Source organism: Chenopodium album, chromosome 7 (genome assembly GCF_948465745.1).
Source record: "Chenopodium album chromosome 7, dcCheAlbu1.1, whole genome shotgun sequence".
In the NCBI taxonomy this organism is placed as follows: domain Eukaryota; kingdom Viridiplantae; phylum Streptophyta; class Magnoliopsida; order Caryophyllales; family Amaranthaceae; genus Chenopodium; species Chenopodium album.
In genome coordinates, this window is record NC_137840.1 from 53360218 (window position 1) to 53432306 (window position 72089).

The 72089-nt window shown below is 37.2% G+C and overlaps 1 long non-coding RNA gene across 1 annotated transcript; it reads right to left on the minus strand.

Annotated features, from left to right (window-relative positions):
* Window positions 1-8667: 8667 nt before the first annotated feature.
* On the minus strand, window positions 8668-11524 carry LOC145637916 (uncharacterized). Its single transcript, XR_014114541.1, has 5 exons — window positions 11048-11524; window positions 10321-10421; window positions 9453-9523; window positions 9249-9317; window positions 8668-9137 (listed from the first exon to the last, which is right to left on the minus strand). It is a non-coding gene; the product is annotated as an uncharacterized LOC145637916 (long non-coding RNA).
* Window positions 11525-72089: the final 60565 nt, after the last annotated feature.

A 72089-nucleotide genomic window follows, 5' to 3' on the forward strand; every position in this document is an offset into this window, starting at 1 on the left:
CAATTATTTAAATTAATTTTTTTATTTAATATTTTAATTGAAGTTGCTAACGTGTGTATTGTTTTGATAGAAAGAGATACGAGACAACTACTACAAAACTTGGAAAACATACCGTTTTTTAAAGACCCGTTATTTTAAAAATGGATCTGTTTGATGTAAGAGCTCTAATTTTTAAAATAACGGATCTCTTTTATATCCTAGGGCCCACCACTTTGATGGAAGTAAGAATACATGAGATATAAAAGACCTGGTTATACCCTAAACGGGTCTATTAGGTGTACTAGGGCCCACAAACTTGATGGAAGAACAATATAGGGATATGAAACCCGTTATCAAATGTCACGGGTCTCTTCCATCGTCCTTATTTCGACGCTTGGTCTGCTCTTATTTCCATTTTTATTTTGAATAATCTTATTTCCATTTCTTGTAACTTATTTTTATAAATAAAATAATTTTTTATTCCATCTCATGTAAAACTCTCATGTTCATCATCTTTATACTGAACTGCTATTCGTCGCTCCCATTTTACCGGGTAACGCTCCCTTTTTGACTTGAATGGACAACTATGCCCTTTATGCAATTTGTGTTATAAAAAGGACCTTGTTCCCCATTTGGACACATTACATGAAACGGTCCCCTCACATTACGACCTTGCTATCCTGAGCCTCCCAAAATCGGTCCCCACGACCTTAAAACCAAATCGGTTCCCACGACCACCTTAATTTTATTTTTTTTAAAAATAATTAATCGTGAAATTTTCCGACGGGTCTTGGGTCATGGACGGCGAGTGGAACATTCGTACGCCGGAGAATGCGTCGGAACATTCTGTAAGTTTTTTTTTTTCTGCAAATAGGACATCCGCCTAAAATTTCCAGATGTCCTAGGTACATCCGCCTAAAATTTCCGGATGTACCATGGAACATCCGGAAATTTCAAGCGGAATGCTTCATATTAAGAAGCGTTGTTGGTAACGTCAAAATCTAGCTTTATGGATATTGGAACATGCTCTTCTTTAGGTGATACTAATAATACTCCAACGCCACATCCCTTTTGGTTTGAGGCTCCATCGAAGTATAAGGTCCAAGTATCATCTTCTGTGACCATCAAGTCTTTGTCTGGAAATTCATTGTCGTGTATTGGCGTTGAATCTTCTAATGGAAAATCTGCTTGGAAATCTTAGACCACAGATCCCTTGATTGCTTTTTGAGGCATGAATCTTACGTTGAATTGGGCTAAGTTGACTATCCATCTTGATATGCGCCCATTGAGTGTAGACTTTTCGAATAAATACTTAAGTGCATTCATTCAGGAAACTACAAAGACCGTATGCACGAGCATGTAATGTCTTAACTTAGTTGTGGCCCACACCAATGCGAGGCACAATTTCTCAAGCGGTGTATAGCGTACTTCATACTCGAGCTTCTTTTTGCTTAGATAGTAGATTGCATTTTCTTTACCTTCTACTTCTAGTGCTAGCATGGCTCCCATTGTCTTTTTGGTGACGGTTAGGTACAACCTAAGAGGTATTCTTGGAAATGCTGCTAATACGGGAGGATTTGTGAGATAGGCTTTGATCTTTTCAAAGGCTTTTTGACACTCATCGTCCCATGTTACTGGTACATTCTTTTTAAACTTTTTTAATATCGGTTCACACATTGTCGTTAATTTGGATATGAACCCACTTATTTATTGCAACCGGCCAATAAATCCTCGAATTTGCTTCTCGGTTATGGGCGATGGCATTGACATGATTGCCTTGATCCTTGTTAGGTCTATCTCTATTCCTCTAGAGCTTATGACATATCCCAAAAGCTTGTCTAAGATGATTCCAAAAGGGTACTTGGATGGATTTAACCTTATGTTGTATTTCCTTAGCCTTTCAAAGAATTTTCTCAAGGCTACTTGATGGCATGGGCGATCTTTTGACTTCACAATCATATCGTCTACATATACTTCAACTTCTTTGTGCATCATGTCATGGAGCAGGGCAGTCGCTGCTCGTTGGTAAGTAGCACTCGCGTTTTTCAATCGGAATCGCATTACCGTGTAACAGTAAGTACCCCATGGTGTTATGAAGGTTGTTTTCTCCATGTCCTCTTCTGCCATGAGAATCTGATTGTATCCCGCGTATCCATCCATGAACGAGACAAGTGCATGATTCGCTGTATTATCTACCAAAATATCGATGTGTGGTAAAGGGAAGTCGTCCTTTGGACTTGCCTTATTTAAATCTTGATAGTCGACACACATTCTTACCCTTCCATCCTTCTTCAGAACTGGGACGACGTTGGCCACCCATTCGAGATATTTGGATACCCTGATAAAACCTACAGTTACTTGTTTTTGAACTTCTTCTTTTATTTTAAGAGATACATCGGGTTTCATTCGACGCAACTTTTGTTTTACAGGTTTCATTCCTGGAATTAGTGGTATATTGTGTTAAGCTATTTCTTTATAAATATCTGGCATATCTTCAAATGACCAAGCAAATACATCGATAAATTCTTTAAGTAGATTTATTAAATCGGTTCGTTCTTGTTCATTAAGTGTTAATCCGATTTTAAATTCTCTTTTAATGGCTAAATCATTTGTGATATCGACCGTCTCAGTTTCCTCAATTATCGGTGTTTTCTTTTTAAGTGTTTCCATTGCTTTAATAATTTCATTGTCATTTTCATTGTTAGTTAAGCAATGCTCTTAATCTTGGGTTAAAGAAAAACACAAGGAGTAAGCAGAAGAAGACATATTATTGAATTCGGAAATCATTACATCAAAAAGAGAGATTTAAAATAGAAGAAGAAGGGGGTTGTACAATTAAGGACTTGGATAACTGTACAAGAAAAGACTCTAACTCTGACTCTGACTAAGATTCAGACGACTCTTCAAACATCGGTCCTTGCGCCGTCGTTATGGAGATTTTCCTTCTACTTGGAGTAGTCACCTTGACTGTCTTGCGCTACCCTTGTCTGATCCTTCTGCTGGAGTGATGAACTTTTAGGGGTCAAAGTTCTCGCTTTATAAGACCTTTTGGATGAACGAGTAGTTATCCTCTATATATTTTGGCTCATCTTTTTCTCGCCCAAATAATAATCCCATGACGTTAAAGTCAAAGCATGGGGGTGCTTTCTCCTTTTGGATAGGAGTTGGAATTTCATCTAGAAAGTAGCAATCTATGAAAATTTCAAATCCCTGTTTCCTTATGCCATTTACAACAAAAGGTTTGGGAAATTCATAGCATGGATAGTCCTCTCCTTCTTTTATGAATTGTCCATTGACAGTAAGAGGATACTGATCCATTGGGATTGCTTTCTTTTGGACGCGAGCGTTCCTACGCGCCTCAGACCTTTCCTTGGCTCGCTTAAGATCTTCCCGAGTTGGTTCGAAACCAAGTCCGAAAGTATCTAACTTAGGGAGGCCAGGTAATTCCAGTTATTTTGCTATTCCCTTCTTCTTTCCTAGAGTCATTCCTAGAAAATGCACTTGTTTCTTAAGAATAGAATTCACCGTCATGTTGGAGTGGGGGTCGTGGCAGAGAGAGGTCTTTTCATCCTCCTTGATTTAGGATACCTCTTCATTAAATCCCCACAGATCTTCATCATCTTCATCGTGCTCCACGTTAATGATTGGATCTTCTATAGCTTTAATGCTCATGGGTGAAGCATCGATCATGATAGGATTTCCTCCAACTATAGATTTTACCTGTTGATGGAGAGATGAAGGGACGGCCTTTAGGTCACGAAGCCAAGGGCGTCCCAACAATAAGTTGAATGAAGCTTTGATATCTACCACTTGAAATGTAGTAGCATGTTCTATTGCTACCACCATTATATTCATGGTAATCTTACCAAGAGCTTGACGACGAGTGTTGTCATAAGCTCTTATTCCTTGTGTTGACGGGGTTAAGTCTTCATCCTTTACGCCTAGCATCCTCATAGTTCTGAGTGGACAGACATTAATTGCTGATCTATTGTCTACAAGAGTCATTGGGACGTTCATTCTCTTACAAATTAAACTACCGTGAGGTTTAGTGCCTTATAATGTTTGTCACCTTCTGGAGGTAAATCTTTGTCAGAAAAAGGTGATCAAGTTGATAGGACTAGGGAGATCACTCGTAAGGAAGTTAGTCAACCCCTCAGGAGTGGTGTTATAATCTATCCTTATTTTATCCAAGGCATTCATCACTGCCATCCTATGTTCTCGTGATTTAGCTGAAAGCTTTCATACATTAATCTCGACCTAGGTCTTTTTGAATTGCTTGACAATATCATTGTCTTCTATGATAGGTATGGGAACTTGCTGCATAGTTGGCATAGGTTGTGTCGAGATGGGAGGTTGCATTCTCCTGATCTTGTTAGGACGTGTATTGATGAATCCTCTTCAACCCAGAAATCATCTATGGAATATGACACTGAAGGTGGAGGTCCTTCCATGTCTTTTAGGTAGACAACTTCCTCATTACTATCCCAAACTCTATTGATACTTATGTCTTCTTCTTGTGGAATTTGGACTTGCTTCTTATCATCAATCATTTTCTGAATTAAATCTTTAAATTTAAAATAGTTTTAAATAGTGTGTACCCCTGATTGATGGTATTGACAGTAGAATCTATCTGTCCTTTTTAGCGACTCAAATGGTCTCGGTTCGAGATGTTTGATCTTACCACTCTCGGAGAACATTTGGAGCATCTTGGCATATGAAGTCCCAATTGGAGTATAGAGTCTATTACTCTTCTTGGGTCCGTCAGTTACCTGTACAAAGAATGCTTTCTTCTTTGTGGGTGGAATTTTATCAATCTTTTTCTGAAGCTCCTCTGCTTGCTTCTTTACGAATACGAGAGCCTCAAGTAGCAAATTTGTTACCTCCCACATGTACCATATAAGCATCCGTACATCTTCTTTGCTTGCTGGTTCAGGAAAGTCATCCATGGCATCGATAAAGATCTCCTCCTCTTCTTCGATAGCATGAGTTTCTTTAATAAGCTTTATGAAAGATGAGGGATCAACCTTGTTTTCCTCATCAGAGATGGCCAAGGAATGAGCGAGAGGTGCATTTTCAATGCTTGGCTTCTTACTGGCAGGGGGCAATGGTAGTTTATTGTTATCAATTAAATCTTAGATAGCTTCCCTAAGCTTCCAACAATATTCAGTAAAATGACCCCAACCTTGGTGATATTTGCAGCGTGCATTGGGGTTCCAATTAGGTGTCCTCTTCTCAACTGGTGGGTCCCCAAATGGTCCAATAGGAGTTATAAGACCTTTTGCATTTAGTTGGTCAAATGCGGTGTCATAACTCATACCTTTAGGAGTAAAGTTCCTCCTAAATGGTTTCTTTTGTCCTCGGTTGTTCATAGCATGGACTTCACTCAAATTGAAGGTTATAACATTGTTTGAGTGGGTTGTTTTGGAAGAAGAAGGATTGTCGTTCTTCTTGCCTTTCCAGCCATTGCTGGAGAGACTGTTAGCATCTTTCAGCTTAGCCAGTTCGTCTTCAATATTAATTCCAATGCCGTAGACGGCCTTGAAGGTATGTAGATTATTCTGATACTTCAGATGCTTGGAGTACTTCTCTTGAAGGTTCTTGATGAACAACCTCACAGATTATTTCTGGCTTGGTACTTCAATCATCCTAGCAGAGGTTTCTCTCCATTTGTTGAAGAAAGAAGTGAAAACTTCATTCTCTTTCAACTTGAGTATTTCAAGTTCCCTATAGTTAGTTTCAACTTGAATGTTGCACTTGTACCTATCAATGAAAGCGTTCACTATTTACTCCCAAGTAGAGGTTCTCTATTTGTCAAAGGAAAAGAACCATTGTTGGCAAACGGTTTCTAGAGATAGAGAAAATAAAGAGGGAAACACTTTCTTATCAATACCCTTAATACTCATTATTGTTTCAAAAGCTCTTAGATGAAAATAAGGGTTGTCAGTTGCCTTGATTTTCGGGATGTCGTTGGCCACTGAGACCCCTTGTGAACTAATGCCTTGAAACTTGTAGTCACTAGATAGCTTGATCAAGCTTTCTTGCATGAGGTCCATTTGTTGTTGCTCCACAAGGTCATTGATTTTGAGGGTTAAAGCCTTCAACGCCTCAGTCACAGTAGTCAATTGGTTCCTAAGTTCATAAAATTCCTTTTGAGTTGCCATTATCTTCTTAGCTTTCCTTTTTCGAGCGATTGGTTTGTCGAAAAGCTGAACTTGAATGAAAAGGTTGTCTTTGATCAAACGCCCTTCCTTTCTTGACCACGCTCTGTAAATTAAACCATTTTTATTTTAATGAGTTGACTCGAATAATACTTTGACTTTACGCGTTTATAAAGAAAAAGAAAAAAGTAAAAATAGGGTGTATATTTGTGGGAATCAAGTATGGTGTTCAAAAAAGTAGTTTAATTGGAGGATTAATAGCCGACTTACCTCCCTAAAAAAATGACGGAAAACACGCGCATACAAAACTCTCTTAGACATGGTCAAAGTGTACATACATATTAGTGTGTGCTTTATATGGTGAGTGCAAGTGACATGCTTTGACTCTTGTGTAAGACCATGGGACTTAGTGCCTAGACTCGATTAAGGACTTAACAAGGTGTTATTATTAATAAAGTGAATTGATTATCAAACTGTTTAATTAGACGCAGGGTGATGGCTCGAGCAATATAGAGAACCGTCGCCAAAACGACAGGACTGGCGCTGCACTTTGCAGTGTAGCGCCAGACGACAGAACTTTCACTAGGCGCTACAGTCCAAATCGCGGCGCCATTAATGGAACGTTGATCTGGGACTACTTTCGGTATTGTTACTCTACAGGGTATGCCTAAAGTCATACTTGGTCAATTCTGATTAAATTAATAGACTTTAATTACTCAAATTAATTAATTAATTAATTAGGAAAAGTTCTTTTAGTCATTAAACAGTTTATATAGTCTTAACACAAGTCAAACAAACGGTTAGGAAAAAACACATAGAGTATGCACAACAAATAATGCATAATTAGTCAAGTAGGCACAATATGATGCAATGAGTTTGCAACCTAACCATGGCTCTAGTTCTCTAAAGTTCGGGATATGGGTTAGTCAATGATGGTCCATGGTTAATTGTCCGGATGCACCGCGCGGAAGCCTTACCTCTGAAGGGTTGGCGCGAGTGGATGGGACACCGCGAGTTAAAAACTCGCTTCCATGGTTTGGTGAATTCAACATTCTCGGATGTACTCGTTGTTACACAGAGCCTTCAATTAGGTAGATGGAGCATGAATTCCCAGAGGGTTATGTCCATATGTAGAACACATATGGGTTTCAGAAAAGTGAGAAAAACTCAATCAAGAAGTAGGATCGAGCAAACAGTGCTAAAAACTCGTCAAAATTAGAACGCATATTTCTGGCTCGATATTGGAAGAACTTGGCGACAGCAAACAGAGGTCTGCGCCGCGATTTGGCTCTAGCGCCTGGCCCTAGAGTCTAATCATCGGTGCTAGACTCTGTTTTCTGACTGTAGTTCCTACATGCCTCAGCAGCTTTCTGTGCTCGATAAAATTTTCCAGTTTTGAGCAGCATTATTTCGATCCTAGTTGTGAAAGATATTCCTCAAATTTCCTACGTGTAAAAATCCTATGTTTTTAACTTATTACGGATGGTCTTTCCAATGAGATCTTTTTTATGCATATGGCAATAATGTTAATCAAAATTACGCACATGAAATACTTAGAACTTTTCGATTCTCATCCACTCATTCTAAATCATTGCCAAAATAAATTTAAGGAATTAAAATAGAAATCCTTCCCAGTGGAGTCGCCAAAAAACTGTAGGGAATATTTCAAGCATTATCCCTATCTTGAACCCCACTGTGATCATATACTAAAGTACGGTGGCGTCTAAATGGAAAGAAGATAGAGCAAAAGAGTCGCCAACAAGTTTTAAGAACTTGTAAACCGTTCACGAGGTGAAGGTTACACCCTTTAACGATCCAAGAGATCGTCAACTCTTATAGGTCTGGAACCATGACTAGTAGTTCGGGGATGAAGGTAAAAATCCAACCTAAAAGAGATTGAACATGCCCTAATAATAGGCCTCTACTCACGAGTGGAAAAAATCCTATCCGTAGCGGGCAAAATATGGCTATTTGTAACGGGCAACAGGCATTACAAATACGGCCATTACAGATAAAAATATTATTTGTAATGGGCACTTGTTCGTTACAATTAACCAGTTATTTGTAACGGGCAAGTTAAGTTCCTGTATGAATAGCCAGGTATTTGTAATGGACACTTTGACTGCCTGTTACGAATAACCAGGTATTTGTAACGGAAACTTTGACTGCCCGTTACGAATAACAAGGCATTTGTAACGGAATTTTTGATTGCCCGTTACGAATAACCATGTATTTATAACGGACACTTTGACTGCCCGTTACGAATAACCAGGCATTTGTAACGGACTTTTTGATTCCCCGTTACGAATAACCAGGTATTTGTAACGGACACTTTGACTGCACGTTACGAATAACCAGGTATTTGTAACGGACACTATGACTGCCCGTTACGAATAACCAGGTATTTGTAACGGACACTTTGACTGCATGTTACGAATAGTGTCCTGAAGAATCAAAATATTAGGGGTATTTGTAACAGGCACAACAGGTGGTGCTTGTTACAAATACCCCTTTTCTTTTTTCATTCACATCTCAAACTATCATTTATAATAATTAACCCACCACAAAATCTCAAATTCCACAAAGGCACAAACATATTATCAAACATGGCACACCAAATTTTAAATTTACATCTCAAACAATTCTTATAATCCTATAAAATTAAAAATGCTTATGATTAAAAATCCGAGAACAAAATGGAATAAAAAAAACAAAATAACAATCGCCCAAGAAGCAGGTGCAGCCTCCTGTTCACATACAGTAGATCCAAGTAAATTAATTCATAGCCTCTGAGCTTTTATGGGTAGAGCCTTTCCTGGAAACTTCCCTTTGAAAGCAAATCGTACCAAACTGCAATGTCTTTTCTTAAGCTATTACTTCTTTCCCACTAGCACTATCCGATATTTTTTGCACAGAGTATGAAAGGAGCTTGTGTGCCTTGCTTATTGGCTCCACAATTATACATCCCGCGACTCTTTGTGAGGATGTAAACAAATACACCTGCAACAACCATTTAGCAAAGGTTATACTCAATATTCTATCCATATAGAAAAAAATCCGAAACACGAAATGAAGTGATTAGTCTGATAACTCCAACACATCAATACAAACCTAACAAAGCTCATGAAAAATCCACCCATCACCGAGCTCAATCTCCATCCTTTTCACAACTTCTTGTACCTAAACATAATTAATAATATATCAACAAAAGCTATTTTACTGGAAAATCATCTCAATCTTATCCACAAACCCAAAAAAAATCATTAACAAAGAAATAACATCCACTTTCAAAACAAAATGAAATAAAATATCAACCTTCTTCCGTTGAGTCAATTTTGAGAAATGAACCTGAAATCGTCCTCTACTATAACAGTGCTCCAATGTTCCTGATACAATAAATAAATTTATGTTCTGTCACAAAGTATCAACTTTAAAATTAAAATCAAGATATTAGACATTGGTTGACCAAAGCTAACAAAAAGATTTAATAAAATGATTGAGAGAGTACTACTCTCTAAAATTTTCAATAGGGGTGGAAGGGAGAGAAAAGCATACGATTAGTCGGTTAGTGAAAAATTTCTCATTATTAAATATCTACTAGGTGCCCCAGACATTGACCCCTCTCCCCATTGGAATAACTTGATAAAATATCAAGCACCTCTTAGTCTTTACCTTGAAATTAAGCTTAATTTAATTTCAACAACCTAGATAAGTATCTTTATTTAATAGAAGACATATATATGATTGGATCCATACTACATAGTTTATTATAATTGTACCATTAGTTCATTAGTACTCAAGAAAAAATAAAATTTTTGATGTGTAGCATATTATAACCACAAAAACAAGATACTAATTAAAGTTGTTCATCTCTTGTACAACCACCATACACAAATAATATAATAAGTGGATATATGTACATTTTCATGCCAATTAACCAAACTATATAACACTCTATATGCTTCAAAAGAAAGGACTCCCAAACTAAGAAGCTAATACAGAGCAACGATAATACTTTATAAAACCACCAGGGAGCAATGAAAATCAACACAAGATTAAGTGATAAAAAAAAAAATATATGAAGTATACAAACGAAAAAACTAACTAGCAACATTGTAATATCATGACACACATAAAAAGCATGTGAGATGTGACAGAAAAATTGAGCTACCTATATACTCACAGTTTCATGATCACTTGCAAGACCGAACTTAATTCTAATCAACTCCCCATCAGGAACAGTTGAAGCCTCAGCTTATGGTGGCATACAAGAGAAAAGCACTCCTGTGGAAGAACATCAACATATACAATAATCAGTGAGCAAATGTGATTATATCCTAACAGATTAACATCATCTTTGAAAACAAGGTATTCCTAAACCGTGTGAGCTTTTTTCAGTTCTCACAAAACAATAAAAAAAAAAAGAATAGGGTGTTCTTATCCAAAAACCATGTTCACTAGACAAAAATACAAGCTTGTAATTAAACTAACAATTCATGTATAAAGAATCTCCTTAAAATTTGAACGTACTAAACAACAAATAAAATTTAAACAATATGTAATTATCAGCATGCAATAGTTTGTTAATCATACAAGAGTGTTAATAAGGACTGCATATCTGAAAAAAAAAAATGAAATCAACACACTAAAATACCAACAATCATCCAAAACAGAATCAAATTAAAATTTCATATTTAAAACCCAATACATCCATTTAGAATTAAATTATTTCAGATCTAGCGAAAATACACCAAAAACTAATAAACTTTAAATCAAAAGAAAAGATCTACCGAAATTAAACCAAATATTTAGCGAAAATAAACCACAAACTAAGCTCAAAATAAGAAATTATTCAGATAATAAGTAAATAAATAATAAAATCAGTGTCATTCGTAGTAAAAGGAGATTACAGTGTTAATTAAATCAATGATAACGGAGAGCTCTTGATGAGACAATCTAAAATTCATAATCACCCCTTGCAACGTGGACGGTGTAGAAGATTCCTTCATCTTTTTCTGCTTCTTCGCATCAGTATCCAACGCCCAGGAGAAGTCGATTCGCCAAATCAAATTCACAGTTTTCTTTTCATATTTGATTTCGCAGTAAAAATTCTACAATTTCAAATCAAAATCACCAAAATTGCAGAAAAAATTAAGTTAAATTTAGCTATTGCGTAAATGGAGGAGAGAGAAAATTGCAGAAAAAATTAGGTCAAATCAAAATCATCTCTCCTTCTGCCATCAACTTCTTCATCAAAATCGAAAACAGGAAGCATGAATTTTAGGGTTTTGTGGGTCGAAAATGAATGGAGATTCAACAATGGAGGGAGGAGAGAGAAAATAGAGGTAATGAGAGATGATAGAGATAGTGAAGTGAGAAAAAATCGCCATGAAAAGTTCTCTTAGGAAAAAGAAAGAGAGAGGAGAGAGAGTGTGAGCCTGAGGAAGTAATGAATAAGGAGGATATAATTTTAGGGTTTTCTAACATCCAACTCACGTAGTATTTGTATCGGGCAACTGGTGCTAGTTACAAACAACAAATTATTCGTAACGGGAAAAATGCCGCCCGTTACAAATAATGCAATTTTTGTAACCGGCATCATTTTGCCCGTTACGAATAATATTTTCCGTACCACTATGCTACTTTAATGTAACGGGCAATTATTTTGCCCGTTACAAATAGGTTTATTGTAACTGGCAAATTGCCCGTTACGAATAGGGTGTAACAAATGATATTTTTTCCACTAGTGACTTTATTCTAATCATATTCATGTGCGCTTTCTGACTAACATGCAATCAATAGGATTAGCCTAAACCTGTTTAATCTATGTTGGTTGAATATTAATGCACAAATAAATCTATTATTGGCGATCACTTGAATTATAATCAAATTAACCCTAAACAAGATTATTAATTATCTTATTAAGTGTGATTACAAGTACAAATTCCCTTTAAGCATAAAAGGCGTGATCAAGCAATAAATAATAAATATAATCAAGAAACATAATAATCACAACAACAATAACCATAATTATTAATCATAATAATAATCATAATCATGTTAAAGCATAATAATAGCAAGATCCTAGGCATGATACTAACGAGAAAATTCAAGTTTATCAGGTTGATAAACATAAAATGTTTATCACATGGCAACTTTTGTAAATAAATAGCTTTGGGATCCGTGAAAAATAATAAAATTGCTCCAGCTACACCTGACATCTAACCTTCGGTTAAAACTTAACCCAACTAGTATTGAAGCAGTAGCGACGTTAACGGCTTACAAACCATGCAAATTGCAATGTACAGTTTAATCAAATAACTAGAGTGTGAGACAAAGGGGGATTGTACAGGTTGAGCTAGGAGAGACGAAGGCCAATTCACCGGATGATGATGACGAGCTGTAGATCTTTCATATGGCTTGAATTGTTGTTACCAAATTATCTAATTTATATGCAAAAAAAGTTTAAATCAATTCAAATTGATCTCAACTTCAATGGAGATGAAGGGCGCGCTTAGCTTCAATTGAGAAATTAATGGAGGAGGGAAAACTCAATTACCCTCTAGGGTTAACTATACCCTTAATTTCTCTCCGTTTTATTAGGGTTTTCATTTAATTCCAGCGGCAAAGCCACCGAAACCGGTGGCGGTAGTAATGCACGTTGTAACAGCTTGGAGATGGGTTGGAGGATGAGGATGAAGATGTGTTGGAGGAAGGAGGAAGGTAGGATCTGTTTACTTGTTGAGTTAACACCAAATAACTAGAGTTAACTCAAGCATCCCATAAATTACATTTGTACCCTTCAATAACAAGTGGAAGTTACCTTTTTGACCCTTGAGAAACAACTAATGTTTCTCAATTTGAGAAACTGGGCATCCCTCGATACTAACAAGATTAACAACAAACCTTAGCATGTCACTAAGCATTAAATATCAAAGCTTTAATCCTAACATGATACTAACATGAATATTAAGAAGAAAATAGGAAGCATCACATAATCACAATTGTCATATTTTATGTTAGAAATTATGGTTGTTACCATAAACATGATAGTAGGAAGATCAAAACGCCCTAACATGACACTAGGAATCAAAATAACAACCTAGACATGATTTCTAAGAATCATAATATCAATAAATCAATTAAAACACTTACTAGGATGCCTCTTACCTCTTTCTAATAACAAAATACACACGTTAGTAACTTCAAGGAAAATATTAAATAGACAATTAAATTAAATAATTGAAATAGAGATTTTGGACCAAACCCTCGGAAGTTAAAACCTTTTGTTTCGGGCATTTTTTGGATAATCCGAAAGGGGGGTATGGATTCCCGCGGGAGATTGATCTGGGATGCAACACTCGTACGGCTTGAAGACCTGCAAAACAACGAATCTCCGGTGTACCGGTGATCCGCCTTCGACGATCAAGTTAGTGACCGGAAAACATAATTTTAGAGAGATCAAGTAGAGAGAAGTGAGAGCATATTTTGGAAATTGTGCCTTTGGGAATTGTGTGTTGTCCCCTTCCATCATAAAATGATGGGGTATTTATAGGGAAGTGGGAGATCATGCTCCTAGGGTTTCATAACCTAGGAAGATTGGCTGCCCTATACGTGGTTGACACATGTATTAGGGTTTCCTTCATGCTAAGCGTGCTTCCTTAATGGGATTTAAGCCCTTCATTTTCTGATATCTCTCTTTAGACCACGTGTCATGCTCTTATTGGCCTTTATTTAGCTGAGCAGGATGCCACGTGTTGGCTTATAATTGGGCTCTTTGTTGGCCTCTCATTTGTCTATAAAAGGGGGTAAAAGTACCCCGAAACATAAGCCCCTCGACAGCAGTGATTTCTCTTCTCAAGAGGGATTATACCTCTCGAAAATGAATTTATAACTTCTTTGGATTCGACATCTTGTCTAGCTCATTAAAAAAGTTTGATTAACTTGGAAAATTTTTATACCTTGGCCGGTATGATATTTTCGAAGTTAATCAATCATAGTAATGATTACCCTTGAACTAGACAGATGTCGATCATAATGCTTTTAAGCCCCACTTTGATTGTCTTGCGACTAATGGGTTACTTAAAGTACCTTTCTTACAAGGTTTGATTGGCTATTATGCTTTTCCATTTCCTTGTATTCATGAGGTTTGCCCTATTTGGTCTATCCTTTTTAAAGATTATTTTTGACCTAGGCTTGTTAAAAGATATTTGTCATTTAGACAATTTTTTCTTTGATGGCCAATTAGGCTTAGATGCTTCTTTTGCATTCCTTTGGCATCTAGTCTAGTAGGTTTCAATTAACTTAGACTAGGAAAATGCCGAGAAACATTTAACACTTGCCGAGGGGCTTTGTCTCGTGTCTGTGCCGCATTAGATATAGCATTTGCCGAGATTCTTAGTATCGTCTCTATGCCACATGGGATGAATTTTCCTTTGTCTTTTCTAGGCGTCCAACGATTTTTTTTGTCGTTTGGACTAACCTTTGAGAGGTCAATTGACATTATCTTTTTGGCCCTCTCAATAGCTTCAAGTTCTTATTAACGAGAAGTTTCATCCTATGCCCTTGTCACTTATGACTCAATTAGGCTCGGAATTAATTGGGGCGAATTATGACCATCTGTCCCTTTCGGAATTCAATTTTGGCGCATAGGCTTAGAATTCCGACATTTCGCAGTACCTTTGAGATTATTTGACATTTCTGCCCCCTAGAATCCTTTTACTTTAGGAGTTTAAGCTATACAATGTGTTTTGCCGAGTACGTCTTCGGGATTATACTCGGTGTTTTACCATCGTATTTGAAATTATACTTGGCAATGTTTCCGTATGTATCTTCAATATTGGCTTTCTCCTTGCATAGGAGCTCGACACATGTGCCATTTTGCTCTTTATATGGTAAGTCTTACTCATTCTTGGAAGGGTTCTGTGTGAACAGCTTAACCTCTTCTAGAGTTTTCTATTCTTGTTCGGATGAAGGAGCCATTCAATGTACACTCGGATCATATAAAGATATGTACATTGCCCTATTAATGGAGGCTTATCCAAAGGTATTAATACATGTATTGAGCCGAAGCCTTATACTGAGGGACCTTTGTCCTTAATTTCATGAAGTGGCTACTTAATAAGGAACGTTTGGACCCTAGTCTTTCCTTATTGCCCCAATAGGGTGGCTTGTCTTTTAAAGACTTGAATAAAATGTGACGGCTTAGCATTTGGTATGGTGATTAGGTTGTTCAAAAACTAGAAGGAGTTGCCCTATCTTATCTTTGATAGGCTTTCTTCTATCTTCGATTATCAACTTAATTATATTGTAACGATACCCGACCTTGAAGCTATCTTGTGAGCAATGAATGCTTGCGTAGATGGTCGGATATTAAGTAGGCATCTTGGATTCATGGAGGGCCTACTCAGCCTAATTGCAATAGGCTTTAGAAATTTGTTGCCGCTTGCGGTTTTTGGTAATAAGTCGGGGCCTAGTGGTCCTCGTCCACTTGGCTCTTCACAAGTGCCGCTTATCCTTCTAAAGGAAGGTCCTTGGCTCATTAGTTGGTCGTCGACACTTTAACTCTTTGAATTTATCTTCCAAAAGGAAGATTGCTTTCTCAAGCTAAGTCTTTCGATTCATGCATTGGTCAGCTCGGTTAGTTGCTTTGCTATCATTTGCGTACTAGCCCCTATCCATAAGGACTTTACGCTTGGTTAGCCTCATGTCCGTTTGATTATTTTCGGACAGGCCTGATCTTGGTGCTCGGTTTCACTTTGTTGTTGGACGACTCTATATAGAGGCCTAACTTCAGATATTGCATGTCGTCATACAGCAGGCTGCATGATTTGGCTAGGACCTTAATGCCTTTCTCTTGATCGATGTTGCTAGATACTCGTCATCGATGCCATTCGGTTGGAGCGTACTAAAGTCTGGGTGACTCTACATTTGGAAACTCGGCATGTGTGCCGCCTAGCCCCTGCTCATTCTTCAACAATCGGTTGTCGGCCGCTTAGTCTTTTGAAGAGGGTCGTCCACTAGCAATGTGCCACGTCACTTAGCGATATTTCCTTTTAAATGTGAGGGTCGTCCACGAGCAGCTCGACCATCTAGCTTGGCAATACAACGTCCGCCTAAAAATGAGAAGGTGGTCTTTTGCTAAGTAGCAACTCGACCACCTAGCTTCATTTGGTACATTAGCCAATTCATTCCATGTACGCCTCAAAGTGGTTAGGCTGTCGTTTGCTCAGTAGCAGCTCAGACACCCATTCATTCGGCACATAGCCGACTCAATGCTTGGTCGCTTGAAATTGGTTAGGAAGTCCCTTGCTCAATAGCAGCTCGGACACCTTAGCTTGCCATGGCCGACTTAGTACTTGTCCGCCTGAAATTGGTTATGAGGTCCCTTGCTCAACAGCAACTCGGACGCCTATCCATAACCGACTTAGTATCCGTCCACCTAAAATAGGAAATGAGGTCCCTTGCTTAATAGCAACTCGGACATACATAGCCTTTTTATTCGGCAATACAATAAGAAAAGCTTTTAATGCCGAGCTCTTACCTTAAAGTGTCAGCCCTGCGTATATGCTGAGCTTAACAAGCTTTTAATGCCGCAACTTGTCTTATTGTTTGAGCAATGTGATGGCTGTAGCTTCGTACATGCTCTTTCTTAGAAACAAGCAGCTCTGTATACTCATATAATAATAATTATTATAATAATAATTGATTTAGTATCAAAATTATTTATATATATATATATTTGTTTACATATTGTCATATGCAACTGTAGTATAATGCTTTATATGACATATGCTTTGTATGACATTCTTCTTATCGTTGAATGTCTTTATTATGCTGAATAAACTAATATAATGCGGCTTCCCTTCTTGCAATGGGAGTCTTAGGAATTTCTCACGGTAACTATGTAGATATGCCCTTAATTGTTTGCTCGACCCTTTGATCGATAGCTTCACTGACCTAGGGAGCCTATGATCCGGCCAGCTATACTTTCAAGAGCATACTTTATGATTTTGCTCGGGCAAGCTCCTTCATTGTTGTGGCCGTATAGAACTGGACACATACATGGACAGCTGAAGTGCAACTCGGCCGAGTAGCCATGTTTGCAAGGGGGAAGCTTTAAAATTTCTCACGGTCACACATTAGCACATAGAGCTCTTGGGGTTGAGGCTGGATCTCTCATCCAGCATGAATGTCATGGGAATTCACAAAGGTGAGGTTTCCCTCATATTGAGCTTGGGATTAAGAACATTGTGCTTCTTTTAGGGGCAACTCGGTCGGGTCCTATCGTGCACCCACTATAAGCTACTTGCTCGGACGACTGGACTTGGTTACTCGGCCAGCTATACTGCTGCCGAGCAGCTATATTTGTGATGCCCCACCATCACGTTCGGTCAGAGGCTTCTTTGTATACATGTGCATGCTTGCATATGGTGCTCGGCATTTATGTCAAGCTGTTATTCTCAAAGGAGTCACAACGTCATTTTTACTCAGCACCGTGCGTCCGTTTGATTAGCTTGCCGAGTTGCTATGCTCTTGAGGGTGAGCTTACCCATTGCTCTCGGCCAACTTACCTTGGCCGTATAGAATTTAGAACATTAAGCTTCACGTGAGGGCAACCCGGCCAAATAGTAGCTCTTTCATGCCACTTCGCTTTCTTGTCCGAGTATCTATGCTCGAAAGGGTGGAGCTTTGCAATTTAGCAAGGCGAGGTCAGTCGTTCAATGATCGTCTTCCACCATTAATAGCATCAAGATGTAGTTTTTTTTACAGTACTGTACATCAGATAATATAATAATAATTACATGGCCTTTAAGCTTAACATGATGACCCAATTTGCTTGCTTTTACAAAGTTGAAAGCTGCCCTTCCATACCCAGCTCTCTTGCCGGGTTGCTGCACTCTAAGCCACCAAGATTTTCATTTTCGTCCGGCTATTAAATTATACTTGGCCTTGCATCATTTTCTTCACAAGAGTTGCTTATCACCACGGTTTTTCTCTTGTTGTAATCAGCCAATCATTGTAGTTGAAAACTCACATCGAGCTCGGCACTTGGATGGCCGTATGCTTTTAAAATGTTAGTTGCTCTTGAAAGACTTGCTCAACATTTTAATTTTGCCGACCTGCTATTGATTGGGGAGCTTGCTCTGCTTTTTTACTCGGCCAACTTACCTTGGCCGTATTGAATTCGGAACATGGAGCTTCGCGTGAGAGCAACTCAGACATCTTTGCTCGGACTTGCTCAACCATCCATGCCGTGTAGAGACAAGGTCCGACCATCTATACTTTCAAGAGCATGCTTTGTGATTTTACTCGTCCAAGGATGCCGCTTACAAGTTAAATGGAGGTTCGTTTAAGTTGCCCTCAACTAGATTTCAGCAAAAATCAAGCCGAGTAGCTATGCTCCTAGCGGTGAACTTCGATAATTCACTCGTCATGACTCATGTGGAGCTCGGCATTCTTGACGACCGAGTGTTAGCTTACTCATATGTACTACTCTTTTCTAATAGAGCTTCTCTTGCATTGTATGCCGAATTCATGAAGAGCTACTCTTTTTACTGTTCGGCCTTAATGTTGATGTTTGGCTTTTCATATCTCTTAATGCATATGAATGCATGCAAATGTTCACCATGCTTACGTGACTATGCTCATGGAAGAAATATACTTATGTATATATACATAAATTTACTTATGAATGTAAAGCATTTTCATCATAATCTGTCAAGTTGTCAATTGCCATGCAATTTGAACCTTTTTTTTTTTTTTTATTATTATTATAATTGGCCATTCGGCTTATATATATATATGATTTTTTTGTTATTGTTTTATATGTTATTTAGTCGTCCTTTGACACTATCTCTCAGACGTGCTCATGAAATTTCAAGTATTTTCTCAACTTGTAAATTTTTAAGGGCTTGTACGCCTAGGTATGCACTTGCCCCGCTGGGGTAAAAATACCTTGGGCGATTTTTGGGACTTCATGATGTTCATCCGTCCGTCCATTATAAGGCCGGATGGAAAAATCGACCGTGTGGTCTTCATGGCCGAGTAATTTAGCTAGGGGGTGCCCCTGCTTGACATTCTACTCGGCCTGTATGAGTAGCTATGCTTGTGTAAGCAAGCTTTTCAATTTGGCTCGTACAGGCTGCTTGACTACCCTATACGAGTAGCTATGCTTGTATAAACAAGCTTTTTTATTTTGGCTCGTACAGGCTGCTTGGTTGCCCTGTACGAGTAGTTATGCTCGTGTTCACAAGCTTCTCAATTTGGCTCGTACAGGCTGCTTGGCTGCCCTGTATGAGTAGTTATGCTCGTGTCCATGAGCTTCTCAATTTGGCTCGTACAGGCTGCTCAGTTGCCCTGTACGAGTAGCTATGCTCGTGTCCACGAGTTTCTTGCTTTTCCTCATCCATTTTACAAGTCATTTGACTATCTCGCGGGCACACATCAAACAATGTGGGCTTACGAAAATTTTATTTGAATTTTGTTTTATTACAATCATAATAATGATCATGACTTTGCGTTTTAGTGCCGCCCAAGTCTTATCTTCATACAAGAGTTCGTCTCATTCTCTTAAGAATGACAACGATCTAAAAGAATTACAACTTTGCCCTCACAATGGGTTACATTTGTAAGGAAGAGATCTGCCTAATGATTTGGTGTTCAGATATGGCTAAGTGCCATTCCAGATGTGTCTCCCCACAGACGGCGCCAAATGTTTCTGGCATTTTTTTGGATAACCCAAAAGGGGGGTATGGATTCCCGAGGGAGACAGATCAAGGATGCAACACTCATACGGCCTGAACACCTGCAAAACAACGGATCTCCAGTGTACCGGTGATCCGCCTCCGACGATCAAGTTAGTGACCGGAAAACGAAATTTTAGAGAGAGAAAGTAGAGAGAAGTGAGAGCATATTTTGGGCATTGTGCCTTTGGGAATTGTGTGTTGTCCCCTTCCATCATGAAATGATGGGGTATTTATAGGGAAGTGGGAGATCATGCTCCTAGGGTTTCATAACCTAGGAAGATTGGCTGCCTTATACGTTGTTGACACGTGTATCAGGGTTTCCTTCATGCTAAGCATGCTTCCTTAATGGGCTTTAAGCCCTTCATTTTCTGATATCTCTTTTTAGGCCACCTGTCATGCTCTTATTGGCCTTTATTTAGTTGAGCAGGATGCCACGTGTCCGCTTATAATTGGGCCACTTGTTGGCCTCTCATTTGTCTATAAAAGGGGGTAAAAATACCCCGAAACACCTTTCACGCGTTTTCTTAATTTGATAAAATTTAGCCGTATAGAAGGGTAAAATCGTATTTTCCATAAAAACACTTCTTTTATTCTGATTAAAACTCTAAAAAGTCAACTAAAGTCAATTTAACATTGCTAATTAAATTAGGAATGAAAATAACCTTCTAGAAGAATCTAGAAGACTATAATTAATTCTAATTGCATTAGGAATGATAAATCAATATTAGGCCCTCCTCTAGATCATAGGACCGCCTATAAATATCAAACCGGGCCTAGTTTAGTAATTTGGCCATAACTTCCTTATTATTCATCGGAATTAGGCTTATAATATATCGTTGGAAAGCTCTTTTCGAACCCAAACCAACCAAACTATTATTGGACCCTCTCCATGGGCAAAACAAAAATGTATTGGATTTTTTCTTAAAATAGGTTTTCAAAAATAAAGAGAAATAAATGAAATAAAAACTAACCACAACACTAGACTTTCCACACTTTCACTTCATTCGATTATGATTCGACGCAAAAGGTACTCATCACTGGGTTTGGTTTTAGGGAGACATAAATGGGTGTCTACACCATCACAAAGTTATGAAATTGTAATTTTCATAAATAACTCCATAAAGAACATAGTGTGTCTTCACGGATACCTCGATGCCATTCAAAAATGACTCGAACAATGATGGATCACCTCCCTTCCTATAAAGTTCTTAATATTTGTACGAAGGACTAATGTTACACTAAAAAAAATGTCGAAGCTAAGAAAGGACACCATATTCAGTTATGGATAGAATAAACATCTAAATGTCTTTTCAAGTATATGTCTAAAATTCTTAGCCACAGTGGGAGTTCACTGGCTTAGTGGGAGCTAAGTGACTCAGTGGGAGCTCACCGGCTTAGCAAGAGCTAGGTGGTTGAGTGGGAGCTTAATGGCTCATTAAAGGCTAAGATAGCTCAAGTGGGAGCTAACTTTTTGTTTTACAACGAACTTTTACCCGAAGACAATGTACATGTCTCTTTGTAAGCATTCAAGTGAGACCACGGGAATTATCTCCACAACCTAATTGAGAACATAGTGTTTGTTGCTCTAAGTGGTGTCTTTTTGGAAAGTAACACATTTCCAAAACGACAAGTGGGAGGAAAATGAACTCAATGACAATCGAGCTTAGCAACAAACTAGAACTAAAATCTCGGAAGACCTTAAAAGGGATTCCTGAGAATACTTGATCAAGAATACTCAAAACAACTTTACAAGTGCCTTAAAGCAGAATTCTTTTCTCACAAAACTTTTGAAAAGTTGGAGTAAGATCAAGAAAATCAAAGGGCATTGGAAGCGCCTTGAAACTCAATGTTTGATGCAATAACCCCGTATAAGTATAGAACTCACCAAAGGCTTAGGTTGGATCCTATAAATTTTCTATTAAGTTAGAAATAAACCTAAGACTTACATGCATGCTATTTACTATTAGATAGTAAAGGAATAATTCCTTGTGAGATAGCTACGACAAATCCAAATTCCGAATAATGGTTAGAGGCCATAAAAATCCGAGATAGACTCCATGTTTTAAAATCATGTTAGATTCTTGATTAATTTGCATAAAGGGTGAATGACCTATCAATTGCAAATAAGTTTTCATGCAGAAAACTAACAAATGTAGAAATGTGTATGCATACATAGCAAGATTGGTTGAACAGGATACAATTAAATTCACGGAGTTGATTTTAATAAAAACCTATTCACCAATCGGAATGCTAAAGTCTTTTCATGATTGTTTTAGCAAATTGCTCATATGAAATATGGCAAAATAAATACCAAAACAGCCTTCCTAAAATAGGATTTTGGAAATGACTATGAAATAGTCTAAGGGTTTTGAAAATCTAAATAAATGCTAGATTTAAAAGCAAGCTCAAGGAATTCGTCATGGGATTAATGGAAGAATTGCATATAGGAATTGGAACATGTTTTCTCATAAAGTTAATAAGAGGATTGACTTATGGAGAATCATAGAAATTCTTATGAATAAGAAGTTTAGTGGGAGCAAAAGTAAATTATATAAAGGTCCAACGAAAATTTTATGAACTCTATTCTGAAATAACTATCAAATGCTAAATTCATAGATTTGAAAGTATTTTCGAAAATGGACCAAGCAAAAGACGATACTTAGTACTTATTGGTATTATGATCTATTGTACAGATTTAATAAAATGTTTGAACATGTAAAAGATTTTACCGTGTTAAACATTAATTGAAGGACTTTGAAAGATTTTCCACCCGTATGTATAAAATAAAGTAAATGTTTGAACTAAGTATAAGCTAGGCTAAATACTAAGTCAAACATGAAAGACTCTAATAGAGACTTTCAACCATATCACACAGCAAACTGTTTAGCAAAGACTCGGTGAAACCGAATGAGCTAAAATGACAAATTGATGGAATAAGATTGAGAATTACTCTGCAATTTAATCCACCATGTACGTTGTTATATGGAATTGTCGCAGGACTTACTTGCTTAGAGCATGTGAAGTATGTATGTAGCACCAATCAACCTGTATATATGTATTAGATCGTTATATTGTGGCCAAGAACATCCAATGTACTTGGATAAGTAGCAGGATGAGTTCTTTACTTGTGGAAACAAATAAAATTTGAGAATTGATGTTGCAAGCACAAACCTTAACAAGGATTAGATCCTTAACAAGGAAGCCGTTTGTAAGCACAAGCTAACAATAAGTGTGGCTTGATAACGGTAACATGGACGTGCATCCATGTGTAATGTGTAGGAATTTAAGGAAAATTTCCATGATCACAAGTGATTAGGGTATCCCAAATCATTGTGAGCCGTTTGGAATGATACCCAAGAAAAGCATCATCAGGAAGTCTACTAAAATATATGTTTAGAATATAGTTGCCTTAATGGCGATAATAAAGAAGATATTCTATGGAAAATTCATTGATGAACGTTAATGATTGTAGGTTGCCAAATTGAAGGTCTCAATCATGCAAATTAGTGGAAGCCATCACTTGGACAATAAATCATAAATCACATAAAATCCATGACACTCTCAAATTTTATCATCTTATTATGAAAGTGATTAGTAATGAAGATGCTAAGATTAGCAAAGTAGTTATAACTAAACCTATGTAATAAGTAAACGACAACATTCATAATTGCATGAAAGAAATCAAGCATATTAGATATGGGTGTGATTTCTATAGATGTTTTATAAAGAGTGATACTCTTAAAACATTCGAAAAAAACATTTATCATAAGATGAACCATTCAGGTTTTGGAGTAATTTAAAATTTCATGCAATTTTTATCACTAAGTTTGCTATTTAATTGTAGTTTATAATTAAATAATGAGTCCATCGATTTTTGGAATATTCAAAATAGGGTATCAAGACCAGTCTTGGTAAGGAAACACCTATTAAGTGAACGTTGAATATTATAATCGAAAATTATCCCTAATCGAGGTCATTTGAACGATGGACGATAAATGACCAGTTGAGATTAGTGTGTAGTTTGATTTATAGCACTGTAGACACCCATTTGTGTCTCCCCAAAACCAAACCCAGTGATGAGTACCTTTCACGTCGAATCATAATCGAATGAAACGAAAGTGTGGAAAGGTCTAGTGTTGCGGAAAGTTTTATTTCTTTTCTCTTCTCCCTGTTTTGGAAAACTTTATTTTAAGAAAATAGATAATCCAGTTTGGTTGGTCCATGATATGGGTCCAATAGTGGTGTATCTGGATAGGGCTTGCAAAGACCTTTCCAACGATATATTATAAGCCCAATTCCGATGAATATTGAGGAAGTTATGGCCAATTTACTAAACTGGGCCAGGTTTGAGCTTTATGTGCGGCCCAATGATCTAGGGGAGGGCCTAATATGATTTATCATTCCTAATGCAATTAGGAATGGTTTTAGTCTTCTAGATTCTTCTAGAAGATTCTTTTCATTCCTAATTCAGTTAGCATTGATAAGTTGACTTTGTTGACTTTTCAGAGTTTTAATCAAGATCAAATAGCATTTTCGAAGAAATTATATTATTTTATCTTCCAGTATAGTAAACTTATCGGATTTTCGAAAACGCATTAGAATCAAGACTGGCGTCCAACCCCAGGCCTTGGCGACTGGAACCAGGCTTGGCGCCAGGCGCTAGCCATTGGCGCCTGGCGTTAGCCACTGGTGCCTGGCGCCAGCTAGCCAGGGTTGGCGCCAATCCTGTTTTGCGATCTTCAGACTCTGTTTTGTTAAATTATCTTTTTTGGCTGATTTTCTCTATAAATATCGTATAAAAAACTCCGTTTTCATTTACAAATTCTCATCAACAATTAGTTTTAATTAGCTTTCATCAACAATCATTAATTCTTTAGTATTCAATTCTTTCTTGCTTTTTCATACAAAATTCCGCATTCACAAGATCTAGAAACACCTAGCCATATTCGAAGTTGCCTTCGCCCTAAACGTGAAAGCTTTTAATTTCTGAGGGTTTTGTCCCAAATCTCTATTTCAATTATTTAATTTAATTGCTTTTATTATTATTTTTCCTTGAAGTTACTAACGCGTGTATTTTGTTATTAGAAAGAGATACGAGGCATCAAAGTAAGTACTTTAATGGTTTTTATTGATTAATGATGTAGATATCATGTTTATATTGTTATTATGATATTCCTAGTATCATGTCTAGGATAATTTTAATATTAAATATGATTGTTACGATGCTTCCTATGTTCTTCCTAATATTTATGATTGTTAGTATCATGTTAGGGCTAAAGCTTTGATTTTTATTGCTTAGTGACATGCTAGGGTTTGTTATTAATCTTGTTAGTATCATGCCTAGGATCTTGCTATTATTATGCTTTTATATTAACGTGAACATGATTATGATTATAATCGTTACAATTGATGATTATTTTATTATGATGATTATAATTATTATTGTTATCGTTATTATTATTATTATGTTGCTTGATTATTTTATTGTTATTGCTTGATCACACCTTTGATGCATGTTTAAAGGGAATTTTGTACTTGTAATCATGCTTAATAAGATAATTAATAATCTTGTTAGGGTTAATTTGATTATAATTCAAGTGATCGCCAATAATAGTTTATTTGTGCATTAATATTCAACCAACATAGATCAAACAGGTTTAGGGTTAACCTATTGATTGCATGTTAATCAGAAAGCGCACATGAATACGATCAAAATAAAGTAGAGGCCTATTATTAGGGCAGGTTCAATCTCTTTTATGTTGGATTTGTACCTTCATCCCCGAACCCTTATTTGGTTCATGACCTTATGGAGTTGACGATCTCTTTGATCGTTAAGGGGGGTAACCTTCACCTCGTGAACGGTTTACAAGTTCCTAAAAACTTGTTGGCGACTCTTTTGCTCTATCTTCTTCCCTTTTGGACGCCACCGTACTTTAGTGTATAATCACAGTAGGGTTCGAGCTAGTGGGATTTTTAAGGCTTGAAATTATTCCCTACAGTTTTTGGCGACTCCACTGGGGAGGATTTCTATTTTAATTCCTGAATTTGTTTCGGCAATGATTTAGAATGAGTGGACGAGACTCGAAAAGTTCTAAGTATTTCATGTGCGTAATTTTGATTAACATTATTTTCATATGCATAAAAAGGATCTCATTGGAAAGACCATCCGTAATGAGTCAAAAACATAGGATTTTACACGTAGAAAATTTGAGAAATGTCTTTCACAACTAGGACTGAAATAACACCGCGCGAAACTGGAAGATTTTATCGAGCACAGAAAGCTGCTGAGGCATGTGGGAAGTAGCGTCAGGGGCCAGAGCTTGGCGCCACACTTTTAGCCGTAGCGCCAGACGCCAGTATTGGCGCCAGGCGCTACAGTTAAAATCTGGCGCCAGTCTCTAATTGCTGGCGCCAATTTCCCCCAATACCGAGCCAGAAATATGCGTTCTAATTTCGACCGGTTTTTCGTATTGTTTGCTCGATCCTACTTCCTGATTGAATTTTTTTCTCACTTTTCTGAAACCCATATGTGTTCTACATATGGACATAACCCTCTGGAAATTCATGCTCCATCTACCCGATTGAACGCTCCTGGCAACAAAGGGTACATCCGAGATGTTGAATTCACCAAACCATGGATGTGTGTTTTTTCTAAAACTCGCGGTGTCCCATCCACTCGCGCCAACCCTTCACGGTTAGGCTTCCGCGCGGTGCATCCGGACAATTAACCATGGACCCTCTATTGACTAAACCATATCCCGAACTTTAGAGAACTAGAGCCATGGTTAGGTTGCAAACTCATTGCATTATATTGTGCCTACTTAACTAATTGTGCATTATTTGTTGTGCATACTCTATGTGATTTTTCCTAACCGTTTGTTTGACTTGTGTTAAGACTAAATAAACTGATTAATGACTAAAGGACTTTGTTTAATTAATTAATTAATTAATTTGAGCTAATAAATAAACATAAAATCGAGTCATAGTTCATTTAAGTCAACCCGGATTTTTATTCCCGTATACTGCATAAACGTCAACTTGTTTTGGTCATTGCTCGAGTTCTAGAAAGAACTACGAGTCGTACAACCTATGGATCTGTAGCCCCGAGTTTTATCTTTAATTTAGCGTTGGTTTCATTCCAATCAGAGTTGCAGATAAAAAGTTATGACTAAAATACCACAGTCTGTCATGTTTAATGCATATACGTGAAGTCTTAACTTAGTCTTTGATTGAGTCTAGTCACATAGTCTAGCCACATGGTCATGACACGAGTCTTAACGTACCATCTACACTCACTAGTCTTAGCACACACTTTGAGTATACATCACCATGGCCATGTCTTAGGTTCATGCATGAGTCGGTCTTTTCCGTCATTTGAGTTGGGGGGTACATTCTATTCCTAATTCTTCATATCCCTCCATCTAAATCTTCTTTCACATTCTATTCCAATTTTTCTTCACTTCCTCCATCCATTGCATGTTGAATAAAGTTTGAGTCAAATAATTAACAATAAATATCCCCAATTTCCTTTTCCACAGTACTTGGTCGAGAAGAGAAGGGCGATTAATCAAGGACAACCTCTTTATTCAGGTCTAGATTTTTGATAAACCGATTTGTCAAAAGAGGAAGGCTAAAAAGATAATGGCAACTCAAGAAGAAGTCAATGATCTTAGGAACCAATTGGTTACCATGACTGAAACACTGAAGCTCCTCACACTTAAGGTCGATGATCCCGTGAAGCAACAACAGATGGATCTCATGCAAGAGAGTCTAAGCAAGCTATCTAGTGACTATAAATTTCAGGGCATGAGTTCGCAAGGGGTCTCGCTGGACAAAGAACTTCTTCCGCATAAGTTCAACGCCACTGACATCCCTAAATTCAAGGCAACAGATAACCCTTACTTCCATCTAAGAGCTTTTGAAACTATAACGAGCATTAAGGGTATCGATAAGAAGGTTTTCCCCTCTTTGTTCCCACTATCTCTTGAAACCGTTTGCCAACAATGGTTCTTCTCCCTTGACAAGGAGAAAACCTCTACCTGGGATTCGATAGTGAACGCTTTTGTTGATAGGTACAAGTGCAATATCCAAGTTGAAACCGACCATAAACAACTTGAGATGCTAAGACAAAAAGAGAATGAAGGCTTTACTTCTTTCTTTAATAAATGGAGGGAAACTTCCGCCAAGATGATTGAGGTCCCCACCGAAAAGGAGTCTGTGAGGATGTTTATCAAGAATCTCCAAGAAAAGTATTCAAAGTACTTAAAATATCAACACAACTTGAATACTTTCAAGGCCGTTTATGACATCGGAATTGAAATCGAAGACGACCTTGCAAAGCAAAAAGCTACTAACAATAGTAACCATGGTGGCTGGAAAGGAAAGAAGAGCGACAATCCTTCTTCTTCCGAAAACGCCCACTCTAGTAATAAGGTTAGTACCTTTGACCATAATGGTGTCTTAGCCATAGATAATCAAGGATCTAAAAGGAAACCCAGGCGAGAGTTCACATCCATTGGAATGACCTACGATGCTGCTTTCGATCGTCTCTATGATCGAGGACTAATCAAACCTATTGGCCCTACCGAGGATCCAACACCAGAAAATCGATCTTCGAGATGGAATAAAAATTCCTATTGCAAGTACCATCGAGGAAACGGTCATACCACTGATGAATGCTACAGGTTTCAAAACCTCATTCAAGATCTCATAGAAGCAAACAAGATCCCATTGCCTCTAGCTAGCGAGAAGATCGGGTGATGATGAAGCGAATGACACAAGACAAGAGGCGAGCTGCAATGACAAGATTTCATGGCCTCTTTTTCTATTTCTTTTTTCATTTTTTTTCCTTTCCCCAATAAGTCTAGCATAGGCACCTTTTCCTTTCCTTAGATTAATTTTGTAGATTCTTTATTTTCTTTTAATAAAATGAGCATTTATTTCCTTGCATATGATCATTTCATTACATTGCATTAAAAAAAAAAAAACATGTCGAATTAAGCACAAGGTATACTAATGATTTGAGGCACCCCTTGTAGCCACATCATATCTCCTTTGGCCCTTCAATTATACAATCCTTTCTTCATAAACCACTTTGAGCCTCGTCTAACGATATACCCTTCTTTTTTCAACCTATATCTACCTAACCTTGGGATGGGATGGCGTGTAACTTATGCAATTCTAAAGAAAGCTTGAGCAAATTCAAAAGAAAACAATAGCAAAAAAATAAGCAATAATAAAAACCGAAAACAAGTGTACAAAAGGGCAAGTGTTCCAATGTCTTTGATATGAAAGTATCTTGGATAAGAACACGTCTCAGATTGCGTCTCTTATCGAGTGCTCGGTACCGTGCCTGAGAAACATGAATGCCAAGTGAGTGATAGACCGCATGATCGGGATGACCCACACTTATTAAAATAAAATAGATGCTAAAGCAAAAGATGAAAGAGAGCTAAAAAGAGTAGAAAACCTCAAGCATAAAAATACAAATATTCAAAAGCAAGGTTGCACACCTTGGGGGCTTATCTAGGGTCTTGAGCTTTTATCCCCTTCTTCTTCAGCCTTTAGCCTAACCACGTTACAACCCTTAAAAAGACCTTTTTGAGGTATACACACTTGTGCGAGGTTCGGCTAGAGCTACGTTCGGCCTGATTCCTAACGGATACGTAGGCAACCTCACATCGAGGTGCGACCGTAATAAAAATGCATTCATATTCACATTCACACACTTACACCATGATCATATCAAGGGATCTCCAATGCTCATCCATATTCACTTAGAGCTAGACTTGGGGGCTTGATCCTTTTATCATTAGCTTACCTAGCCTAAGAGTCACCACCATTTGACTCTTTTCAATGATATATTTTTCCACACACTTAGCTCTTGCGGCCTAACTTTAGTGTCACTATCACACACATCACGCATACATGACCAAATATACTTTCCTTAGGAACCCTTTGTCACGACATCTTAACATAACGATGAAGCATGCCTTGTCACATCACTCATCACTCATAATTGTCATTACATAGAAGTATGAAGTGCTTAGCCTCCGTGCCTAAGTTACCCAAATACTTTCATCATGGAGTCAACCATTGAGATAGCCTAGGATGGATTAATCCTTGCACCTTGAGAGATAGTATCAAACAACATTTGACTTAGCTCATTCATCATGCATTCGAAAACATCGATTCTTTTTTCGCGTCTTTCTTTTTCGGGAGAAAGTCGGTACCCTCCACAAAATTGACGGAAAATTTTTGCTTTTTTGCATTTTTCGAGTCGCACGATCACATTACAATGCACACACAAGTCATGTACACACTGAGTCATGTCGTGTCATATCACTTTGATTTGAGTCTAATACATGTGTCAAACACTTTGAGTCGAGTCAACCTCGAGTCAATCACAGCGAGTCAAGTTTATGCCTTGAGTCGTGTCAAGTCGATGAGTCAAGCAATGCTAAACATTAGGTCAACCCTAAGATAATTAAATAAATTGGCAAAGTTCTATAGTCAAAAATAAATACAGGTGCAGCAAAATAGGGAAGACCCTACTCCAATTCTTGGCGCCAGAGATATCTCAGCAACGACAGAGCTCGAAGCCTCTCAGAAAGGTGATTTCGACCTCATGCAGCAATTTCGGGTTCCTTGGTACGCCAGTTAGCCCCTATAAGAAATTTGACATGATTAGTAGTCGGCTCGATTACAATCGTAGTAAGTGATTGACCTGACAAAAAATCGTCTCACTTAGCTTAAGCGCCTAAAACACTGGCTCATTACAATCGGTTCAAAAGCAAGCACTTAAACGACAATATTTCCAAATATGGATTGTCGCGCATTCTTATTAAACGACAAAGTTTTCCAAAAATTGGATTGTCATCCCCAACTGACAATATTTCCAAAAATGGATTGTCGTGCATCTTCTTCAACGACAATTTTTCCAAGATTGGATTGTCATCTCTGGCAAAGTTTCCAAGCGTGGATTGTCGTGCTCCTTCTTTGTTTGGCAATTTTTTCCAAGTTCGGATTGTCATCGCTGGCAAGTTTTTCGAAATTGGATTGTCATACACTCAGTTCCCTATAGCAAAATTTCCCAAAGGATTGTTGTAGGTTTCTATTCATCATAAATATCGGCAAAAGTTCCTCATCGTGGATTGTCATTCATTTCAGTAAGTGGCAAATTTACCCGAAGTGGATTGTCGGTCGACTCTTTTTTGCAAATGTTCCAAGATGCGGATTCTCAATAGTGGCAATATTTTCCCAAAAGGATTGTCGCATAGTGTTGGCAAATTTCCAAGGTGGATTGCTTTCAAGAGTTATATTCCAAGATGTGGATTGTCGATCGTAGCAAAGTTCTTATGAAAGATTGTTACGAAGCATTAGAAACTTTTCCAAAAATTGGATTTTGGCAAATTTTCCAAGGTACGGATTGTCGCTTCATCGTGACAACATTTCCAAGGATGGATTGTTACGTAGCATTGACAACTTTCCCTAAATCGGATTGTCACACATCATACAAAAGTTGTGTTGGCAACTATTCCCAAAGAAAAGAGGATTGTCATCACAGCAAAAGCACCAACATACTGGTTCACAAACAGCAAAGCGCCGACGTACTGGCATAGCAAACATTAAGAAGCAGTGATCTTTTCGAAGACTATCACAGCGGAAATTAGAGTCATATAAAAAAGAAGCTCTTTGTTCAGAGACGAGTGAACATCGAAACATCAAGGTGGCGTTCCCTAGAGAAATAATCTTCGATAGTATTCCCTTGGATGCGGAATATTATCAATGCGGATGGAGTTTGTTTCAAGAGAAGCAATCTTCGATGGTATTCCCTTGGACGCGGAATATTGTCAATGCGGAGGAGGATCGTTTCAGGCGAAGCAATCTTCTAATTTGGAAGCAGTTATGGGCGTAGCGGTTTTCAAGCGGGATGGCATTCTCTAGCTTGCAGGAGGTCATCAAAGCAATCGGTTACTTTCAAAGACGTGTGCTCGACGGTGCAAGATACGTGTTTCTTAACTCTTTTATCTGTTTAACTAATGCTAGTTTGCAGGTATCGCCGTTATAAGATTGATTTAGGATCGCAGAACGTTTTGAATCATTCTCCGTCCCTATCGATACTTTGACTTTTGTTTTCGAAACTTGCGTTTCTCCAAACTCAGTCAAAGTGGGGGCTTCTGTAGACACCCATTTGTGTCTCCCCAAAACCAAACCCAGTGATGAGTACCTTTCACGTCGAATCATAATCGAATGAAACGAAAGTGTGGAAAGGTCTAGTGTTGCGGAAAGTTTTATTTCTTTTCTCTTCTCCCTGTTTTGGAAAACATTATTTTAAGAAAACAGCTAATCCAGTTTGGTTGGTCCATGATATGGGTCCAATAGTGGTGTAGTTGGATAGGGCTTGCAAAGACCTTTCCAACGATATATTATAAGCCCAATTCCAATGAATATTGAGGAAGTTATGACCAATTTACTAAACTGAGCCAGGTTTGAGCTTTATGTGCGGCCCAATGATCTAGGGGAGGGCCTAATATGAATTATCATTCCTAATGCAATTAGGAATGGTTTTAGTCTTCTAGATTCTTCAAGAAGGTTCTTTTCATTCCTAATTCAATTAGCATTGATAAGTTGACTTTGTTGACTTTTCAGAGTTTTAATCAAGATCAAATAGCATTTTCGAAGAAATTATATTATTTTATCTTCCAGTACGGTAAACTTATCGGATTTTCGAAAACGCATTAGAATCAAGACTGGCGTCCAACCCCAGGCCTTGGCGCCAGGCGCTAGCCATTGGCGCCTGGCGTTAGCCACTGGTGCCTAGCGCCAGCTAGCCAGGGTTGGCGCCAATCCTGTTTTGCGATCTTCAGACTCTATTTTGTTAAATTATCTTTTTTGGCTGATTTTCTCTATAAATATCGTATCAAAAACTCTGTTTTCATTCACAAATTCTCATCAACAATTAGTTTTAATTAGCTTTCATCAACAATCATTAATTCTTTAGTATTCAATTCTTTCTTGCTTTTTCATACAAAATTCCGCATTCACAAGATCTAGAAACATCTAGCCATATTCGAAGATGCCTTCACCCTAGACGTGAAAGGTTTTAATTTCTGAGGGTTTGGTCCCAAATCTCTATTTCAAATATTTAATTTAATTTCTTTGATTATTATTTTTCCTTGAAGTTACTTACGCGTGTATTTTGTTATTAGAAAGAGGTACGAGGCATCAAAGTAAGTACTTTAATGGTTTTTATTGATTTATGATGTAGATATCATGTTTATATTGTTATTATGATATTCCTAGTATCATGTCTAGGATATTTTTAATATTAAATATGATTGTTACGATGCTTCCTATTTTCTTCCTAATATTTATGATTGTTAGTATCATGTTAGGGCTAAAGCTTTGATTTTTATTGCTTAGTGACATGCTAGGGTTTGTTATTAATCTTGTTAGTATCATGCATAGGATCTTGCTATTATTATGCTTTAATATTAACGTGAACATGATTATGATTATAATCGTTACAATTGATGATTATTTTATTATGATGATTATAATTATTATTGTTATCATTATTATTATTATTATTATTATTATTATGTTGCTTGATTATTTTATTGTTATTGCTTGATCCCACCTTTGACGCATGTTAAAAGGGAATTTTGTACTTGCAATCATGCTTAATAAGATAATTAATAATCTTGTTAGGGTTAATTTGATTATAATTCAAGTGATCGCCAATAATAGTTTATTTGTGCATTAATATTCAACCAACATAGATTAAACAGGTTTAGGGTTAACATATTGATTGCATGTTAATCAGAAAGCGCACATGAATACGATCAGAATAAAGTAGAGGCCTATTATTAGGGCAGGTTCAATCTCTTTTAGGTTGGATTTGTACCTTCATCCCCGAACCCTTATTTGGTTCATGACCTTATGGAGTTGACGATCTCTTGGATCGTTAAGGGGTGTAACCTTCACTTCGTGAACGGTTTACAAGTTCCTAAAAACTTGTTGGCGACTCTTTTGCTCTATCTTCTTCCCTTTTGGACGCCACCGTACTTTAGTGTATGATCACAGTGGGGTTCGAGCTAGTGGGATTTTGAAGGCTTGAAATTATTCCCTACAAGCACCGTTTCATGTGATACAAGGACATGATTGTCATAAATCATTTGCACAGGTATTGGTTTAGAACCATACTGGATCAACCTAAGAGAATACTTTAAGAGATTAAAAATCTTTATAAGTATACTTCTCATTATTTCTATCGGAACCTTTTTCCTTGACCATGAGTATTGTGAACTTTCTTGTTTGAGTACTACCCCCTTTGATGATTGTCAAACGTCTGCCGTAATAGGGGATTATAACGGCATCACTTGGGCGTCTTGGTCCTCTTAGTAAGAGAAGCTACATTACAAGACCGGAAACGTCCCCCTATTAAAATTAGGGAAGATGTCTTTGTTGTTTACAAGGCCTCTCCTAGAGTGATACTGTAAAAATGCATGGCCGTGCTCGGATGGATCTAAGAAATCATTTTTTTTTATAGTCGGACTCGGAATCAAGAAACACTTCTAGACGTAATAAGGATGAAAAAATAATCTTACCTTATAATTCATTAAGATACATTAAGCGACACAGGAAAAGGGTTATACAGTAAAAGCACTATTGTCCGGAAGGACAAGTGGGAGGTATTATTCTGATAGTGGGTTCAGAATTATTAAAAAGCTAATATATTCAGTAAGGTCAAGTGATCGGAATTCCTAAGTGGAGGCCGCTTCCAATCAGTAATATTAATGTATAGTTAATATTACAGCTTAATCTTGACTGAACCCTTCGGGTCACACCCAAGCAATTAACGAACCGACTCGACTTATTAATTCAGAAGAATTAATGAGTCGCCCGAGTAATAAATATTTAGACGTCGGAAATTCCAGCTTGGAGCATCAAAACCGAGCGTCGGAGAATCTCAAATGTCGAGCCAAAATTTAGGATTTGGCGAGACAGGAAAATGCTTTAGTAACAAGTAAAATCCTATCCACGCGAAAGACTAGGAAAGCGCGCCCAATAGGAGTGTGCCACGTGTCAGCACACATGGAAAAACGCCATGTGGCAGCACGCGTGGCAGCGATGGTGGCAGTCACATTGGCAGCCGCCAAGTGGCAACCGCCACGTTGCCAGCCACCAAGTGGCATCATGCGACGGTGGTAGCACATGTGGCAAGGTGTAGGGAATAATTTCAAGCCATTAAAATCCCACTAGCTTGAACCCCACTGTGATCATACACTAAAGTACGGTGGCGTCAAAAAGGGAAGAAGATAGAGCAAAAGAGTCGCCAACAAGTTTTTAAGGAACTTGTAAACCGTTCACGAGGTGAAGGTTACACCCCTTAACGATCCAAGAGATCGTCAACTCAATAAGGTCATGAACCAAATAAGGGTTCGGGGATGAAGGTACAAATCCAACCTAAAAGAGATTGAACCTGCCCTAATAATAGGCCTCTACTTTATTCTGCTCGTATTCATGTGCGCTTTCTGATTAACATACAATCAATAGGTTTAACCCTAAACCTGTTTAATCTATGTTGGTTGAATTTAATGCACAAATAAACTATTATTGGCAATCACTTGAATTATAATCATAATTAACCCTAAACAAGGTTATTAATTATCTTATTAAGCATGATTACAAGTACCAATTCCCTTTAAGCATGCAATAAAGGTGATCAAGCAATAACAATAAATAAATATCAAGCAACATAATAAATAAAAAATCATGACAATAATGAATATCATAATCATAGCAATCATAAATATTAATAATTATAACAATATTCATGTTAAAGCATAATAAAAGTAAGATCCTAGGCATGTTACTAACAAGATTAATAACAAACCCTAGCATGTCACTAAGCAATAAAAACCAAATCTTTAGCTCTAACATGATACTAACATGAATAAATATTAGGAAGAGAATAAAAGGCATCATAACAATCATATTTGATATTAAAATTAACCTAGACATGATACTAGGAATCATAACAACAATATAAACATGATATCTACATCGTAATATCAATAAAATCAATTAAAGTGCTTACTTTGATACCTCGTACCTCTTTCTAATAACAAAATACACACGTTAGTAACTTCAAGGAAAATAATAAACAAACAATTAAATAAAATAATTGAAATAGAGATTTGGGACCAAACCCTCAGAAATTAAAACCTTTCACGCCTAGGGCGAAGGCAACTTCGAATATGGCTAGGTGTTTCTAGATCTTGTGAATGCGGAATTTTGTATGAAAAAGCAAGAAAGAATTGAATGCTAAAGAATTAATGTTTATTGATGAAAGCTAATTAAAACTAATTGTTGATGAGAATTCGTGAAAATTGGTGAAAGAAAGAGAACGAATGAAGAGAGTTGATGAATGAAAACGGAGCTTTTAATACGATATTTATAGAGAAAATCAGCCAAAAAAGATAATTTAACAAAACAGAGTCTGAAGATCGCAAAACAGCATTGGCGCCAACCCTGGCTAGCTGGCGCCAGGCACTAGTGGCTAGCGCCAGGCGCCAATGGCTAGCGTCTGGCGCCAAGCCTGGTTCCAGGCGCCAAGGCCTGGGGTTGGACGCCAAACTGGATTTCAACGCGTTTTTCGAAAATCTGATAAATTTACCGTACTGGAAGATAAAATAATATAATTTCTTCGAAAATGCTATTTGATCTTGATTAAAACTCTTAAAAGAGTCCTAATTGAATTAGGAATGAAAAGAACCTTCTAGAATATTCTAGAAGACCAAAACCATTCCTAATTGCATTAGGAATGATAAATCATATTAGGCCCTCCCCTAGATCATTGGGCCGTACATAAAGCTCAAACCGGGCCCAGTTTAGTAAATTGGCCATAACTTTCTCAATATTCATCGGAATTGGACTCATAATATATCGTTGGAAAGGTCTTTGCAAGCCCCATCCAACTAAACCACTATTGGACCCATATCATGGACCAACCAAACTGGATTGACTATTTTCTTAAAATAAAGTTTTCAAAAATCAGGGAGAAGAGAAAAGAAATAAAACTTTCCGCAACATTAGACCTTTCCACACTTTCGTTTCATTCGATTATGATTCGACGTGAAAGGCACTCATCACTGGGTTTGGTTTTGGGGAGACACAAATGGGTGTCTATAGAAGCCCCCACTTTGACTGAGTTTGGAGAAACGCAAGTTTCGAAAACAAAAGTCAAAGTATCGATAGGGACGGAGAATGATTCAGAACGTTCTGCGATCCTAAATCACTCTTATAACGACGATACCTGCAAAACTAGCATTAGTTAAACATATGAAAGAGTTACGAAACGCGTATCTTGCACCGTCGAGCACACGTCTCTAAAAGTAACCGATTGTTGCTGCTTTACTGTTGTTTTGATGACCTCCTACAAGCTAGAGAATGCCATCCCGCTTGAAAACCGCTACGCCTGTAACTGCTCCCAAATTAGAAGATGGCTTCGCCTGAAACGATCCTCCTCCGCATTGATAGTATTCCACATCCAAGGAAATACCATCGAAGATTGCTTCTCTTGAAACAATCCTCAGCTGTTTGTGACAACTTTCCACAATCTAGGGAACGTCACCTTGCTGTTTCGATGTTCACTTGTCTCTGAACAAATAGCTTCTTTTTGATATGTTCAATTTCCGCTGTGATAGTCTTCGAAAAGATCACTGCTTCTTAATGTTTGCTATGCCAGTACGTCGGTACTTTGCTGCTTGTGAACCAGTATGTCGGTGCTTTTGCTGTGATGACAATCCTCTTTTCTTTGGGAATAGTTGCCAACACAACCCTTGTATGATGTATGACAATCCGATTTAGGGAAAGTTGTCAATGCTTCGTAACAATCCATACTTGGAAATGTTGCCACGATGAAGCGACAATCCGTATCTCGGAAAATTTGCCAAAATCCAATTTTTGGAAAAGTTGCCAATGCTTCGTAACAATCTTTTATAAGAACTTTGCTACGATTGACAATCCACATCTTGGAATATAACTCTTGAAAGCAATCCACCTTGGAAATTTGCCAACGCTATGCGACAATCCTTTTGGGAAAATATTGCCACTATTGACAATCCGCGTCTTGGAACATTTGCAAAAAAGAGTCGACCGACAATCCACTTTGGGAAAATTTGCCACTTACTGAAATGAATGACAATCCACGTTGAGGAACTTTTGCTGATATTATGATGAGTAGAGACCTACGACAATCCTTTAGGAAATTTTGCCATAGGGACCTGGGTGCATGACAATCCAATCTCGGAAAACTTGCCAACGAGCCGATGAATGTATGACAATCCGAACTTGGAAAAACTTGCCAAACAGAGAAGGAGCACGATAATCCACGCTTGGAAACTTTGCCAGAGATGACAATCTAATCTTGGAAAAATTGTCGTTGAAGAAGATGCACGACAATCCATTTTTGGAAATATTGTCAGTTGGGGATGACAATCCAATTTTTGGAAAACTTTGTCGTTTAATAAGAATGCGCGACAATCCATATTTGGAAATATTGTCGTTTAAGTGTTTTCTTTTGAACCGATTGTAATGAGCCAGTGTTTTAGGCGCTTAAGCTAAGTGAGACGATTTTTTGTCAGGTCAATCACTCACTACGATTGTAATCGAGCCGACTACTAATCATGTCAAATTGCTTATAGGGGCTAACTAGCGTACCAAGGAACCCGAAATTGTTGTATGAAGTCAAAATCACCTTTCTTAGAGGCTTCGAGCTCTGTCGTTGCTGAAATATCTCTGGCGCCAAGAATTGGAGTAGGGTCTTCCCTATTTTGCTGCACCTGTATTTATTTTAGACTATAGAACTTTGCCAATCTTTTTAGTTATCTTAGGGTTGACCTAAGTCTTAGCATTTCTTGACTCATTGACTTAACACGACTCAAGGCATAAACTTGGCTCGCTATGATTGACTGACTCGAGGTTGACTCGACTCAAAGTGAAATGACACGTGTGTTAGACTCAAATCAAAGTGATATGACACGACATGACTCAATGTGTACATGACTCGTGTGTGCATTGTAATATGATCGTGCGACTTGAAAATGCAAAAAGCAAAAGCAAAAATTTTCGTCATTTTTATGGAGGGTACCGACTTTCTCCCGAAAAAGAAAGACGTGAAAAAGAAAATCAAAAGTTTGAAGATGCATGTTGAATGAGCTTAGTCAAATGCTGTTTGATACTATCTCTCAAGGTTCAAGGATTAATTCATCCTAGGCTATCTCAACTGTTGACTCCAGGATGAAAGTATTTGGGTAACTTAGGCACGGAGGCTAAGCACTTCGTACTTTGTTATGCAATGACAATTATGAGTGATTTTGACGAAGCATGCTTCAACGTTATGATTTCATGACAAAGGGTTCCTAATGGAAGATATATTTGGTCATGTATCTGTGTAGTGTGTGAAAGTGATACTAAAGCTAAGCCACAAGAGCTAAGGGTGTGAAAAAATATATTATTGAAAAGAGTCAAATGGTGGTGACTCTTAGGCTAGGTAAGCTAATGATATAAGGATCAAGCCCCCAAGTCTAGCTCTAAGTGAATAGGGATGATCATTGGAGATCCCTTGATATGATCATGGTGTAAGTATGTGAATGTGAATATGAATGCATGTTTATTACGGCCGCACCTCGATGTGAGGTTGCCTACTTATCCGTTAGGAATCAGTCCGAACGTAGCTCTAGCCGAACCTCGCACAAGTGTGTATACCTCAAAAAGGTCTTTTTAAGGGTTGTAACGTGGTTAGGCTAAAGGCTGAAGAAGAAGGGGATAAAGGCTCAAGACCCTAGATAAGCCTCTAAGGTGTGCAACCTCGCTTTTGAATCTTTATAATTTTATGCTTGAGTTTCTACTCTTTTTTAGCACTTTTTGCTTTAGCATTTATTTTATTTTTATAAGTGTGGGCAATCCCGATCATGCGGTCTATCACTCACTTGGCATTCATGTTTCTCAGGCACGGTACCGAGCACTCGATAAGAGACGCAATTTGAGACATGTTCTTATCGAAGATATTTTCATATCAAAGACATTGGAACACTTGCCCTTTTGTACACTTTTATTTATTTTTTGCTATTTTGATTTTCTAAAATCACTCAAGCTTTGTTCTTTGAAAATTGCATAAGTTGCACACCATCCCATCCCAAGGTTAGATAGATGTAGGTTGAAAAAAGAAAGGTATATCGTTATACAAGGCTCAAAGTGGTTTATGAATAAAGGATTTGTAATTGAAAGGTGAAAGGAGATATGATGTGGCTACAAGGGGTGCCTCAAATCATTGGTATACCTTGTGCTTAGCTCGACATGGATTTTTTTTTTTTTTTTTTTTATGCAATGTAATGAAATGATCATATGCAAGGAAATAAATGCTCACTTTATGAAAAAAGAAAAAGGAAAAAATCCTATAAAATTAATCTAAAAGAAAAGAAAAGGTGCCTATGCTAGACTTATTGGGGAAAGGAAAAAATGAAGAAGAAATAGAAAAAGAGGTCACGAAATCTTGTCGTTGAAGCTCGCCTCTTGTCTTGTGTTGTTTCATCATTGCCCTCATTTTTTGTTTGTCAATCACATGACTCAAACTCGATTCAAAACACATGGATGGAAGAAGTGAAGAAAAATTGGAATAGAATATGAAGAAAAGTGATGGAGGGATATGAAGGATTATGAGTAGAATGTACCCCAACTCAAATGACGGAAAGATCAACTCATGCATGAACCTAAGACATGGCCATGGTGATGTGTACTCAAAGTGTGTGCTAAGACTAGTGAGTGTAGGTGACATGTTTGGACTCTTGTGTAAGACCATGGGACTTAGTGCCTAATACTCGATCATTGATTCAATTCAGCATTATTGTCAGCAAAATTAACCGAGTTAAACAGAGGACTGATTAATTAGACTTTAGATGATGACTCGACAAATAATCCGAACTGTCGGCCAAGCGATAGGATTGGCGTCACACTGTGGTGGTTGGCGCCAGACAATTTAGTTAATGCCAGGCGCTACGCACTAAATTGTGGCGCTACAGCTCAGACTTTGGCGTCAATATTGGAGCTTCGGTCTGGGACTGTTTTCGGTATTATTAGTCAACTAGGGTATGCCTAAAGTTGTAATAGGTCAATTCCAATTAAAAAAAAACTTTATTGACTCAAATTAATTAATTAATTAATTAATTAGGCAAAGTTCTTTAAGTCATTAATTTTAGTCTCAACACAAATCAACAAACGGTTAAGAGAAACATAGAATATATATGCACAACAAATAATGCACAATTAGTCAAGTAGGCACAATATGATGCAATGAGTTCGCAACCTAACCATTGCTCTAGTTCTCTAAAGTTCGGGATATGGTTTAGTCAATAGAGGGTCCATGGTTAATTGTCCGGATGCACCGCGCGGAAGCCTAACCGTGAAGGGTTGGCGCGAGTGGATGGGACACCGCGAGTTTTAGAAAAAACTCGCTTCTATGGTTTGGTGAATTCAACATCTCGGATGTACGCTTTGTTGCCAGGAGCGTTTAATCGGGTAGATGGAGCATGAATTCCCAGAGGGTTATGTCCATATGTAGAGCACATATGGGTTTCAGAAAAGTGAGAAAAAATTTCAATCAGGAAGTAGGATCGAGCAAACAATACGAAAAACTGGTCGAAATTAGAACGCATATTTCTGGCTCGGTATTGGGGGAAATTGGCGCCAGCAAACAGAGACTGGCGCCAACTTTTAACTGTAGCGCCTGGCGCCAATACTGGCGTCTGGCGCTACGGCTAAAAGTGTGGCGCCAAGCTCTGGCCCCTAACGCTACTTCCCACATGCCTCAGCAGCTTTCTGTGCTCAATAAAATCTTCCAGTTTCGCGCGGTGTTATTTCAGTCCTAGTTGTGAAAGACATTTCTCAAATTTCCTACGTGTAAAATCCTATGTTTTTGACTCATTACGGATGGTCTTTCCAATGAGAACCTTTTTATGCATATGACAATAATGTTAATCAAAATTATGCACATGAAATACTTAGAACTTTTCGAGTCTCATCCACTCATTCTAAATCATTGCCGAAACAAATTCAGGAATTAAAATAGAAATCCTCCCCAGTGGAGTCGCCAAAAACTGTAGGGAATAATTTCAAGCCTTTAAAATCCCACTAACTTGAACCCCACTGTGATCATACACTAATGTACGGTGGCGTCCAAAAGGGAAGAAGATAGAGCAAAAGAGTCGCCAACAAGTTTTTAAGGAACTTGTAAACCGTTCACGAGGTGAAGGTTACACCCTTTAACGATCCAAGAGATCGTCAACTCCATAAGGTCATGAACCAAATAAGGGTTCGGGGATGAATGTACAAATCCAACCTAAAAGAGATTGAACCTGCCCTAATAATAGGCCTCTACTTTATTCTGCTCGTATTCATGTGCGCTTTCTAATTAACATACAATCAATAGGTTTAACCCTAAACCTGTTTAATCTATGTTGGTTGAATTTAATGCACAAATAAACTATTATTGGCGATCACTTGAATTATAATCATAATTAACCCTAAACAAGATTATTAATTATCTTATTAAGCATGATTACAAGTACCAATTCCCTTTAAGCATGCAATAAAGGTGATCAAGCAATAACAATAAATAAATATCAAGCAACATAATAAATAAAAAATCATGACAATAATGAATATCATAATCATAGCAATCATAAATATTAATAATTATAACAATATTCATGTTAAAGCATAATAAAAGTAAGATCCTAGGCATGATACTAACAAGATTAATAACAAACCCTAGCATGTCACTAAGCAATAAAAACCAAATCTTTAGCCCTAACATGATACTAACATGAATAAATATTAGGAAGAGAATAAAAGGCATCATAATAATCATATTTGATATTAAAATTAACCTAGACATGATACTAGGAATCATAACAACAATATAAACATGATATCTACATCGTAATATCAATAAAATCAATTAAAGTGCTTACTTTGATGCCTCGTACCTCTTTCTAATAACAAAATACACACGTTAGTAACTTCAAGGAAAATAATAAACAAACAATTAAATTAAATAATTGAAATAGAGATTTGGGACCAAACCCTCAGAAATTAAAACCTTTCACGCCTAGGGCGAAGGAAACTTCGAATATGGCTAGGTGTTTCTAGATCTTGTGAATGCGGAATTTTGTATGAAAAAGCAAGAAAGAATTGAATGCTAAAGAATTAATGTTTATTGATGAAAGCTAATTAAAACTAATTGTTGATGAGAATTCGTGAAAATTGGTGAAAGAAAGAGAACGAATGAATAGAGTTGATGAATGAAAACGGAGCTTTTAATACGATATTTATAGAGAAAATCAGCCAAAAAAGATAATTTAACAAAACAGAGTCTGAAGATCGCAAAACAGCATTGGCGCCAACCCTGGCTAGCTGGCGCCAGGCGCCAATGGCTAGCGTCTGGCGCCAAGCCTGGTTCCAGGCGCCAAGGCCTGGGGTTGGACGCCAAACTTGATTTCAACGCGTTTTTCGAAAATCTGATAAATTTACCGTACTGGAAGATAAAATAATATAATTTCTTCGAAAATGCTATTTGATCTTGATTAAAACTCTTAAAAGAGTCCTAATTGGATTAGGAATGAAAAGAACCTTCTAGAATATTCTAGAAGACCAAAACCATTCCTAATTGCATTAGGAATGATAAATCATATTAGGCCCTCTCCTAGATCATTGGGCCGTACATAAAGCTCAAACCGGGCCTAGTTTAGTAAATTGGCCATAACTTTCTCAATATTCATCGGAATTGGACTCATAATATATCGTTGGAAAGGTCTTTGTAAGCCCCATCCAACTAAACCACTATTGGACCCATATCATGGACCAACCAAACTGGATTGTCCGTTTTCTTAAAATAAAGTTTTCCAAAATCAGGGAGAAGAGAAAAGAAATAAAACTTTCCACAACACTAGACCTTTCCACACTTTCGTTTCATTCGATTATGATTCGACGTGAAAGGCACTCATCACTGGGTTTGGTTTTGGGGAGACACAAATGGGTGTCTACACAAGGGCTGTGGACCTAGTTGATGGGTCATGGACACGGGCCAAAAGAAAGTGGCCCAACCAAACCCACTTGGGGTTCAAGCTTGGGTGACACATGGTTAGCTCATAATTCATGTGATTTGCCTTGGGAACCAAGTGGGAAAGTGGTCCTCACCTAACCATGTGACACTTATTTCGTGTTCCTTGGTTTATTTAACTAAGGGTTGAATACATCAATCTTTCCATGTGGGATCTTTTTGTGAAAAAGTCCCACATTAAAAGATTAGTGGAATTCACAAGATATCCTTCCTTATAAATAGCCAAAGCATGGCTTGAGAATTCTTTTCTTGAGTAGGAGTTCAATAGGGCATTGAATTTGCAAAAACCCTTAAACTCATATAATACTCGGGTTTTGGTCGGGCCTCACTAACCTCGAGGCAATGGACCAAAAAGTGTTAGTTGTTCTTGCGGGTGGATTTCCGTTGGAGGCTCTCGTATTTTCGGGGCTAAGCTTTCAAGTAAGAGCCCATTTAATCAGGCGAAGCACGCTCCATAAGGTAATCGTATTATCTTAATCTTGTGTTTAATTTAATTATATTTATGGTTTTATTTATTGCGAGTGCGGTCTTTTTTTTTGGGTTTGTTTCCGCGGTGAGTCGGACTCACCAAACCCTAACACCAAGGAGAGGCGACATCGGCTCCTCTAGTAGGTGTTGGGACGTACGAGGTCGGCTCGTCGTCGCAGCAGCCTCCGCAGCCTCAGCCTTTGCTGATTCATCACCAAGGTGAGCCTGGGTGGACTGGTCCTGAGTTGAGGTTTCCGACACCTGGCGAGTCTGCAGTTGGTGAGGAGCATACTCCTTGGTCTGTGATGTTCTTCGACATGATGAACATCCCTCATCATCTGCGCCCTCCAGCACCGTAGCTGTTCTTGTGTTTATTTTATTCTGACTTTTGTAGGACTTTGCCGACTAACTCATTTATTAGACATATTTGTATATAAAAACTTTTATCTATTATGAGTGTTTTATCTTTGCATTTTATTTTTCATTTTATACGCATATGTGTGTGTGCAAGAAATTCGTGATTAAATTTGCGCAAAAATTTAAGTCATTTTTATTACTAATGGAGGGTATCCGACTTTCTCCCCTAAAAATGAAAAAAAGAAAAATAAATCAGACTTGAAATAAGCCTAAATTTAATTAAGCTTGAATAAACCCAAAAAAAAAGGAAGGAAAATATATTAAATTAATATGTATGGGGTAATTGCATAAAGGGCAAAATTGTAAAGTCATTGTACGAATTCGAATCATAGCAAGAAAAAACGCGGTTTGCATAAGACACTGAGATGGCGCTGCAGCGTTTCGCGTCTCCACGTGCTTCACGCTGTCGCCGAGCACTGCTTCTATCGCCACGCGACAGACTCTGTCGCAAAGCGACATGCTTGTCGTCTGGCGCTGCAGTGTGCTCCCTCTGAATCCTTTTAGGAGTCAAACTGCATCAATATTGCACATAGATAGCCCCCTAATCTGCCGTTTTTTGTATAATTCGAACATATTCATTATAGTCTTAGCTTCTCAACAAATAATCATGTCTTTAGTCACTAAGATTTTTAGCAATTTTTCTCGTGAATGGTGTCGGTCTTTAACGGCTAAAGAGAGAAAAAAAAAACTCGACTTTTTTCACATGGGAGGTATTTATGGTATTAAGGGGGTAGATCTTGACATAGATTTCATTCATACCGCCTTAGAATATTAGGATACAAATACACATTGCTTTAGACTAGGTTGTGATGAAATTAGACCTTTATCGGAAGAATTTAGTGCCATCCTAGGCTTCCCTTCATTAGATCTTGCGGTAAATCCTAGTGTGAATGAGTATTATTATAAAGATTTTGAGCGCTTCTTTAATTAAAAGATAGGAATCTAACAAATATTGTAGATGGTAGCGTAGTCAATCTAAAAAAATTTGCATGCCACTACTTTGATAGACCGTATTCTGAGTCTTTTCATGTTTATAGAAGAAGAGCTTTTCTGTTTTGCATGCTTAAGCAATATCTTCACACTAGTGGTAGAAATAATGAGGGTCAAGCAATCATATTATCTGTCTTGGAGAAAATTGAATCTGGAAGGAATCCAATGCCACTAATTATTGGAGAGACTATGCTTAGTGTAGACACCTACTTTTAGCCTCTTGTCCTGAAAGGAACTGCGATGATGTTACAAAAATCCGTTCTTCATGTTAGTGTTTATGGACTACAAAAAGCATTATGAAGTAATTTAAAAACCATATTTGAGACTAAGTTATCTTAGAGCCTTGTCCGATTACTAATTAGGCCTAAAACATGTTCATACATGTTTAAATTTGATTAATAACGAACCCAAATGCGTCAAGTGCAATGATTGGATCCAATGGAACCTACATTGTTGAAAACCGAGCCAAACAGATAAACCAACCATAAAATTCCCATGCAAGACCTATACAGATGGATAGCCCTTTCAAAGATCTTTTAAACGGTATATTATAAGCCCAATTCCGAGCCAAAACGAAGAAGTTATGATCAAAACACTAAACCGGGCCCTAAAACCGACACCCTTGCACTCCAACGGCCATAAATTTTGATCCATAACATATTGGAAAGTAGAAATTCAGAGCTTTCCAATGATATCTCACACTCCTTAATCCAACTCCGCAATAAAAAGTTATGGATGTTTTAAAAACGCGCTTTTGTATCAGGCAAACCGCAAAACAGCACAACTCAATCAGTTGCGCGCGCCTGGCGCGCGCGACTCATTGAGATGCGCGCGGCACTCAGCGCAACTCAGAGAGTTGCGTGTGCCACCTTATGGCGTGGCTCTAAAATCCTAAACCTAGTCCCTACGTCTATAAATAGGGGTCTTCGTTCAGCATTACGGGGACCGAAAATTCAGAATTAAAACCCTAGTATTCTCAAAACCCTAATCTCTCAACTTCTCTTACCATCATACTACTTTTTCTTCTCTCTTCCCGAATACTTTCCAACACTAATTGAATCCATCGAAGTCCTTGGAGGTACAAAGAAGAAAAAAAGTCCATAAACACATTAAATAGAGATTTAAAATAAAAGAAGAACGGTTAATTTCCTGAGCACTTAGATAAATCACTTTTCTTTTATTGTTTAAATAACTTTAATTGATTAATTAGTGTTGTTTGATCACTTTAAACAAAATTTTAATTAATTAATTCACATAGTACTATTTCGTTAATCAAGACTAGAATTTGAATAATTAATTGTAGTTTTATCACTTAAGACAAGGCGAATCTTGTTTATTTATTGTTCTTCCACGAATATTATTAAATAAGAATAACGACTTTTGCAATGTAATTCCTACGTGATTAATGCTTGTAAATAAAATCAACTAACTTAGTCTTTAGGTATCACGTTTCATATATTGTTTGGTAATGAAATTGTGAAAAAGGAAGAGCTAGTAGAGGTCGTACTAGGGCTAAAATAGCGATTCCCCTCTAAAGGGAACATTATTTTTAGTACCCTCGCTCCCGAACTCATTTCTGGTTTATGTAAACAAATTTGGGCATGGGTAAACTTAAGATTCATGCTAATTATCCCTTGAACTCTACTTGGGAGAAAGGCATGAACGAGGTTTATGAGTTTTCCAAAAACTCATTGGCGACTCCTACTTGTTTCTTACAAAAAGCGTGATGAGAGTATCATTTCTAATTCAAGGTCTCCCAAACAGTGGTGACTCCGCTGGGGACTTAGAGGTTACAAGATTAGTTCGTAGTTATGGTTCAAGGTTACAAAACTAGGTTGCCTATGGATTGTAACGAGAACTGACTTGGATAATCCCTAGTTAGAGAGCGAGACTTGAACGCATAATATCTTCCTTTTTCACAAAAGTAAAAACAAACAAGCAAAATTGCATCATGCATAAGCATATCACACTTTAACCATTAGGGAATGGCTCATTGATTAGGGGCTGCCAACACTAGGCTTCTATCCCGAAATCAATAACAATCATCCCACCCATATCTTCAACAAAATGTTGAGAGGGCGATGTCATGAGTCAACACGTTGAGTGATTTATTTGTGCATCGTTTTTTAAGATATGGTACCCTTTGACACCCAAGCGTTGACCTTAGAATGGAATTGTATGCTTTGACGGTTCCTTTTATGTGCTTATGTGACTACATGAATATGTGCTTCGTGTCTAATCTGACTAATTCCAACTTGTTACCTAGAGATATATTAAAAAAAGAAAATTAGCAAAAGTTATGGTTCGACAAAAAAAAAAGTTTTTTTATCGTCCTTTTTGCGTTTTCGTAAAAAATAAAAAAAAAATAAAAAAATTGTCGAACCTACCAGGTGGCACACGCAACTGTCAAAGTTGCGCGCGCCCTCCAAGCGCAAGTTCTGAAGTTGCGCGCGGCACCTCCGCGCAACTCTGTGTTATGCGCGCTCCCACTGTTCAACGTTGACTTCGACTCGTTACGAGCAATATCATACGGAGATAACGATACTAACGTTTGAAGGTTAATCGTTAAGTAGGTGCTCAAAATATCTCTTTGGTTAAAAACGTTGTCGAACTTTTACTATGATCGTCTTTTTTTTTGTTTTTTTTTTAAAAAATCAAAAAACACATTTTTTATCGTTCTTTTTGCGTTTTCGCAAATAAAAATAAAAATAAATAGATGTTTTTTTATCGTTCTTTTTGCGTGTTCGTTTAAAAAAAATTTGGTAGATGCTACTCTTAAAGATGCAATTTCCACCTTGGCACAAGACGGAAAATTGCGCGCGATACTATTTTTTATTATATATGATTATTCGTTTACGTACTCCATAATCAAACTAATAACATTACTTCTTATGAGGTTTGTCATTAGAAGTTCGCATCCCTGAATAGGACGTCATCAATATGTTTATTCTTAAACGTGCCTATTTTCGTGTTCATCATATTTTAGTTGTAATTCATCAACCTTTATTTAAGAGTATAATTTTTTTACCTCTTCTATGGTTTAAAAAAAAAAACCTGAGAACCTTACTTGGGATGTTTGCTTCACACAAAAGTATATATATATATATACATATATATATGTATATATATATACATATATATATATGTATTAAAAAAAAAGAGAAGATAATGAATGATAAAACCGAGAAAATGATTTAATTATTTTTTGGATTTTACATTCGGAGGCCATCATTCTTTTTTTAAACAAATAGTAGAATATGATCCTTTAAAGATGAGCAATATGAGAATCATAATTAAACAAAATGATATAGATCTGTATTGCAATATAAGTGATCAACTAATACCATAGTAAATTTGATCATTTTAAGGAGTATGTTCAGTTTGATTAATATTCCTAAAATTTGATGAGCATTTTCAATCCAACTTTCTTGTCTTTATCTTCTACCTTTTTCGAAAACAATTCATTTAAAGTAAAATCCTTAGATGATTACCTTGTTGAAGTCAACACAAATCATGACATTCTATTAATGATTATTCGTGAATTTTTTGACATTCTTTATCAACAAACTTGCTTAAAGTGAATTCGTATTACAAGTATTAAAAAAAAGAAATAAAATAATTATTTTGACTTTGATTCATTGTTTGAATGCTTGGCAAAAAAGGTTTAAGCGAAAGCGTTCAATTTCTCGTGATACACATTACTAGATCTTCTTCCACATTCGCATACTAGTCCAATCATGGGTGACAAAGAAGCATTGGAGAAACTTAGAGAGGAACTCCAAAACCTAAAGGCCCTACGAGAAGAAGAATCCCAAATGAAGGCTCATAAAAAAGCAGAAAAGGCTAAAATAAAAGCAGAAAAAGAAAAAGAAAAAGAAAACATTCTACTAGAAAAAGCAAGAGCCGAAAGAGTAGAGGCCTTGGAGAAACTTGTCCTTCGAGCTAACTCAGAGAATAAGTACTTCAATTATGACCTTGCACTACAACCAAGTTGCAAGACTTTCCCAGAAAAGTTCTTAACTACGGATTTGCCAACCTTTAAGGTTACAGACAATCCTAGAACTCACTTAACGAGCTTTATTGGAATTATGGCATTGAAAGGGGTTGAGTCAAGCCTATATACATATACTTTTCATCTTTCATTGGATCCAACTGCTAGATCATGGTTTCGATGCAAAAAAAACTTCCACTTGGAGTGACGTTTTAAAAGCGTTTTTAACCCAATATGGAGATAACATCGAGCTCACAACTACCTTGCGTGATCTCGAATTGCTTAAGCAAGGGGAAGAAGAAGGCTTCATTGACTTCTTTTCCAGGTGGCGATCAAAGGTTGCTCTTATTCCACCAAGACCTCCGGATCATGAACTTGTCCCAAAGTTCATAGACAATATGTCTCCACCATACAATGCCATTTACAATACCTTGGTTTAGACACATTTCAAAAAGTCTATACTGTGGGAACATTAATTGAAAGGAACTTGATTAATGAAATCATGAATCATATAGATGGACTTGATTTTTAGAGATGATTTCACCTACGTCAGAATCAGACAAAGCTTGAAGACGTAATCTCAAGAAGTTGTCAACAATTCAAGATGTAGCACCCTAGGTCTTGTTTTGTTTCTTTCCTTTGTTTTTTTATGATAGATTAAGAGATTCATGCTATCGAATTTACTTATATTGTACTCTCATTAATTAATGAATAAAAAATATATATTATTCAAGTACGTCTATCTTGTTCTCTTTTCAATCTCTTTATTGTTATTGACTTGAATTAAATAAAACGTATACATACAAACATGAAATATCAAAAGGCATACATACTCAACACTTTAAGAATTTTGATGAGCTTTGGCTTACAAGATGTATTGAATGAAAAGAGGCCCATCTTAGGCCCACAAAGAAAGGATATGATGATTTCACCAACACAGGAGGAAACTTGAAACTCCATAAATATAATCTCATGTTCTTAACCTTAGAGAAAATCCATCTTTTTGGCAGCCCTTTTGAGCCTCGTCAATTGAGCCATAGTTATTCAACCTACATTATTCCATACCTTGGGATGGGAATAGTGCAAAGATACAAAGAGGTAATTGGGGGAACGAAACATAAGAAGGGAAAACACAAAGTTAGTCTAAACCCAAAAGGAAAAATCAAATGCAAAAAAAAAAAAAAAAAAAAAATCGTTCTAAACCTAAAACAAAACTTGTCAAAAAAAAAAGAAAGGAAAGATGACAAGGAAAAGACACCTAATGTAGGAGTTGTTACACAAAGCAGAAAGGTTTTAATTTGATAAGCACCAAAAGTAAAGGATTTTGGGAGTATACTTGAACCTGTCCATTGTTCATAACCCCAAGTCTAGCCACGTTACGACCTTGGAAAGGCCCTCCTGGAGGTAGACCATAACCATATACCAAAATCAATATTCCATGAAAATATGGCCAATATTAGGCCTTTGCACATATGGACCTACTATTAAGTAGTCATGCACATATATAAAATGCATGAAGTGTTGAGTTATGATTACAAGATCATATAAAAAAAAATTAAAATGAGTTGGATGATTTGATAGCCATTGGCATGATTACATCATGTTAGAAAAGCAATCGAATAAAACTAAATTCGATGTTTTCCATATCCGTTCCCAAAGAAAAATGAGATTACTATCACTTTAAAAAAAACACAATCATCTTATTTTCTTTTAATAATAGGGCTATTTATTACCAAGGTAATTCAGGTTCTAAATACATTGCCTAAAAGAAAAAGAGTTAATACAATAAATTAATTTGATATATCGACAGCCTTGACGTCAACTTTAGATGTCTTTTACAACTCTTGAGAATTGGTCTTTTCACTTGTCATGAGCAACTAAAATGTCCGCTTACGTGGGATATCTCCATCTTCTCTAAGCGAGGAATATTGATTAAACATGATCGCTACATGAAAAAATAATCGTTATCACTATCACACGTATACCTCACTGCCAAGTCATCACGATGATTCAAATATTAAGTCAATAATCCTTGCTTTTCGAAAACATGTCTAATTTTCTTTCTTTATTCTTCTATGGGAAAGTTGGATTCCCCTTCCTTTTTATACAAATCCGTCTTTTTTGTTCATTTCTTTTTTGAGGGGGTAAGTCGGGATGATCCCTCCCATTTGGCATCTAATATACTTGAAAATAGTATAATTTTTGTTCGCTCTTTGCCTCAAATTGGGGGCTTAAAAAAGCCAGGACATCCCCACTTCTCTCTATTTACAAATTTGAACACGGTATTTATGCTGCAAAATCAATGTCATGTAAATCTTATTACGAACCATCTTAATAAATTTAAATGACAAAGGGAAGAATACCACTTCCTATTATTTGACCAAGATAATTAATTATGCTACTTGATCAAACAATTTGTGATAAACATATGCAATATTCCACAAATTAAAAACACAAGTCTTGGGGCTTTTAATAAACATGAGAAACATCCCCTAGCATATGTATACATGAATTCCAAAAGCCACCTAAAGTCTACGCTTGGGGTTAAAAATATAGGTCTGACCTTAACTTTCAATTTAAAATGAGACCATATTTTAGAAAGTGACTCGAATGATTTTATAAATTATTCTAACACTTTACCAAACCTAGGTTTGATAAACATTCATTTTCAAACTACGGTACTTATTTAATTGAAAGAACTTCACTTTCAATTAGAAAAATATGAGAATGATGACAAGCAGAAAAACATAAACAAAATCTGATTTACGAAAGTTTGCTCACATTTTCATATCTTTGCTGAAATAAGTTGCTAATTACAACTTATCTTCATCAATCTTGGACAAAAAATTCACACTCAATTACGAGCTAGACTTTTCTTTCCATTTTGGGTCCAGTTTTAAAAATAATATAATTATTTGATCTTTTTTCAAATTTTGAATTCTAGTTCAAAACAACATGTTTCTAATAAAAAAAAGGTATTCAAAATTTCCTAATAAATTTTCAGATTCTCTATAACTGTTTGGATAATACATGTATTTTTCTAAAATGAATGAATTAAGATTCAACTTCTTCTTGACTCGAACTTGTTCTCGCTTAGTTCTCCTGCAAATATTGGCCAAGGGATGGTAAACAAACCACCTAGTAGACCAAAATAAAATATTGATAATAATAAAGAAAATTTTTAATGTTCTAAATCAACTTTGAGAATAAAATCACCACAATAATCTTTACAAACGTTTAGACATTAGGTATTGATGGGTGTCAGAACTGGCAACCATTTGATGAGCATTTAGGTTGTTTTTACCTTGTTTTCATGGCTTTCATGCTTAATAAATGCATAGTTTTGGGCTTTTGGTCATAATTTTACCTTTCCTCTCTTATTTAGTAGCTTTTGTGCATTTCTATGGTTTTTCTAGTCTTTTATCCGTTATTTGCTCTATTTTTGTGATGGTACGTATTGTACGAGGTTGGGGTCTTTATATTGGTGATTTACTAAGGTGGAGGAAGCCTTTGGAGCAAGCTCATGGCAATAGGAAAGCTCAAGATGCAAGGAAGTGGATTCTCCAAGTTCTAGCTCTTGCGCTCTCAAGTCGTGCTCTCATGAATATGGGGTGTTGAACCCACAATCATGTGCTTTTGGGATTGCCTTACTTAGTGTTCATCATTGTAGGCATCGCTCGAAGTGCGCCTACGTTAAAAGCATGTGTGAATATTCTTGGCACTCATAGGAAGTGGGAATTGACATTACGATTAGGGACAACGATTAGGGACAAATAAATTAGGGAGCCGCCACCAAGTTTCTAAGGAACTTGTAAACCGTTCACGGATCATAAAAGGCAACCACGAATAAGGGACAACGAAGGCAACAACGATTGACCCGTGAAGGTTACACCCCATTCATAATCCATGAGATTACTAACTTCATATGGTTCGGAACCACGAAAGAAGGATCGGGGATGATGGTACGAAGTGAGTCATGGAGTCACATTCGCCCGTATTGGCCTCTACTCGATTCTTATATTGAAAAGCATTCATGTGATCTCAAAGGCATATGAACAAAATATTCAATTCGCTCCAAGCTATTATTAAGCTAAATTGGTTGAATATTAATGCAACACATAATTCTAAAATATTAGTGATCACTTGAATTAAACAACAAGATTAAAAAGGAACCTAAACCGGTTGTCCAAATTATCTTATTAGGCGTTATTTTCAATTACATATTCCCTTTAAACATGCAATATGGTGATCAATAAAAATAATAGAATAACATTAATATTGGAAGCAATTCAACAATAATAGCGTTAGTCAAATTAAATATAAAATAACCTAATCATGATACTAGCAATAAGAAAATAAAATAAGAGTAACTAAATTAATTAATTACTCACATTCCGAGCGTTCCTTTAAATTTCTACATCATGAATAAACTGTTAGTAACTTAAATAAAAAATATAAAGTAAATGGAAATTTAATTAAATAAATATTAGATTTGATTTGGTCCAAACCCTCAGTTATTTGTACCTTTCACACCTTGGTTTAAGGACGGAACCTCGAGTTAAGTATAGACTCCTTGGAGTGCTTAGGGGAATTGTTATGGAATAATAAGGAGGCCAGAAATTAGGTTAAAGAGGGAGAAGAAAATGATTTTTGGTGTAAGGTGAGAGAGAATGATTATTGGTGCCCCGTACATCAGAAATGAGGGGGTATTTATAGAGAAAATGTGCTAAGGGAGCACACGGAACCCTAAAATGATAAAAACCCTAAAAAAGTATCCCACGAAACGGCAAAGTGTACCGTGACACGGGAAATCCCACCGTCAGACGGAAAACTTTCCCGCGACACGGTACATTTTTAGTGTGACGCGGGAAATTTTCAGAAAACGGGAAAGAAAACGCGTTAAGGGTTTACGCGGAAAAGACACGGAATGTCCCGTGACATGGCACAGGTACCGTGACACGACAGTATCCACCGTGACACGGTAAAGTACACCGTGTCACGGTATGGGAGACGCGGAAATTACACGGAAACAGCTCCGTGTCACGGGGAATCCCACCGTCAGACGGTGTAAATTCCCGTGACACGGTGGAAAATGCCGTGACGCGGGAGTTGTTTAGGTACGAAGAACGCAAATAGGACACGGAATAGCCCCGCGTCACAGCAAGGGCACCATGTCACGGGGATTCCCACCGTCAGACGGTGAAATTTCCCGTGACACGGTGGAATTGCGCTGTGCGCGGTGATTCCAGGTTTTTACCCGTTTTTAAAACCATCATAACTTTTGATCCGTAACTCGGAATGAGGCATATAATATATCATTGGAAAGATTATCAAGTATTCTTTCCAAACCAATTAGAATCAAGTCAAAATAATATATAGATTTTAGGATATGGCCGTTTTAGTGGAAGGGTGTCGGTTTTAGGCCGAGTTTGGTGTTTTGTTCATATCTTTTTCGTTATAGCTCGGAATTGGGCTTATGATATATGGTTGGAAAGATTATTTAAAGGCCTATCCAACAAAATAATAATTGGATCGAAATTGTATAGCCATAAAATCAGTTTCTCTCAGTGGACACGAAAAGTTGAAAATAGGTTATGGTTTAGGGAAATGAGTTAGAAATTGGATTGGTTCATGAAATATATTGGATAGAACATGGATTTAAGCACTCCAAAGATTAAATACTCAACTGGACCAATAACGGCGGTGAAAGGTGTTCATTAACGGGTTTGGTTTTGGGGAGACATTTTTAGGTGTCTACAATCATCATCATGATTGTGTGTTCATTCAAAGACCTTATTGAACATACGAAGCCGCGAAAAGATCGAAGAAACACAGAGAAGCGCGGGCGCGCAAGGCATGGGCGCGGGCGCGCCACCATCATGCACGGGCGCGCCACCCCTACAGCGCGGGCGCGCATACCTAGGTATTTGTTTGCTCGGTTTTTGTTTTTGCACCTCTATAAATACCTTTGAAACCCGATTTTTGGGGCAAGTTTAGAATAAGCTTCATTTCACATTTTAGATCATATTTTTAGCTTAGTTGAGATCTTCTCTCTCTAGTTTTAGGGTTAGTTTAGGAGTAGATTTTAGACAGAGAAAGTGAGGAATTTCAATTGTGATTGACAGATTGAAGATTCAATGGTGACAATTGTATTAGAGATCTTCTCTATTATCAATGAGCATTTCTAAAGTCTATCTCATTTCATTGCTTTGTTTAATATTCATGTTTGTTTGGATTGATTTTTATATTTGATGTTTGATTAGTGTAGTTGTTCTTCATATAATGTTGATTCTTGATTTCTTTAGTTGTTAGTTGATTTGATGATGATTTTAGAGTAGTTGTTTGCTAGGAATTGGGTGAAACATGAATGATTGATGGATTGTGCTTAATTTGGGGATTGTGTTGATTAATTGTTGATATTAAAGTGATTAATGGAAGTTTGCATGTGTGTAATTCGATTAGGCCTTGAGAATTATGCTATATTGCATTGTTGTTTCTAATGATACGGACCATTGATTTAGGAATTGCAATTGTCGATTGAGCTTGATTAGTGATGCTCCTAGTTAGAGTCTTTCGTAGATGGCGCTAGTTTGACCTCTAGGAGATAGCTTGTTGACTCTTTTGATTGAGCTTTCCATTTGTCTTCACAACCATTGATTTACATATTGTTCCCGAGTTGCTACAATTGTCATGGTTACTTGTTGATCCCCGTTCCTAGTGCTTTATTTGTTTGATTTGTTTGTGTGGGGAATAAATTTCAAGTGTTAATCCCCTAGCTTGAACCCCACTGTGATCATACACTAAAATACGGTGGCGTCCAAAAGGGAAGAAGATAGAGCAAAAGAGTCGCCAAGAAGTTTTAGGAACTTGTAAACCGTTCACGAGGTGAAGGTTACACCCCTTAACGATCCAAGAGATCGTCAACTCCATAAGGTCTTGAACCAAATAAGGGTTCGGGGATGAAGGTACAAATCCAACCTAAAAGAGATTGAACCTGCCCTAATAATAGGCCTTTACTTTATTCTGATCGTATTCATGTGCGCTTTCTAATTAACATGCAATCAATAGGATTAACCTAAACCTGTTTATCTATGTTGGTTGAATATAAATGCACAAACAAATCTATTATTGGCGATCACTTGAATTATAATCAAATTAACCCTAACAAGATTATTAATTATCTTATTAAGCTTGATTACAAGTACCAAATTCCCTTTAAACATGCATAAAAGGCGTGATCAAGCAATAAATAAATAAGCATCATAATAAATAATCAATCATTAGAATAAACATGAATAATAATAATCATCATTAAAATAATAATAATAATATTCATAATCATCATAAATTATAATCATATTAATTATAACAATAATAATTATAACAATAATAAAATTATAATCATAATCAAAACAATCATAAAAATAATCATAAATCATGTTATAGCATAAAAATAGCAAGATTCTAGGCATGATACTAACAAGATTAATAACAAACCCTAGCATGTCACTAAGCAATCAAAATCAAATCTTTAAACCTAACATGATACTAACAATTGTAAATATTAGGAAGAGAATAAAAGGTATCATAGAAATCATATTTAATATTAAAATTGCCCTAGACATGATACTAGGAATTTCATAATAACAATTTAAACATGATTTCTACATCATAACATCAATTGAAAACCATTAAAACAGTTACTTTGATGCCACGTACCGCTTTCTAATAAAAAAATACACACGTTAGTAACTTCAAAGAAAAATAATAATCAAAACAATTAAATTAAATAATTGAAAGAGAGATTTGGGACCAAACCCTCAGAAATTAAACCTTTCACGTCTAGGGCGAAGGCAACTTCGAATATGGCTAGATGTTTCTAGATCTTGCGAATGCGGAATTTTGTATGTGAAAACAAAGTTTAGAGAAAGAAAGAATTAAAAGAATGATTAAGAGAATGAGAGAATTAATTGAATGAAAACTAATTGTAGGTGAATGCTAATTAAAACTGATTGTAGATGATAACTGGTGAATTGGTGAGAATTGGTGAATGAAAATGGAGTTTTTAATACGTTATTTATAGAGAAAATCAACCAAAAAGATAAATTAACAAAACAGAGCACTAGGCGCACGAAAAACAGGATTGGCGCACCTAAAACAGAGCTGGCGCCATCACCAGCCAATGGCTAGCGCTAAGCGCCAATGGCTAGCACCAGGCGCCAATGGCTAGCGCCAGGCGCCAGGCCTGGTTCCAGGCGCCAATGCCTGGAGTCAGACGCCAGGCCTTTTTTTACGCGTTGTCGAAAATCAGATAAGCTTTGCCGTACAGGAGGATAAAATTGTATATTTCCTCGAAAATGTTATTTGATTTTAATTAAAACTCTGAAAAGTCAACAAAAGTCAATTTATCAATGCTTATTGAATTAGGAATGAAAAGAACCTTCTAGAAGAATCTACAAGAATAAAACCATTCCTAATTTCATTAGGAATGATATATCATATTAGGCCCTCCCCTAGATCATTGGGCCGCATATAAGGCTCAAACCGTGCCTAGTTTGGTAAATTCGCCATAACTTCCTCAATATTCATCGAAATTGGGCTTATAATATATCGTTGGAAAGCTCTTGTAAAGCCCCATCCAATTACACAACTATTGGACCCATATCATGGACCAACCAAACTGGATTCGCTGTTTTCTTAAAATAAGTTTTCAAAAACAGAGAGAAGAGAAAAGAAATTAAAACTATCCGCAACACTAGACTTTCCACACTTTCACTTCATTCGATTATGATACGACGTGAAAGGTACTCATCACCGGGTTTATTTTTTGGGAGAAAAAAGTGGGTGTTTACAGAAGCCCCCACTTTGACTGAGTTTGGAGAAACGCGAGTTTCGAAAACGAAAGTCAAAGTATTCGATAGGGACGGAGAATGATTCAGAACAATCTGCGATCCTAAATCACTCTTGTAACGCCGATACCTGCAAAACTAGCGTTAGTTAAACAAATATAAGATTTAAGAAACGCGTATCTTGCACCGTCAAGCACACGTCTCTAAAAGTAACTGATTTGTTTTAATGACCTCCTGCAAGCTAGAGAACGCCATCTCGCTTGAAAACCGCTACGCCCGTAACTACTTCCAAATATAGAAGATTGCTTCGCCTGAAACTATCCTCCTCCGCTTTGATAATATTCCGCATCCAAGGGAATACTATCGAAGATTATCTCTCCTAAAATAATCTTCATCCGCATTGATAATATTCCACATCAAAGGGAATACTATCGAAGATTGGTTCTCTTGAAAAAATCCTCAGTTGTTTGTGACAACCCTCCACAATCTAGGGAACGCCATCTTGCTGTTTGTTTTGACGATCTTCCGCAATCTAGGGAATGCCGTTGATCAATGTTGCTACATCTTGAGCTTTTTCTTGAATCATAGTGACAACCTTTCCAATCATAGCAAAAGTTGTCGAATACCGCCTCATCATGAACCACTCTTCTCATATCTTGGTGACAACCTCCACAATCTTAGCAAACGCCGTCAAATACCGCCCATCTCGTGCTATCTTCTCAAATCTCGGGTGACAACCTCCACAATCTTAGCGAATGCCGTCGAAGACCGCCCACCTTGTGCTATCTTTTCAAATCTTGGGTGACAACCTCCACAATATTAGCGAATGCCATTGAAGACCGCCCATCTCGTGCTATCTACTTAAATCTTTAGTGACAACTTCCACAATCTTAGCAAACGCTGTCGAAGACCGCCCATCTCGTGCTATCTTCTCAAATCTTTAGTGACAACCTGCACAATCTTAGCAAACGCTGTCGAAAATAACTTTACTTGAAGTCCTCCTCAGTTGTTGCGATAATATTCCGAAGAAAATTACCGAAGACCAACACTTGTCGATTTTTAAAGCTCGCTCGAACTTTGCTTTCGCTATACCTGTACGTTGGCGCTTTCGTTGCTTTGAACCTATATACGTCGGTGCCTTTTCTGCTTTTGAGCCAATGCTTAGGCACTTTAAGCTAAGTGAGACGATCTTTCATCAGGTCGATCACTTATTTGCTGTTGTAATCAAACCGACTAATTAATCATGTCAAATTGCTCATAGGGGCTAACTGGCGTACCAAGGAACCCGAAATCGTCGTATGAAGTCGAAATCACCTTTTGGAGAGGCTTCGAGCTCTGTCGCTGCTGAAATATCTCTGGCACCAAGAATTGACACTGTCGCCGAACGCTGTTATAGGGTCGTCCCTGTTCTGCTACACTTGTATATATTTTGACTATAGAACTTTGCCAATCCCTTTAATTATCTTAGGGTTGACCTAAGGTTTAGCGTTGCTTGACTCATTGACTTGACATGACTCAAGGTATAAACTTGACTCGCTGTGATCGACTGACTCGAGGTTGACTCGACTCAAAGTGAAATAACACACGTGACTCATGACCCGTGTCTGCATTGTAATGTGATCGTGCGACTCGAAAATGAAAAAAGCAAAAATTTTCCGACATTTTTGTGGAGGGTACCGACTCTCTCCCGAAAAAGAAAGACGCGAAAAAGAATCGAAAGTTTTGAAGGTGCATGTTGAATGAGCTTAATCAAATGTTGTTTGATACTAACTCTCAAGGTGCAAGGATTAATCCATCATAGGCTATCTCAACTGTTGACTCAATGATGAAAGCATTTGGGTAACTTAGGCACGGAGGCTAAGCACTTCATACTTCGTGATGTAATGACAATTATGATTGATGAGTGATGTTGATATGACAAAGCATGCTTCAACGTTGTGATTTCATGACAAAGGGTTCCTAATGGAAGTATATTTGGTCATGTATGTGTGATGTGTGTGATAGTGACACTAAAATCAGGCCGCAAGGGCTAAGTGTGTGGGAAAATATATTGAAAAGAGTCAAATGGTGGTGACTCTTAGGTTAGGTAAGCTAATGATGTAGGGATCAAGCCCCCAAGTCTAGCTCTAAATGAAAAAGGGATGAGCATAGGAAATCCCTTGATATGATCATGGTTCAAGTGTGTGAATGTGAATATGAATGCATGTTTATTACGGCCGCACCTCAATGTGAGGTTGCCTACGTATCCGTTAGGAATCAGGCCGAACGTAACTCTAGCCGAACCTCGCACAAGTGTGTATATCTCAAAAAGATCTTTTTAAGGGTTGTAACTTAGTTAGGCTAAAGGTTTGAAGAAGAAGGGGATAAAGGCTCAAGACCCTAGATAAGCCCCCAAGGTGTGCAACCTCGCTTTTGAATCTTTATTTTTTATGCTTGAGTTTCTACTCTTTTTTCTAGCTCTCTTTTATCTTTTGCTTTAGCATCTACTTTTATTTTCATAAGTGTGGGCAATCCCGATCATGCGGTCTATCACTCACTTGGCATTCATGATTCTCAGGCACGGTACCGAGCACTCAATAAGAGAAGCAATATGAGACGTATTCTTATCAAAGACATTTTCATGTCAAATACATTGGAACACTTGCCCTTTTGCACACTTTTATTATTATTTTTTTTTTGCTTATTATTTTTTAATTTGATCTTCTGAAATCACTCAAGCTTTGTTCTTTGAAAATTGCATAAGTTGCACACCATCCCATCCCAAGGTTAGGTAGATGTAGGTTGAAGAAAGAAAGGTCTATCGTTAGACGAGGCTCAAAGTGGTTTATGAAGAAAGGATCGCATATTTGAAGGGTAAATGGTGATATGATGTGGCTACAAGGGGTGCCTCAAATCATTGGTATACCTTATGCTTAATTCGACAAGGATTTTTTTTTTTTTTTTTTGTTTTTTTTTTTAATTTTTTTTATTACAATATAATGAAATGATCATATGTAAGGAAATAAATGCTCATTTTATTAAAAGAAAAGAAATAAAGAATCTACAAAAATAATCTAAGGGAAAAGAAAGGTGCCTATGCTAGACTTATTTGGGAAAGGAAAAAATGAAAAAGAAATAGAAAAAGAGGTCATGAAATCTTGTCGTTGCAACTCGCCTCTTGTCTTGTGTTGTTCGATTTATCAACACCCAGTCTTCTCGCTAGCTAGAGGCAATGGGATCTTGTTGGCTTCTATGAGATCTTAAATGAGATTTTGAAACCCGTAGCATTCATCAGTAGTATGTCAGTGCCCTCGATGATACTTGTAATAGGAGTTTGGATTCCATCTCGAAGATCGATTTTCTGGTGTTGGATCCTCGGTAGGGCCAATAGGTTTGATTAATCCTTTATCATAGAGACGATCGAAAGCAGCATCGCAGGTCATTCCAATGGGTGTGAACTCTCGCCTAGGAATTTCATAATAACAATTTAAACATGATTTCTACATCATAACATCAATTGAAAACCATTAAAACAGTTACTTTGATGCCACGTACCGCTTTCTAATAAAAAAATACACACGTTAGTAACTTCAAGGAAAATAATAATCAAAACAATTAAATTAAATAATTGAAAGAGAGATTTGGGACCAAACCCTCAGAAATTAAACCTTCCACGTCTAGGGCGAAGGCAACTTCGAATATGGCTAGGTGTTTCTAGATCTTGCGAATGCGGAATTTTGTATGTGAAAACAAAGTTTAGAGAAAAGAAAGAATTAAAAGAATGATTAAGAGAATGCGAGAATTAATTGAATGAAAACTGATTGTAGGTGAATGCTAATTAAAACTGATTGTAGATGATAACTGGTGAATTGATGAGAATTGGTGAATGAAAATGGAGTTTTTAATACGTTATTTATAGAGAAAATCAACCAAAAAGATAAATTAACAAAACTGAGCACTAGGCGCACGAAAAGCAGGATTGGCGCATCTAAAACAAAGCTGGCGCCATCACCAGCTAATTGCCGCCAGGCGCCAATGGCTAGCACCAGGCGCCAATGGCTAGCACCAGGCGCCAGGCCTGGTTCCAGCCGCTAGCCATTGGTGCCATCACCAGCTAATTGTCGCTAGGCGCCAATGGCTAGAACCAGGCGCCAATGGCTAGCGCCAGGCGCCAATGCCTGGAGTTAGACGCCAGACCTTTTTTTACGCGTTGTCGAAAATCAGATAAGTTTTTCCGTACAGGAGGATAAAATCGTATATTTCCTTGAAAATGCTATTTGATTTTAATTAAAACTTTGACAAGTCAACAAAAGTCAATTTATGAATGTAATTGAACTAGGAATGAAAAGAGCCTTCTAGAAGAATCTAGAAGACTAAAGCCATTCCTAATTGCATTAGGAATGATAAATCATATTAGGCACTCCCCTAGATCATTGGGCCGCAAATAAGGTTCAAACCGGGCCCAGTTTGGTAAATTGGCCATAACTTCCTCAATATTCATCGGAATTGGGCTTATAATATATCGTTGGAAAGCTCTTGTCAAGCCCCATCCAACTACACTACTATTGGACCCATATCATGGACCAACCAAACTGGATTGACTGTTTTCTTCAAATAAGTTTTCAAAAACAGAGAGAAGAGAAAAGAAATTAAAACTATCCGCAACACTAGACTTTCCACACTTTCACTTCATTCGATTATGATTCGACGTGAAAGGTACTCATCACCGGGTTTTGTTTTGGGGAGACACAAGTGGGTGTCTATAGTTTGTTTGTTAGTTGTTAGTGTTCTCCCTTTATCTTTTTCTTCGACCTAGCTTAGCACATAATTAAGAGCGTTTAAACATTACCATTCCTTTGGGTTCGATCCTTGACTTGCCTCTATACTTGTATATAGGTTTGTTTAGTGTTTATAAATTTAGTTTGATCGAGGGAGGATTAGTTTCAACGACCTAGTTCCAACATTCGTCAGTTATCATATACTAAACCTTAAACACACTTGTTTTGGTTTATAAACAAGCAAAGAACTAACTTGCTTTCTTGAACATGACTTTAACTAAAATGTGAAAGCCATGTCATTGTCCTAAATATCTCAAAACAAAATAGGACATATACATAGGTTCATCTCAGTATCATATGAATGGCCTAAATGATAGCTAGTCATTAGAACTACTCCAAATTGGGGGCTCCAAGACTGTAAAATAGAAAGAATGTGCATAACCCGACACATGGGGGCTCCAATATCCACAAAAAAAAAAATAATAAGAGAGATACTCATGCCATTCGAGTTACTTTCGGGAATCGCCTAAGCTACAAATGGTTTACGTAGATCTCGAGCCTTACAATTTTCAAATGCATCATAATGATTTAATAATCATTTTGTTCCTTTGAAAACTAAGTTTGCAACTGAACTTGGTCATTAAATAGGTTACATACTCGAGCCATTTTCAAGTTCAACTTTAAAAACTAATCTTAGTGCATAATTTTTGTTTCAATACTTCAATTTACTCTAGAGATTAGAGAGTATAACTAGTATATAGCAACAAAATCATGATACTTGCTCATACAAAAGTTTATTACTCAATCATTCATCATGAAAATTGTATCAAGACACATTATTAACATAAGACAAACAATTTCATGAGTTACAATGTAAACAAAAGACTCCTAAATTCGAAATTAAGGAGTCTTAATTCTAAATTATTCTCCATTGTTGCACACATTGGAATTTTGCAAGAAGGATAACATCTACTTTCTCGAGCTTCGAAACAGTGACAAAATTTGAACTCAAAAGAAAGAGTTCAAAAGTAGCAAGAATAGACCAAAAATTTTACCAACATTTCATTTTCCCCTTACTCGTTCTAATGAATGAGCAATATTACTAGACTAAGTAAATTTCTTTGTTAAAACTATGAATGGTCAAAAAATGGTTTAATCGTTTCCAAGATCCTATTTGTTATCATAATAAGGCAAAACATGGGGTTTATAAACCCATTTTACACAACAAAGGGTCTAACTATTGGCAACAAGCAAATCATCAAAGTCACCCAACACCGGGGGCTACATACAACATTCAAAAATGTAAAATGGGGGCTTACGAACCCGAGATATAACCAAGCTACATCAGTTCGATGATCTCTTCAAGAATTTCCTAAACTAACTAGTTTTGTGCAAATTTTGAAATCACAGTTTTATAAGGGAAAAATAATAACCATCGGTTATTTTCTTCATTGATAAAGCCAATTTTGCAACTTACGCAAGAAAAAATATGTATCAGTCGCAAGAACAAATTCATGCTATTATAAAAGTTCAATGTTCCATTTATAATTTTAATGCATAATTTTTGTTCTAAACACTTCAATTTACATTAAAATTTACAAGTATAGTCTATGTGAGCAAAAAAGAGAGAAATAAAGATCAAGCACAAAGTCATAATTAGAATGAACAAAAAAAAACACATATATGCTTGACATGATCATACAGGATCAATACTTTATTACTTCACATGAAATTTGTTGCAATATATTTCTTAAACATGTCACAACAACAAACAAACAAATTCATGACAACAAATCTAACCAAACACCCCAACTTTTGTTAGGATTCTTTATTCGATTTCTCCATTTTATAGACCAAGATCAAAGTCTGGTATAATAAAAGAAGCAACATTTACTTTCCTTAGCTTTAAAACGACAACCAAAATGGAAAGAGATCAAAATTAGAGAAGGAGGAGAAAAAGATAGTGAGCTGCAGATCGCGCTTCTCCAAATCTTTTTACTAATTCAAATGTTGCGCGCAACTCATCAAAGTTGCGCGTGGCATCCCAGCGCATCTTAGATTCTTGCACACGCCTGGCCAGCGCGACTTACTTTGTTGCGCGCGGACACTGGTCACTTTAAAGACCAGTACTCAGATTTCAATCAGTTTTGAATTTTTCCTAACGGTTTTGTACGTTGTTAGACGTAATAACGCGTGAATTATCAAAATCATTTAAAATTGCTTTACATCCAGTAGTTTTTTTCTTCGTTGATAGTTTTTTGCATCATTTTACATGCACACCGTGCTTTCTGCCTTCCCTAAGCATACGTTTTGAACGTTTTTTGTAAGAGTGTCTTAAGACGTTCCGTGGTGGTGCTTTACGAAAAAGCACCCATAGACAGGTTTGTCATTTTACTATACTGACGTTATAAATGTCCAGCTTTTCTTCTCTTTTCACGTCTAAAGCAAAAAGGAAGGCGTTGTCATGCAGCGTAAAAATGCAAAAGGCGTATCGTACGACGTAAAATTGTACAGCGTAGGAGTTGCGTAAAATTTCACTTCAGCCCAAGCTTTGCGAGATCTACCTCTCGGAACTAAAAGGTAGAGGATTACTTTAGGCATTAGCTCACGAGTCGACAGGCGTGCTGAACCATCAGGAACAGACACTTCTTGATTGGAAGCAAATACGGTAGTTAGTGAGCTTACTAGCTTACCGGACAGTTAGGGTGTCCGTCCACCCCCTACATAAAGAAGCGACGAGACGATGTCGCGCCCATGTAGTCACATGCCCCCAATCTTGAGACACGTGTACTCATCTTGTGGACAAAACTACTGAGAGATTTGTTGACTTTCTTCCCTCTCACTGTATTTGGATATGTGCCTCCAGTCCTGAGACATGTATTTCTATCTTGTGGACATACGACTCAAATACCGGACCATTTCGGCTCGAATATTGAAAACACCTTTTTCATCTACTTTGTTAAAGTCAGGCTAAAGTTTCAATGACATAGCGTGGGACTTTAGACCAACGATGACACGATTGAAAGGAAATCATCCTCTTTTATTCTTTTTTGAAAACCGATCTCTTCTCATGACTTGACATCACCCAGAACACCTTTACATGTAAAAGTGTTCTACAAATGAGAAGGATCAATCTAGATTCTTTAGTGCGTTGAGATTAGAGATAACTTTTTCTAGCCTTAATAGCTAATTGTTTCAAACACTTAACGAACCAAGGATCGTTTCAACATCCTTAACATTTCTGAAAGATTCTCTATTCTTAGGGAACTTCACAGAATGAGTCTCGGATTAATTTCCTTGACTACTTTAATCATAGTATATTCTAGACTCGATCAAAGTGGGGACTAACTGTAGACACCTACTTTTGGCCTCTTGTCCCGAAAGGAAGTAAGATGATGTTACAAAAATTCGTTCTTCATGTTAGATGAAAGTTAAAGTGTTTATGGACTACAAAAAGCATTATGAATTATGTTAAAACCTGTATTTGAGACTAATTTATCTTATAGCTTTTTCCTATTCCTAATTAAGCCTAAAATGTATTCATACATGTTTAAACTTGATTAATAATGGACCCAAATGTGTCAAATGCAATGATTGGATCCAATGGAACCTACATTGTTGAAAACTGATCTGAACATATAAAACAACCATTAAATTCCCATGAAAGGACTATACATAAGGATAGCCCTTTCAAAGAGCTTTCCAACGGTATATTATAAGCCTTATTCCGAGCCAAAACAAAGAAGTTATAATCAAAACACTAAACCGGGCCCTAAAATCGACACCCTTGCACTCCAACGGCCATAACTTTTTATCCATAACATGATGGAAAGTAGACATTCAGATATTTCCAATGATATCTCATACGTCTTAATCCGAATCCGCAATCAAAAGTTATGGAAGTTTTAAAAACGCGCTTTCGTATATGGCAAACCGCAAAATAGTGCAACTCAATCAGTTGCGCGCGCCTGGTGAGCGCGACTCATTGAGATGTGCGCAGCCCCTAGCGCAACTCAGAGAGTTCTGCGCACCACCCGACGGTACGACTTAAAACCCTAAACCTAGATCCCTATGCCTATAAATAGGGGTCTTTGTTCAGCATTCCGGGGATCGAAAATTCAGAATTAAAACCTTAGTATTCTCAAAACCCTAATCTCTCAACTTCTCTTACCATCATACTACTTTTTCTTCTCTCTTCCAAATAATTTCCAACCCTAATTGAATCCATAAAAGTCTTTGGAGGTACAAAGAATAAAGAAAGACCATAAACACATTAAACGGAGATTTAACATAAAAGAAGAACGGTTAATTTCCTTAGCACTTAGATAAATCATTTTTCTTTTATTGTTTAAATAACTTTAAGGAAAAATTACCGGGAATAATCCGACCTTTGGCTCATCCGCCCAAAATAATCCCACCTTTCGATTATTTTTAAATAATCCGACCTTTATACCTATTCCGCTCCCAATGGTCCCAACCGGTCAACTGACTTGTTATAACAAGTCACCTGACACGTGTCAGCCTATGAATGGTAAAACAAATAAAATAAAATTTTTAAAAAGTATAATTTTTTTAAGGAAAAAAGTTTTGAAAAAAATTAATTGATTATGTGAAAAAGCCCCCACCAGCGTAAACCACCTCCTCGCCGCCCATACCTGCCGGCCCAGATGCCGGCCACTCCTGCCCAGCAGCTCTGACCACCCAGACCCCCTCCCCGAACGCCGACACCCCCCATCATCCTCCACCGAACAACCAACCCCGGCCCTCCCACCGTAAAAATTTCGGCCCCTTCTCCATTAAAACCACCCCTCAACCCACGAAAATCCATTAATACCATCCCTAAACCCTCGAAAACCTCATCTCTGCCCCGATCCCGGCGCCCCTCCCCTTCCCCCGTTCCGATTTTGGCAGATTTCCCCTTCCCCCATCTCGATTCCGGCCTCCCACCCTTTTCCCCGGCTCGAGTTCGGCCTTCCCATATTCCCCCGCTACGATTTCGGCCTCCCTCACTTTCCCCTGCCTTGATTTCAGCCGCCCAGACCACCTACAATAGCCAGACGACGACCTGAGCTTCGATTTCATAGTTGGGGATGGTGGAGCAGGTAGATGGGGCTGGTGGACGACGATGATGCGGTGGCAGGGACTTGTGGAGTAGGCGGCTGGCTTGCTGCCAAATTTTTTTTTTTTCAATTTTTTTAATTTAAAATTGTAAACAAATTGTAAGGTGACACGTGTTCTAAAACCAAAAAATAAAAAAAATAATTACCTTTTTTACAGGTAACCGGTCACTTAGGACCATTGGGAGCGGATTGGGTATAAAGGTCGGATTATTTAAAAATAATCGAAAGGTGGGATTATTTTGGGCGGATGAGCCAAAGGTCGGATTATTCCTGACAGTTTTTCCTAACTTTAATTGATTAATTTGTGTTGTTTGATCATTTTAAACAAACTTTTAATTAATTAATTAATTAAGTCACATAGTACTCTTTCGTTAATCAAGACTAGATTGAATAATTAATTGTTGTTTTATCACTTAAGACAAGGCAAATCTTGTTTATTTATTGTTCTTTCACAAATATTATTAAATAAGAATAACGACTTTTGCAATGTAATTCCTACATGATTAATTCTTGTAAATAAAATAAACTAACTTAGTCTTTTGGTATCACGTTGCATATATTGTTTGGTAATGAAATTGTGAAAAAGGAAGAGCTAGTAGAGGTCGTACTAGGGCTAAGATAGCGATTCCCCTCTTAAGGGAACGTTATCTTAGTACCCTCGCTCCCGAACTCATTTATGGTTTATGCAGACCAATTTGGGCATGGGTAAACTTACAATTCGTTCTAATTATCCCTTGAACTCTACTTGGGAGAAAGGCATGAACGAGGTTTATGAGTTTTCCTATAGTCATTGGCGACTCCTACTTGTTTTTTACAAAAAAAGCGTGATCAGAGTATCATTTCTAATTCAAGGTCTCCCAAACAGTCAGGAATTCAAATCCTAATACACCCTAACAAGTGTAAAGTTCTAGGCTTTTAAGTGGCTATGGGAATCTAAGGAAGGACCCCCTACGATGGGATCACCCTCCTTACACTTAGTCTAGATGAATTAAAGAAAATTCCAAAAGCACCTTTTCGGGGCTCTTCAATTTTAGTATAGGTAGAAAAATAATATTTTTTTAATTACAGAAATCAAAAAAATATTTTTTTTTATAGTAATACTAATTATTTGCATTGAATTTTTTTGCAGATATGGCTAATGGAGAGACTAGAATTAATTAGTCCCCCTGACAACATTGAAAAATACACTCCAAAATTCTTTGTGAGGCGAAATAAGCATTTCTCTAAGATGGGTCTCCATGAATGGAGTAAAATCTTTGCCTCTTGCAACTTTTCTATCAAGTGGGTAGTCCAATGGTGGAAATTTTAGAATATGGTTGGTGTCAACAAGCAACCCTTCTACCGTTTTCCAAGCTTAACCAAGATGACTTTTTATTATCCCTTCAGGGTAAATAGGCAGTACGATCTACTTCAAGCAATTCCTTATAGGGATCTCCGTCGTCCCTATGAATTCCTTGTTTCATAAGAAGTAGAGAAGTTTGACACATATTGGAGTGCTAGGCCTTTATGGGAAGTGATTACCTAAAAGGTTCCTCCTTCATTGCCCAATGATGTGAAGAATTGGCTTCTTAATAAGCCTACAAAGGAAAAATCAGAGTAGGACCAATGTGAAGAACTGTCTAGGTGACAAAGTAATTCCTGTTAAGGAACGCTTGGGTGAAAAAGTTAAATTTAAAACACTTGTGATGCCTAAAAAGAAAGACACTACTAAGGGTAGGTAAAGGGAAAAGAAAAGTTGACACTTCAAAAAAGAAGGTTTGGGTAGAAAAGAAACATGTATTCCTAGCTAAGGGAGAAACCGTTTACTCTAAAATTGAGTGTAGCTCTTCTAAAGGATGCCTACTAGCTAAAGTCATGGATGATGAAGAGGATGCAAATAAAAATTGGAAGAGGGCAAAGAAAGAGAAGAAAGATTGAAGCATTGCTTAACTTCCAACTAGTTTAAATTTTAAGTCAAAATATTTTATTAAGTTTTTATATAAATTTCATCAATAATGTGATTTTTACTTTATTTTATTAATGTAATTTCAGCTTTTTTTAATCAACTTTTAAATTTAATTTATTAAAGCAATGAAAACAACTTAAAGTATTTTCCAGAAACTTTCTCGAGTACGGAAGTCAAAAATTTTCCAAAATACACTGAAATTTTCCCAGATATTCGCAGAAAACCGGCGCCGCTGAATTTCGTCTGTCGCTAGACGTTGCTGTTTGTCGCTGGGCGACAGGCTTTGTCTCCTTGCGTTGCAGTCTGTCGTCCGGCGACAGACTTCTTTTTGTGGAGCTGACATTGCGTCGAGTTGTTATTGATGCTGGGATGCGAGGTTTGTGAAAATTAAAGTGGTCGCACCCTGTAGAGGGTTGCCTACGTATCATTTTCTAAGGAATCAGGCCAAACGTAGCTCTCTTGAGTGTCCTACTCAAGCAATTATAGGTAGTACATTTTAAGTTGGTCAAGATTTGTCATGTTTGAGAATTCATTACCATCCGTATCACTTAGTTTTGCTGCATCTCCTTATAGAATGGTTTTGACGATATATGGTCTTGACCAATTAGGCCTAAATTTGCCTCTTTGATCCAAAACATTTTTCCTTAAAGCTTTTAACACCAAGTCTCCTACTTTGATGTTTCTTGTTTTGACCTTCTTATTAAAGTCCCTAGCCATACAGGTTTGATAGCATTGGGTATGATGTAGAGCTTCTAGTAACTTTTCATCGAGTAGAATTAGCTATTCATATCTTGCCCTAGTCCATTCAACTTCATCGAATTTACTTTCTAATGCAATGCATAGAGACAGCATCTCTAGCTCTACAGATTGTACGACATCCATTCCATAAACCAAGGAGAGTGCTGTATTTCCTGTAGATGTGCGAATTTACATGCGATAACCCCAAAGTGCGAAATAGAGTTTGTTAGGCCAATCCTTGTAATTTTCTGTCATTTTCTCGATAATAGTCTTTAGATTTTTGTTAGCTGGCTCAACTGCTCCATTTTTTTGAGGTCTATAAGGGGAAGAGTGATGGTGTTGAATACCATTTTTTGTAACAATTCTTCACATTCTGCTTGAAAATGAGTTCTATTGTCACTTATCATCTCATATGGGACTCCGTATCGACAAATAATATTCCTTTCGATAAAGAGTATTACATGTTTTGCAGTGAGTTTGGCGTATGACTGTGCCTCAACCCGCTTTTTGAAGTAATCGATTTCTACTTAAATGTATTTGTGACCACCTGTCCCAGGAGGGGTAATTTTACCTATATTATCAATTCCCCATGTAGAGAATGGCCATGGTGAAGTGCAGGTGTAGAGTAGAGATGGAGGAACATGTTGCAAGTTAGCGTATAGTTGGCATTTAGGGCATCTTTTTACATATTAATGACAATCCCTATTCATGGTAGTCCAATAATACCCTTCTCGCATTATCT